Source organism: Mirounga leonina, unplaced genomic scaffold, assembly GCF_011800145.1.
Source record: "Mirounga leonina isolate KUSES-001 unplaced genomic scaffold, KU_Mleo_1.0 Mir_150, whole genome shotgun sequence".
Taxonomy (NCBI): domain Eukaryota; kingdom Metazoa; phylum Chordata; class Mammalia; order Carnivora; family Phocidae; genus Mirounga; species Mirounga leonina.
The window spans coordinates 30059936-30132024 of record NW_023270374.1 but is presented as its reverse complement, the minus strand read 5'-3'; positions in this window follow the sequence as shown (position 1 = coordinate 30132024).

Below are 72089 nucleotides of genomic sequence, written 5' to 3'. Positions count from 1 at the left end.
TGGTATCGGGGGCACAGGTCTGTGATTCATCAGTCTTATGTAACACCCAGTGATCATTCCATCACGTGCCCTCCTTTATGTCCATCACCCAGTTACCCCCATCCCTCCACCCCCTCCCCTTCAGGAACCCTCAGTTTGTTTCCTATGATTAAGAGTCTCTTATGGTTTGTCTCCCTCTCTGGTTTCATCTTGTTTTATTTTTTCCTCTCTTCCCCTATGATCCTCTGTTTGGTTTCTCAAATTCCTCATATCAGTGAGATCATATGATAGTTGGCTTTCTCTGATTGGCTTATTTTGCTTAGCATAACACCCTCGAGTTCCATCCACACCATTGCAAAAGGCAAGCAAGAAAATTTTGACTTCGTTTACCCATTAAACATAACCTGGGAGGCAGTATGTAGTCTCCATGGCAGCAAGAAAAGGGTTAAACTCCTCCTGGCTAATGCGAGTGTCCTCCTATCTCTCTATAGGGCAGAAATCAATGAAGGCTGTTTTCATCCAAGTAAAAATAAATCTTAATCACCTTTGTAAAGCAGGAGAAGATAAGCAGGCAGTGTTCTAAAAATGAACTCCCCTATTTAACAACTGTTAAGTGCTATATCTTGAACGATACCAAAGATGACATCACACTCAGGTTATAGGGTGGGCATCATCAGCTGCTGATTAGGGAGCAATCGAAAGGGGGAAGGAAAGTAAATGAAGATACATAAATAGATTTTTTCAAAGTCTGTGGAGAGAGCTCTCTGAATGCATAAAGCACAGAGGAATGAACAAGCCAGCAATACCTTTCCAACATGGGAGGCTGATATCTAAGAGGACATCCAGGTAGGACCCCCCCCCCCCGCCCATATTTCACATGATGCTTCCATCATGATATCCTAGGCTGGATGGACTCTGGCACTGACCCATGAGGCCATGTGAAACCAGCAGCAGCAGCTCACGTGCCCTCCATTATCGCCCACCTTCACACCCCCCACCCATACTTCCCCTGAAATCTTTAGAGTACAGCTTCCGAATTCCCCAACTCTACCACCAACAAGGCCTGCGTGCACACTCTCGATGGCTCTATCCTCCATGATAGATTGTGTTTCTGTTGGAATTATTTAGTTCTTCATAGCCTGTAAAGACAACATTCTTTTCTATCTCATTGACTTTGGGCTTGGTCATCTGACGTGCTTCGGTCAGTGACAAGGGAGCGATGTGAACTACACTACATCCACGCAGAAGTTAAGAAGTGTTGCAAGTTTCCATCTGATTGATCTCCTGAACTTCCCTTCTGTCATGAGAACACCATGTCCTAGATTGGGACGACTCGGTCTACAGGAGTCCCGAGGTGAAAGTTATACCAAGCAGAGCTGCAGCTCTAAACTGCAGATGCTAAGATAGAATGTAAGAGAGAAATAAATTTTTGTTGCTTGGTAAGGCACTGATTTTTGAGGAGCTCTTTTTTACCACAGCCTTCGCTGAATATTACACAGTGTACTTCAGTGGGGTCTCCTCACCTGCTCAGTCCCTGCAAGGACATTTCCCAAAATTTGTCTTTGGAGGCCATAGTTATGAAAGAAGCTTAAGCAGAATAGAATGAAATCAATTTGGGAAATTCTGCACAACCACTCTTGGAGATTTACAATCCCATTAATGTATTAAAGGCACTGAGAATTCCTGTAGTATATGGCAACGGTTAAAGGCGTGAGTTGTCGGGTTATATTGTCTGGATTTGAATCCTAGATCTACTGCTGCTTACATGGTGAATGACTTTGGACAGGTCACTTCATCTATTTGAGTCTCAGGCTTCTCATTTGAAAAGTGAAGATAATAATACCTTCACAGGGTTATTGTGAGGGTTAAACGAGATAATGCAAATGAAGTACAGATGGACTCCAGGTCACAGAATGGCCTACTCCTCTTTTCCAAACTGTATAAAGGGCATATAAACTGTTTTAAAGTGTTAAAAACATATGTATAATCATGCTGAGAAATAATATTCCAATCTCCTTGGACTGGGAATACAGTGAAATTCCACATCTGTGTGGAGGCCAAGGCTGAAGTTTCACCAGGCACTGAGCTAGAACCAGGTAGTGAGGATAAGGAGCTCAATTTCCACAGAAGAATGGGAATTGAACATTCTTCATGCATGGCCGGGTTGGGGGGGGGGGGGAATCTTCCAGATGAGGCCAGGGACTGCAACTGGGCTTCCCCCTGACCTGCAAACAGAGCTTGAAAAGTGCCATCATTTATCCAAGAATGGCAACATAGATGAGATGTGGACCCATGGTGGAAGGAGAAAGAAGAACACATGAGTCTCCAGGAACCTAGTATATGTTTTCTCTGCCTCAGGGGTTGACACTGGTCTATCCCCAGCAAGTGAGAGCTGAGCTACTGGTATAAGGCAGTGTCTGAGTCATGGACAGGTGAGGCCAGGCAAAGACAAACCTGCGGTGAGTGAGGGTAAAGCAGGGGAGGTAGCTCACAATTAAGATGGCTGCTCAAACAAAAATTACAAATCAAAATAGAAAAATCAACATCTTTAGGTAAGAGATCCAATAAATAAAATAATGGAGGACTTCTCTCTGAGGAAATAGAATAATATAAAGCATTTAAAAATGTATAAAACTTGGGACATCTGGGTGGCTCAGTTAAGCATCTGCCTTCAGCTCAGATCATGATCTCAGGGTCCTGGGATCGAGTCCTGCATCGGGCTCCCTGCTCAGTGGGGAGCCTGTTTCTCCCTCTCCCTCTGCTGCCCCCATCCCCACTCATGTTTGCTTGCTCACTCTCTCAAATAAGTAAACAAAATCTTCTTTAAAAAAAATTTTTAATGTATAAAACTTTAAAAGACATATAAGCTGAAATAGCATCCATAAAACAAAAGCAGGAGATCAGAAACAAAAACAGGCAGTTGCAAATCAGTAAGAGTCAAAAAGGGAAGGGAAATCAGTTAGGAATATTCAAAGTGAAAAATCAGTCAAGTAAAGTGCCTGACATACAGTCAACATTCGACATATATTATTCTAATAATACTAAAGAAAACGGTTTAATTTTGTTGAAGCTAGTATTCCTAAAACTTATTCAATAAAGCCAGTGCTCAGAGGAACACCCTCAGAGAATCACTGGTCTATGTGGTATTTAACACCATTAACCCCACTTTCTTCTTGACACTAACATCCGTCAGGCTTCAACCAGAGAAGCAGAACCTGAAGGAGATCCATATTAAGGGATCTACTGTGAGAAATTAGTTGACAGTTTGTAGGAGGTAGCTAGGCAAGTCTAAAATCCAGAGGGCAAGTCATCAGAAAGGGAAGGCTGGAACCTATGGGCACAGACTAAAGCTACTGAGCACTAGCAAATTTCGTTTTCCCAGTTCTGCTTTTTTTTTTTTTTAAGATTTTATTTATTTGACAGAGAGAGAGAGCACAAGCAGAGGGAGAGAGAGGGAGAAGCAGGCTCCCTGCTGAGCAAGGAGCCCGATGTAGGACTCAATCCCAGGACCCTGGGATCATGACCCGGGCCGAAGGCAGCCGCTTAACCAACTGAGCCACCCAGGCGTCCTGTCTGCTCTTTTTTTTTGAGAGAGAGAGAGAGAGAGAGAGAGAATGTGCGAGGCGGGGGGGGAGGGTAGGGAAGGACAGAGGGAGAGAGAGAGACTCTCAAGCGGGCTCTACACACACCCAGCACAGGGCAGGGCTCAGTCTCACAACCCTGAGATCACAACCTGAGCCAAAATCAGGAGTCAGACACTTAACTGACTGAGTCACCCAGGCACCCCTTCCCAGTTCTGCTCTTAAGGACTTTAACTTTTTTTTTTAATTTTTTATTATTATGTTATGTAAATCACCAAACATTACATCATTAGTTTTTGATGTAGTGTTCCATGATTCATTATTTACGTATAACACCCAGTGCTCCATGCAGTACGTGCCCTCTTTAATACCCATCACCAGGCTAACCCATCCCCCCCACTCTCTTCCCCCAGAATCCTCAGTTTGTTTCTCAGAGTTTAAGGGCTTTAACTTGATTGAACCAGTCCAATCCTGATTATCTAGGATGATCTCTCTCACTTTAAGACAACTGCATACGGACTTGAATCATATCTACAAAATACTTTTACAGCAACACCTAGATCGGTGTTTGACTAAATAACAGAATTGTAACCTAGCCACACCGGCTCCTCCAAAAGACCATCACAGCACCATTGGTCTTCCATGATACTCCATAATCCGGGGTCCCCTTTTCTCCCCCCGACCACATCTTCCTAGGTTCCATTCCTCCTCTGCATCCTTGAACATAGCATATCCCACAGACTAGGCCCATAGTCATCCTCCCCCTCTCTCCAGACTATATCCTGCCTTTATCATTTTTTATCACACTGCATCCACTTGGACATTTTTGTGTATTACACTCCTAATCAGTAATTCCAGCTCTGACTCCCCTTGTGAATTTCTGGTCTATATTTTCAATTCCTTGCTAGATACCTGGAAAGTTTTTTAACTTTTTTGGGCCTCGAGCCTCCTATTCCGTAAAATTGGGTTGTTGCTAGGATGAAAAGATAATTTTTGAAATGGTTCTGCATATGCCTGGTACATAATCAATGTCCAGTAAATGTGAATTACCGTAATTGCTACTAATCTTCTAAAAACAATAAAATACATTGAACAAGATAAGACCCATAGCCTGATGGGCCTCCACCGAGGATCTCCTTAAGGGCCAGCACTGAACTAGATGTCCATACTTGAATGGGAAGCCACTATTTATTTATTATTATAATTAATTAATATTGTTTCTTTTTAAAAGTAGTTCTCTTGTTTAACAATTTGGGCTAATTACTGAGGTACCAGTTTACTGGGCTTAGGCTGCAAACAAACCCCAATGTTCATAGCAGCAATGTCCACAACAGCCGAACTATGGAAGGAGCTGAGATGTCCTTCAACAGATGAATGGATAAAAGAAGATGTGGTTCATATATACAACGGAATATTACTCAGCCATGAGAAAGGATGAAAACCTACCATTTGCATCAACATGGATGGAACTGGAGGGTATTATGCTAAGTGAAATAAGTCAAGCAGAGAAAGACAATTATCATATGGTTTCACTCATATGTGGAATATAAGGAATAGTGCAAAGGGCCATAGGGAGAGGGAGGGAAAACTGAATGGGAAGAAATCAGGGAGGGAGAAAAACCATGAGAGACTCTTGACTCCAGGAAACAAACTGAGGGTTGTGGAAGGGAGGGAGGTGGGGAGAAGGGGTAACTGGATGATGGGTATTAAGGAAGACACATACTGCAATGAGCACTGGGTGTTATACGCAAACAATGAATCATGGAACACTACATGAAAAACTAATAAAATACTGTATGGTGACTAACATAACATAATAAAAAAATAATAAAATTTCAAAAAATTTAAAGACACAAATTGTAAACTTCTACAGGAAGCAAATGCAAATAACTAATGCAGTTATAGAAAGCTTAAGTCAGGTCTAAAAGGAATGTCAGTGAAGAAAATTCTACCCTGCTTCCTGTTCTAGGCTCTAAGGAAACTCCTGTAAGACCATAAAGAAGGTAAATAGATACCAATATAAAACATTTTTACATCACAATAGATTAACTGGTCCCCTTGAGAAGTCTCCCTAGACCACATTCCCAAGGACCTGAGTTCCTGATTCCTACATCCGAGGTGGATTTCCATGCTCCAGTGGGCCCCCTTCTCATCTGAGATCCCACGAACTGCATAGTATTTGCACTTTCTGCCTTATATTAATCATCTAGTGCTGTCACAAGTTTCCTTGAAACTTCTCAATTTGAAACAATAAATATTTATTATCTCACATAGTTTCAGTGGGTCGGGAGTTTGGAAGCAGCTTAGCTAGGTGGTTGCGGCTCAAGGTTTCTCATAAGATTGCAGTTGACGTTGGCCAGGAGTCAGACTTGACTGGAATGAAGGATCCATTTCCAAAATAGCTCACTCATATTACTGGAAAATTCGTGCTGGCTTTGACCTGACCAGGTCCTTGCCTCATGAACCTCTCCATAGGCCTGGTTGTAAGCCCTCACCAACAGCCTCCTCTAAGCCCGTCAGCCTTCTATTAACAGTCTGTTCAAAGCACTTGACGAGTCCATGGACTCTCTCCAACTTCTGCCACCAACCATTCCCAAAGCCACCCCCCACAGGTGTATTGTAGAAGCACAGACCTCCAGGTACCAAAATCACGGTAGTCATCCACAGCCGCATCACAGAGTCATCCAAAACTTAACAACTTAAAACAGCAATAAACATCTATTACCTTACCTAGTTTCTGTGGGCCAAGAATTGAGTGGTTTAGCTGGGTGGTTCTGGCTCCAAGTCTCTTATGAGGTCTCAACCAAGATGCTGGTTACAACTCCAGCCATATGAAGGCTTACCTGAGTCTGGAGGGCCAGATTCCAAGATGTCTCATTCCTGTGGTTGTCACACGTGTGCTGGGTTGTGGCAGGATACCTCAGTTCTACACCATGTAGATTTCTCCACAGGGCTGCTTCAGTGTCCCCACAACATGGCAGTCAGTGATCCAAAAGAAAGTAAGATGGAAGCCATGTCTTCTCTTTCAACTTCAGAAACCACACTGTCATGTTCACATTATATCATTGATGACACAGATAAGCCCTATGTGGTATACTGTGTCAATACCAGAATATGAATATGAAGAAGCAACAATCCTTGAGGGTCCTCTTGGGTTCCAGCTACCATATAAAGGAATACCAAGAACTTGCTGTCTACTCTGGCTGGCTTCCCGACTCCCTACCTTCCTGTCTCATCTGGGCCCTTTGTCTCACCCATTGCTTAACTTACTGGACATGCAATGAAACAATCAGTATAGTATTGGCACATAGCAGGTACTCAGTCAAGATAAATTACATGAATGAAGGAATGAATCTGTAAACTCCTAAGTAACATTCATCATAATGAGCATGGGTGTCTGTGTCCCCAACCCAAAAAATTCATATGTTGAAGCCTTAACCCTCAGTGTGATGGTATTTGGGAAGTGGGACTTTAGGAGGTAACTGGGTTTGAATGAAGTCATGAGGGTGGGGACTCTGTGATGTGATTAACATCCTTGTAATAAGAGGAAGACACCAGAGCTCTCTCTGCCATGTAAGGACATAGTGAGAGGTGGCCATCTACAAGCTAAGTATCTATAGAAAAATACAGGCTGCACAAACAACAAAAACTGTATGACCAAAGCTAAACCACCAGGCAGAGACAGCCCTACAGTTCAAACCCAAGCATTCAAACCCCAGATACACGGCTTTCCCATGGTACTGTGGCCTTATCATAATGCAGTGGAAGAGGACAGAGTGGAGATAGGTAATAGAAGTTCCTGCCTCATAGGGTTAAGAACAGTGACCATACAAGCACATGGCTTAGCATACTGCTTGACCCATAGTAAAGACTCAATAAATGGCAGCTCGAGCTGTTCTTTGGTCTGGCCTCTAAATCTCTGGTTTGGCTGGCTTAATTTAATCAATCAAGCCTCCTCTCGGCACCACCTCATAGGGCCCCCTGACCTCAATCCCTCCCATAGTAGATGTCAGGAACCTCAGGCCAAGACTGGTTATTTCATCTGCATGAAGCTCAACACCTGACTTGGACGCTCCCCGCCGAACCATCTCTCCTGGATGTTTTCGTGGTCTCCTGTGGCCCCTCAGGAATAATGAGGCTCAAAAGGACTATGGAGCCTGTAGACATGGGGGCCCTCAACCCTCCTCCATCTGTCAGGCCAGTATAGGACTCCCAAAACAGCCTGCAGATGCTCCACCACTGGGCAGCTGTGCAGGAAGTTGGCCTCTCTCTGCCCCAGCACATCGCAGCTGGGCCATCTGCTCACATCAGGGGATAGAACAGTTCATTTTGAGGGCAGCCTCCTCTGTGCTCTGGCTAATTCACTCATTCTACAAGCAATCATCAAGCACCTACTAAGTGCCAGATCCTGAACTAGGCAAGAGGAATACAAGTTTTTCCCTATAGAAGCTCCCAGTTGGGGAGGGGAGATAGATTTTTAAAAAGAAGTGAAACTGTGAATTTGTGTCATTAGCAGAAGTAAGGGAAGCATAGAGGTCTTTGAGAGTGAGAGCAAGAAACACCTGCTCCAGCTTTGGTGGGGAGGGGGGGATCAAGAAAGAGAAGACTTCCCAGAGGAGGTGGTTCCTAAGATGAGAGAAGAAAGACAACGAAGAGTGACAGGGATGGAAAGGAGCAAGAAAAGGGGCTCCAAATAGAAGGCACAACCAACAACAGACTGTGACCACTTACAAGAACCTGAGCATGAACCCACTAGCTGTGCCAAGTTACCCTCAGAACCATGAGAGATGGTAATAATAAAGGACTGTTGATGTTTTATACCACTAAGATTAAGGTGGTTTGTTAGCAGCAACAACCAAGACAGAGAAAGCCCTTCTGTAGTGAGGGAGGATCAAGCTGACCTGCTGGAATAGATGGAGAGATGAAGGTGCTCCTTGAGTCCTTGGCCTGGTTGTTTGGGAATCCTTGCCCCCGCCCTCCCTGCACCCATTCCTTAGGTCAATGAACTCTTCTGAGTACCTAAATTAGCTCAAGTAGGATTTCTGTCATGTGCACCCAAATGAATACAGGTGATTTGGGACAAGCCCAAAGAGCGTGATGTGTTTAGAGCACACTGTGGGGGGTGGGAGTAGTGAGAGATGAAAGAGAGCGGGTAAGCCCAGGACAGATCCCCAAGGAACTGTAGGACACAGCAAGGAGTTTTGTTGTATTTGACTTATATCCCATCCAACTCCACAAATAATTCAGGGAGACTACTGAGGACTTTGAACTTTATTATAAAGACAATGTGCAGCCAGTGGACAATTTTCATCAAAGCATAACAGGCTCAGACGTGCACTGAGGAAAGGTCAACTTGCCAGTTTAGATGATGTGTTGGAGGGAATCGAAGTGATCAGAAGTCTACTGATGTGATGCAGGAAAGAAATGATGAGGGACTGAACCAAGGTGGGGCAAAGAGGGTGGAATGCAAAAGTATCAAGAGCTGGAATGGATAGACCTGGAGTCTTCTGGAAAGGAGGATGAGAAAAGACTAAGATGATTTCCAAATGTGTGGTCTGAGTACCTGTAGAGGCAACGGCGACTTTGCCAAGACACAAAAGGAGGACTAAGTCAGGAGAGAAGAATGATGACTTGCACTTGTATGTGAAGAGTTTCAAGCAGATGTGGGGCATTAAGGGGGGAAAGATCATTCATTAATTTATCTATTTAACACATTTATTGAGTACATGTTTTATGCCAGGCTCTGGCAAGGTGCTGGTGAGCAAAATGGGTATAGTGCTTGCCTTCATAAATTTTACAGTCTAAAGAGCAGACAGAAATTAATTGAACGTGTAAATATATAACTACAAACTCTTAAAGAATGCTATGAAGGGAAAATATCAGAAGTTATGCTAGCACATTACAAGGAAACCTAATGGAGTCTGGGGAGACATCTCTTACTACAGTTACATAACAGTTACAGTAAGATCTCTTACTACAGTTACAGTTACATAATCCCAAAATTTGGTGGCATAAAACAACCATAATCATTTATTATTTCTCACAGCTTCTGTAAGTCAGGGATTCCAAAGGGCACAGTGAAAGTAATTTATCTTTGCTACATGAAGGGGGCTGGAATCACCCAAAGGCTCATTTGCTCACATGTTTGATTGGCAGAGTCAGCTTTCCAAGTGGCTTCTGCATGGGCTAGTTAGTGGAGAAAGGGATAGAGAGAGACAGAGAGAGAAAGAGAGAGAGAGAGAGAGATGCTGCCTTTTAGGATTTAACCTTGAAAGTCACACAGCATCATTTCTGCCACATTCTATTGATCAAGACAGTAACAAAGGTCCACTCAAGTTCTAGATGAGGAAACACAAACCCACTGCTTGACAGAGTAATGTCAACATCACACTGTAAGAAGAGCATGTGGGATGGGAGCTATGTATTATTGTGGCCATCTTTGGAAAATACAATCTGCCGCAGGAGAAAGTGGCTCAAGCACAACCTGCTCAAGAAAGTGGCATTTGGGCTGGGATGTCAATGAGTTAACCAGTGATGGGACGAAGATGACAGCTTAGAGACAGTATTCCTGGCAGAGGGAACAGCATGTATAGAGGCCCCTGGAGTAAGAAAGACTGTGATGTATTTGAGAAGCTGACAGAAGGCCAGAGTAGTTGGAGTGAGTTAGAAATATGTCTGAAGCTCAAGGGAAAGGTCGATACTGGAAGCAAAGTTGTGGAAGCACAGAGAAGATGACAGTGGAGGGGCCACAAGGGGGAGTGACAAAGAAAGAAGAGAACACATTTCATAGAAACCCAAGGTGACGGGCTTAATGCCTTTGCCAGCTTCCTGCTGCTGAATATTATCACGCTCAGAATTTGTCTTCCCTCTTCCAACCAACAGAATCTGGCTACCTTGCTTTGCTACCTGAGTATCTAGCATAATAGCCAACCTCCAAGATCCTCCCCATGATCCTTGCCTCTTGGTATCTACACCTTTGTGTATTCCCCTCCCACACTGAATCAAGCTGCTCTCTGTGACCAAGACTACAGAAATGGCCATGGATGACTTCCAAGGATAAGTCATAAAAGACATTGTAGCTTCTGCTTTGGATTACTCCCTCTGAGAAGACCAGCCATCACACCAGGAGGACTCAGGCAGCCCTCTGGAGAGGTCCATGTGGTGAGGAACCAAAGCGTCCTGCCAACAGCCAGCACCAACTTGCCAGCCATGCAAATGAACCACCTTGGAAATGGATCTTTAGCCCCAGTTGAACTTTCAGATGATTCCAGCCCCCTCACCTATAAGACCTCAGGCTGAGGTCCCAGGCATCATGGAACAGAGACAAGGTATCCTTGCTGTGCTCCATCTGAATTAACGACCAAAAAAGCTATGCGAAAAAATAAATGATTATTATTGTTTCAAGCCACTGAAGTGCTGAAGTGATCAGTGACACAGCAATTCATCTCCATTTGCTTACCTCTATTGACAGAGAATTCACTACCTCCCAAGGCAGCTCATTCCATTTAATGCCAGACTCCGTGTAACAAAAACACAGGAGAGCCTTCCCTCCTGGTCAGGAAGACTCTCGGTTCCTCCTTCCCCCAGGAGCTGTCCCTGACCCAGTGCTGAAACCAGACTCCCTCCACCCCTCCCCATCCAAGAGATTAAATTTCAATTCCAAAAGGCATGCTTGACTTGGAAACATCAGCAAGAAAGTTCCATTTCCCTGTATCTCTAAATGAAAAAGGCTCCTTGTCAGTTTGGAGCAATTAGCTGTGGGAGATGATGACGGAGCAGTGAGAGTTGCTTCGAGGGGGCAGAGTGGCAGCGGAAGCCCCAGCTCAGACAGACACGCTGCAGATGGCACGACGAGATAACGCCTTTCACGTTTCAGAAATCACATTGTCAACAATGTTTCTAGACTCAGAAATTAGCTGAAGTCATCAGGAGTGCCTGGCAGCAAGCAGCAGGCGCCTTGGTGGGGGCCCCTCGTTTGACATTATGCATTGGTGCAAAGAGAAACTGGCAAGGTTCACAGAAAAGGTGGGCGAGCCTACTGTTTCCTAAGGCTGCAGGAAGGGCAAGCCTGGGGTATGTTAGAGGCATTTACTCAGGACAATATTCAAAAGCCTGATCTTCTATCTCTCGTCTCAATAGTAGGGGATTAACTCCCCTATTATTGAATGTGACCTCCTTCTGCTCCATGCCTTGTGGATTGATGTTTCCTCTTTAGAGGGTTACAGAAAGTGAAAATGATGGATTCAATCACCCATGTCTTAAATAAGAATTAAATTATTTTTGACGAAATCATCCTTGTTAAAATAAAAAATACTCTCTTTGCTGAAGATAAGGTCCCATCTGATGCAGTCTATGCCAACTGTCTGACCTTTCCATTACAGGTGCCCTGCCTCTGGCATCCCCCACCCTTAGAAGAGCCAAGAAATAGAATCTGAGGCTGGCACCCTGCTGGCCAGGACACCCAAGACAATTGCAATGATTGGGCGGGGCGGGCGGCGGGGGGGAGTCAGCTATTGCTGCAGCCCCTGTAAGCAAGCATGAGATACAACAGGGAGTTAACATGACATATCTCATGTGAGGAACAGTTCAGGAGGAAATACAACCTTGTCCCTTCTGCTGAACCTATTTATTTATTTATTTATTTATTTATTTATTTATTTATTTATTTATTTATTTATTTTGAGAGAGACAAAGAGAGTGGGGCAGGGAGAGGGAGGGAGAGAATCTCAAGCAGACTCCGTGCTCAGTGTGGAGCCCAATGCGGGGCTCAATCTCACAACCCTGAGATTAGGACTTGAGCCGAAATCAAGAATTGGATGTTTAACCGACTGAGCCACACAGGTGCCCCCTGAAACACCTTCTTATGTTTGCTCTGGAAAGAAGCGGGGTTATTTCCCTAATTTCAGGGCCCCACTTATTAGGACAAAGAGTAAATGATTCTCCTGGGAACTCGAAAGGACAAAAGCTAGACCTGAACACATGCCTGTGCACGGTACTGGAAACAGGCTCACAGAAGGCAGCAGGTGGGAAAAGGGATAGAACAGGGGGTAGAACATTCTCTGGTAGTTATGACAATTCAAATCATTGAGACTCAGCTTGAGACTTCCAGACAAACTACCCAACCTGCAGTGAGTGTGAGCCCCAGGAGGTAGGTGTCTGAGACTCTTCCCTTCCTGTCAGAGCCCTGCAAAATTTGGGGACCCTTTTGCCATTGCAGGACACCCGGTAGCTGGCAGACAGCTCTGGACAGAGGAATGAAACCCCCCAGGAGGTGGGATGAAAGAGAAAGGTGAAGTTGAGGGTTTTGCCTAAAGAAAGTGGTATGAGCAGCCTGGGTCTTTATGAAGGTCATCCAGCTGGGACCCACCACAAGGCTAGCTCCTAGCATTGAGAAAAGGCGAAAGGAGCAGAACCCAGGAGAAGACAGCCCTACCTCTGAGACACATAGGGTTAAGGACCTAGGAGACAGGGTCTCTTTTATCCTCATCCCCAAGATTCTGCCCGAAGCACAGCTTCTTCTGGGGCTCAACTGCAGCCAAACCTGTCTCTACTGAGGAGTCAGAGATGGACGGGGACATTAGCCTTGACTATACACCCTCTGTAAGCCAGGTCATCATCCATCTCAGGTCAGCCCCCAAATGACCTGTGGCCAAGGGATGATTAAAACAGCAAGCATCTGAAGGGGACTGCAGTTGTGCTGATCTGGTAGAAACCTGCTGCAGCAGCTCCAACCACCAGAGTCCCCCGGCCACACCTCAAAGAGTTCCTATCTGTCACCCGCAGGGACTGAGCTGTGTCCCTGATTTCAGGGCTAGGGCCACCCAGGCAGGCTGGGGAGGCAATCAGGAAATTAAGTAGGAATTAACAGCCCCAAAAAACCAGAAGAGCTTGGATTTCTGCCAATCCCTAGGGACTGAAGCAGGGCACTGGCCTTTCTCTAAACCAGTGGTTCTCAGAGTGTAGACCCCGGGCCCGTAGCATTACATCCCCAGGGAACATGTTACAAGTGCAGATTCCAGACCCCACCTTAGACCTAGTGAATCAGAGATTGGGGTGGGGGGGGAGAGGCGCGGCCAGCAACCCGTGTTTTAACAGGTCTTATAGGTGATTCTGACACATGGGCACGTTTAGGAACCACTGCTACTTCAAGTTAATCCCATCCAGGTCCTCTTGCAGGCAAATTCACATAGTGGTCCAGCTGGCCCTGCCTGGTCCTCCCAGCCTCATCATCACGGGCTTATGTGGGGACACTCCTGTCTCTGGAACTACTGGGGGATGCTGAGGAGGGTTTTATCTTGGCGGGGGGAGTCCTTTGCTCCTCCTGGGAGCTGACAGAGGGAAAACAGGGGCTCTGTTCAAGAGGTGCCCCAACCCCATCCTAGGGTTTTCCCCAAAGACCCCCCCAAGAGTGAAAGGCTCAGTCAGACGAGGCTCCCACTAGCCCCTGAAAGCCACCCGAGAGGCAGACACACACAGGCCCAGCGCAGGGGCCCCGTCACACCCGAGGAGGCCCAGAGGGGCCAGCTCGGCAGTCGGACGGGCTGCCGGCTGGTGGGTCGGCTGATGGATCGCTTTCCGATGAGGACGCGGTGGCGGCTGCCAACTTGCCAGCACAGCTCCCGATCAGCATGGCTGCGCCGCTCCCACCACCCCCCCCACCCCCCGCGCTCGCCGGAGGGGCGAACATCACCCCACCGGCAGGCAGCAATTAATCTGAGCGGGAGACAGGCCGAAGACAGGACAGGGGGGCCGCCAGCAAGCTGCCGCGCCCCGTCTGCCTCCGCGGGAGGGGGGCGGGGCCGTTCAGCCACGCAGCCTGCGTTGTACCCCAGATGCCGGGCAGCAGCTCCACGGGAAGGAAGCACAGGGGCCCCGTGTGCACTGAGAGTGCGCCGACGCGGGTTCGAATCCCAGCTCTGCCACCGACAAGCTGGGGGGCCTTTCACGAGTTTAGTCACTTCTCTGGGCTTCGTTTCCCACGCGGAGAAGCGCACCTGCAAATGACCTGTGCCAAGCGCCCTACACACGGCCGACTTGCAACAAATCGTGATCGCTCTCCCCTGTCCTCAGCTGTCAACCTGTGCCCTAGAGTTCTCTCAGGGGAGCCCCACAAAGGACCACTAAGCAGGCACAGCGCACCTCCCCCAGCACAGTGGTGCCCTAAAAGAAAAGAGGAAAAGGTAGGGGAAGTAAATATCTTTTCCATGAATCATCCAATCTGGGGACAACCTAATGGCAGCAAAGAAAGAAGAAGCCCCATGCAGGCACCTTGGGTCCGGCTGGTCGCCTAACCCCTGCCTCAGCCCTGTCCAGTCCACCAACCCCAGATCCCCAGTGGGTGAACTTTAGAAGATTCTAGATAACTGATCATGTCCCTGTCCTATTTTTAAAGCCCCGCTGGCTCCTTAGTGCTGACAGAGTGAAGGACAAACGCCTCAGCATGGCATCAACGTCAGTCCTGAATCTGCTGTCTCACCCCTACCATGAACCTCCTCCTTCCAGCCACCCAGAAAAGTACGCCATGCCCAGAACATATCAGGGTGTTGCAAACCTGGGCCTTTGCATGTGCCATTCCCCTACCTGGAAAGCCCACCCTGTGATCTTATCCATCGAAAAGTACGGCCCCTGTATGGCTCAACTTTAGGGAGATGTCCCCTGATGCCCCTGCCCCATGGGTGGTAACAATGGACTTTCTTGCACCCAACACAACTGTCTATATCAAGGCCCTCCGCCTACAAACATCTGTTTGATTTTTGGTCCTCTCCATCACTGAGCTGTGAGCCCCTCCAGCTCAGCGACCATACTTGATTCTCTCCCCATCTCTGACTCCTCCAGTGTCTGGCCCGTAATAGATGTTCTGTAAGTGTTTAGTGAACTTAGGTGCCATGTTCACAATCACCCCTATGGTCATACCCATCGCACCATGGAGTAAGGATTAATGAAGCCACAGCTCGTTGACCTGCAATGAGGCAGAGGGATAAACCTGGTCCTCGCCAGCCCTGATCCAGTTCCTTCCAGGGCTCAGGAAGGCTCAAGTTTAGAGGATTGTCTCCTGACCCCGCATCCCCACACCTGGGTTAGCTAATGTTCAATTCTGACTCACTTCAATCCTCTGTGGCCAAACCTACAGACTGCTTGCAAACAGCACTTTTCATCCTGGGGGCTTGAATCAATGCTTCATCAACCTCCTGAGAGTCTTAGGCCAGCAGCTAGTCTTACCTCCACAGCCAGCAACTCCCCTAATCCAGGTGGCTCCAGGAGTCATCGGAAAATTCGGAAGATCGAAGAGCCTGGCGAACTGAACAGGATTATGTTATGGTGCAACTAGTCCATCTCTCCACTCAATGTTTAAATCACCTCTATAGCCTCCTTCCCCAGCTTGAATGCTTCTAGTGACAGGGAGCTCACCATCTCCACGAAAATTTTATTCCAGCTCCTTGGATGCCGTCAAGTCCTCTAGTTTTTTTTTATAGACTGATGGTTCCAATCTCCCCAGGCCTCCTTCCTTCCTAAAATGAGAAACCAAACATCCTTCCCCAGGCCTTCAAAGTTTTTTGAGGGAAGTGAAGAGGCTGACATTTCACCTGGCAGCTCTGGGTCTGACACTCACCTACTGAGTTCTCCTCCACCCTGGCTCTCAACTTTTGTGATGTTTCTATTAACATTGCCTGAGGGTGAGTTGGTTTTGGGGGTCCACATCACCCTGCTTATCTACATGAAGTCAAGAGTCACTTGAAAGCCCCTAAAAGACCTTATAGACCTGCCTGCTAAGCCAGATCTCCCCCATCCTGGACTGGAGGCGTTGGCTCTGCATCCCAAGGCAGAACGCTCCATTATTCCTCTGCTGACCCACATGGGTGGCCAAGATCTTTTGAGGTCCTGTTTCTTTGACCCAGCCTCTTCACAGTTTTTCTCTTTTCTCTTTATTTCATCATGAATCACATCAGTGTATTTTCTATCTCTTCATCCAGATCATACATTAAAACTGCTAAATAGGATCAAGGCTGAGATAGAGCCCTTAGGCACTCCAATAAAGACCTCCTGCAAAACATTATCAACCCCTTAATCTGCTCTCAATAGGTAAGCTAGTTACTCATCTCCTGGGATCCTCTAAAATCCAGTCTATCTTCTCAGTCTTCTCCCTAAGAATATCTGAAGATTCTTTATAGGTTCTGCTGAAACCCAGATCAGCAATCTACTCCACTGGACAGACAGTACTAAAAATTACTAGTTTACCGCCCAACACCCCTTCTTGCAGACTTTGTCCGGGAGGCAGTATGCCAATGCCCTAGCTACATTCCCTAGTCTCTCTTGCAAATAGCAGCAGTCATGTGACATATTCTGGCCAATGAGATCAAGGTGCAAATGACTGAGCAAACCTTCCAGGAAAGCCACTTAAAAGAGGAGGCCGACTCACTAGCTTTGGGCCCTCCCTGTCTGGAATACTGACGTGATGCCACAGCCATTTTGCCACCAGGAGTTCGAATCCCAGCTCTGCCAAGTCAATCACAAATTCACCTCAGCTCTGAAAGTCATGAGTCTCTAAAACCAATGTTAGAAACCACCTGCCTCCAGATTTCTTAGTGCACAAGAAAAGTAAATTCCTTAATGTGTAAGCCACTTTTTTTTTTTTTTTTTTTTTGGTTTCTGCAATTCCTAGCAGATCTGTCATTATCCTACTGTGAGAGCCTAGAAATACTGTCAAAGAAAGACTATCCTCAGATAACTTACTCCTGGTGAGTCAGGATTGGTTCCTGGTGATCTCCAGGATGCTTACAAATCATTCCTTTAACAAACTATGCTAGATTCCTACCCAGGACTACTCCATTCTCTTCCCCTTTAGGAAAACTGAATGGGTTTTTTGTTTTGTTTTGTTTTGTTTTGTTTTGCCAGTCTCCAGGCTTCAGACACCTTGTTCCTTCTCTAGGATTTCTGAAGATTAGCTTCTTTGATTCAAGGGTCTGCAATTTCTCAGTGATCACTTGTCTTACTGAGAGTATTTCAACCAGTTTCAAGCAATCCATAATTTCTGCCCTTGGGAGCTGTGTCATCAATGTTAACTTTACCCTTTCCGATCTGAAAGTTTATCTTCCACAGCCAAATTCCTAGTTAAAGATCCTGATTTCTCCCTCACATTCCATATCTGCCCATCTGTCCTGAGCAAAGGCATCTTACCAGCACCCCATCTGGCAATCAACAAACTTGCTTGGCCTCACATCCCAAAATATTGAGCAGGGATGTAAAGAGATGCCTCTCCTTTGAATACTCCATCATCTGAAATACAGCTCTGTGCTCACAGACCCAGAACATCCAGGAGTAGAGGGGAATCCGAGTCATGGATATTGGTCACAGGCTGGCCCCCAGGACCCAAAGGAGGAGGAGTTACCATCTGGCCCTTCTGGTATAGCTACCTACCTGTGATGGGCCTTGACGAGGATGAGGCACTCAGGGCACAAAGGTAAGGACATAGCCAGGAACAGCCTGAAAATGGGGCCTCCTTAAATTCTGCACCCTGGGCACCTCATAGCCCCAGCTTGCCAGAAACAGGATATTACCTAGAGCCCTTCAAGGCGCAGAGCGTTGTCATTCTGGTGGCCTCCAGCTGGCCTCATGCCATCTCTCAGCTGCGTCTATTAAGCCCAAGTAACCCAGAGCCCAGCCAGGTCTGTCCCCTCTACTCTGGGGCTGAGGTCCCAACAAACCCAGGGCCCTACACCATCGCAGCTGGGACCGTGTGCTGGCTCAGCGACTGCTCTATCCAGGTGGCTCCCCATGGCCATGAGCTCACAAGGACTGCACGTGTCCCTCAAGATGATGGCGCTTTTATCACCGGATGTCAACAGCACAAGCCAGGCGATAAGACTGTAAAGTCATGGTTCTAGAAATGCCAACCAGCCTTCTCTGACACCACACCTAGACCTCCGGCCCCTGTGCCAACTTCCCCATTGTTTTGTCGTAATGAGCAATAAGCTCATTAATAACCCCTCCCCCCTCCCAGAGACCCAGCCACAAGGGGGACCAGCAGGTGCAAGGAGCTCAGAATTAGTCCTTTGTGTGGTTGGCAATAAACCCACTCTGGAGCTGGAACAACAAGGACCTGGCTCTGTGTAGTGTCTGTAGCCACTGTAGTAATTAATGGCAGGGCCACAGGATGGAGAGAGAGTATGCGTATGTTAACCCTCATGAAGCCACGGAGCCCAGAATTCTTAGGAAATCGGAAAACCTCAAGAAAGGGGAGCCTTTCACATGCACTCATAGAAAACACTTCTGGGCTCAGTCCCCTTGCCTGCGTCTCCGGTGTTTCTCCTCGCTGAATCATGCCCCCAGCATCATCTCTATGAAAATACCCCAAGGCATTGTGCTTTAGCCTGTCCCCTCACTCCTGCATTTCCAGCTGGACCTGGAATATTCCACTGGCATCAGTCCAAAACTGGCATCATCTGAATGTAGGTGCTGGGACCCTTCCCAGAAAAGGGCAGCCTGGGGTTCAAGAGACAATCGTGAGGTTAGGAGTAGCTACCATGGGGTAAAGGAAAATTCCCAAACTACAGCTGAGCAAAGGAGACTCATACCAGGGGCATTAAACAGGTATGGAAATCATAAGTTTATAATAAACCTAACCTCTACAGTTGTGTGGTTTTGTCCATCAAAGAACACTAAAGGTCAAATAGGACTGGCCAGAGAGTGTAGGATGAAAGTCAGGAAGGAATATATGACCATGAAGCCTAGATTGAGCACAGAGGAGGGTAGATCCGGGAAGAGCTGGGAGATGATAAAAATATGAATATAAATACTAATGGGGTCAGAAGAACGCCAAAAAGCAAGTCAATGAGAGTAAAGGAAAGAACGAGGAAAAAGCAGAGAGGGGACTCTTAGAACCTAAGGTTCTGGAGGCCAAGAGTTCAAATGTCAGGAGTAGGTCCAGACTATGGCCTTGAGCTTGGGTAGCTGTCAACAGGGCCACACATTGCATAACTCCAGGAATACCATTCATTTAGAATTAGGGAGATGCACTGATATGAGGAATTCTTAATCGCAGGAAACAAACTGACGATTGCTGGAGTGGGGGGTGGGGTGGGACGGATGGGGTGACTGGGTGATAGACACTGGGGAGGGTATGTGCTCTGGTAAGCTCTGTGAATTGTGCAAGACTATTGAATCTCAGATCTGTACCTCTGAAACAAATAATGCAATATATGTTAAGGAGAAAAAAAAAAGAAGAAGATAGCGGGAGGGGAAGAATGAAGCGGGGGAAATTGGAGGGGTAGACGAACCATGAGAGATGATGGACTCTGAAAAACAAACAGGGTTCTAGAGGGGAGGGGGGTGGGAGGATGGGTTAGCCTGGTGGTGGGTATTAAAGAGGGCACGTTCTGCATGGAGCACTGGGTGTTATGCACAAACAATGAATCATGGAACACTTCATCTAAAACTAATGATGTAATGTATGGGGATTAACATAAGAATAAAAAAAAAAAAGAATTAGGGAGATGAACCATGAGAGACTATGGACTCTGGCAAACAAACTGAGGGCTCTAGAGGGGAGGTGGGTGGGGAGATGGGTTAGCCTGGTGATGGGTATTAAAGAGGCACGTACTGAATGGAGCACTGGGTGTTATACGCAAACAATGAATCATGGAACACTACATCAAAAACTAATGATGTAATGTATGGGGATTAACATAACATAATAAAAAAAATAAAAAGTAATAAAAAAAAAGAATTCAAGGAAGTATGCGATATGGTGGCCCTTTGTGCTAAAGAAGGGTAAGTGAAGGTCTTTACAAATGAAGCTGCCAAGAAACCGTGAGACAAAGGCTCTGGACAGGTGGCCCATGTGAGCACAGAAGATCCCCTGATGATGGTAAGAGTCAGGGCAGAGCGGAAGACTGAGTGCAAGAAAAGTATGACCCTGGCCCCAAGCAAGCCTGACCTCAAATACAATTCCTCCAACTGCTTGTTGTATGTCCTTGTAGTAAATCTCTTGGCTCTTCTGGGTTTCTGATGCCTCATGTTTAAAATGGAATCGAGGGCACTTGGGTAGCTCAGTCGGTTAAGCATCTGCCTTTGGCTCAGGTCATGATCCCGGGGTCCTGAGATTGAGCCCCCCATTGGGCTCCCTGCTCAGTGGGGAGTCTGCTTCTCCCTCTCCCTCTGCTGCTCTCTCTCTGTCTCTCTCTGTCAAATAAATAAATAAAATCTTTTTAAAAATAAAGATTAATAAATAAAATGGAATCAAATACTTAACTTCAGGGTGGTAATGAGAATTTCATGTGCAATAGGAGGCTGTTCTTTTTTTGTTCTCTTCCCCTGAGACCTGACCTCCAATTCAGCTCTAAGGCCAGGTGGTTTCAGGCAGAGGTGGGACAATGGGAGGCACAGGCGAGCTATTTTAAGGTAGGAGGAAGGCAAAAATCTCGGTATTTTTTCCATCACCAACTTCCTCCTTCCTCAGGCAACACATCTCCAGCAAAAGCTGAATTTCCTCCATGTTTCCAGCTCCTGTGGAACAGACCATTGAAGGCCCCAACTTCTCCCCTGGGTTCTAATAACCCCATCTCCTTCCTTTTGTCTCTCCAGCCCCATAGAGAGGGATTATAGTAGCTTCTTTCTATTGCATAAATTTGGGGTGGCCTCACCATTGCCTGATTGGCTTCTCAACTTCCCATCACCTGTGTGATCAACTCCCTAATTAAATTCCCTCTGTTTTAAATATTTAGAGTGATTTCTGTTTTCCTTGCTGGACCTGTTACAAGTGCCTAGTGTCATGCTTGGCATATAAATAGCTTGTACTTACTGTAATTATGCTTAGATTAACATTATTCATACTTAGTTGTCCAAGACCTTTAAGAACATGGTTATCAATCCACTAAAGGTGGTGGCCAGGATGGGAACAAGGTGGCATAATGACCTAGGGACGGAGGCGGGGGGGTGCTGATGGACAATTACAGGACATATTATTTACTTGGGCTTCTGAATCTCACCTCTGGAACAGTGACTGAGTGCTTTGACTTAATGTCCCCAGTGCCTGACACAGGGCCTGGCACAGAGCAATCCCTCAAAATAATGGTTATTAGACTGGCCTGAAATCTTTCCGGTCGCGTCGTCAGAATGGCATCCATTCATAAATCAGGAGACCCCTGAGTTCAGGTTGCAGGATCTCACCTGTGTGTGCACTGAAATTTTAGAAATTAGGAATACATCGGAGGTCCAGGATTAGGGCAAGATGAATGAAGGCACTCATCTCAGGAGCAAAATCTAAAGATATGCCAGGAAAACTCAGCAATCAGGATAAACAACATCATACTGCAACATGTTGAAAAATCATCACTAATGCAAAAATTCATGATTAACAAAATATCGAAATTTGAATAAAGACAGGATTAGTAATAGTGATTTTTCCTTTTGTGTCAGGTTCCGATACAGCTCAGCACAGCACGGACTATAACTGAGTCACTGATTACTGTCATTCTTTCACTCTGCTTCAGGCAACTGATGTCCCTCGGGTTAAAAAACCCTAGTCTCCTGCACCCAGCCACAGCCCTCCACCAAACACACTCACACTGCTGTCTGTGGGATCCGAACAGGGACGGTGTCTGTCCTGTTCTTGGCTGTAACTTTAGCACCTAAAACTACACCAGGCACTTACTAGGTATAAATACACGTGTTGAATGAATGAATGAACAAATCCTGCCCTCTGCGTTCTGGAGATTCCAGCAGGGTCGCCATGAAGATATTCTAACAATGCACCTTTAAAGAAAAAAAAAGTCCAAACTCACTAAGAATCAAAGAAACGTACATTGGAACAACGAAGTGCAATTTTTCACTGCTAGAATTAGCAAAGATTTAAGAGATTGACAATACCCAGTATTGACACGGAAGTCAAGAAAAGGGCATTCCTATGCATTACTGCTAGGACTGTAAATTAATACCATGGTTCTGGAAGGCAATTTGGCAATATGTAACAAAAGCCCTTGAAAAGTACATTTCTTTTGAGCAAGCAATCCCACTTCAAAGAATTTATTCTAAGGAAATAATTAGGTAAGTGCCAGAAGATGTATCTTGCAGGATGTTTCAGCACAGTATTGTTTCCAACACGAGAGCTTGCAAACAGCCTGAAGATCCAGAAGTACTGGGCTTCCTGTTAGTATTAATAAATACTAATAAACTAAGTAGAGGTATCTGATGATGGAATACTATGCAACCATTTAAAATAATGATGTGGCCCTATTTTACTTAAAACACAAGGATGTTCATGATGTGCTAACAGGGATAAAAAATTATAAAACCTTAGATATATACACATAAAGCACTATTTTTTTAAGATTTATTTATTTTAGAGAGAGAGAGAGCACACAAGCAGGGGGAGGAGCAGAGGGAGAGAGAGAATCTCAAGGAGACTCCCCGCTGAGTGCAGAGCCCATGTGGGGCTCGATCTCACAACCCCGAGATCATGACCCAAGCCGAAACCAAGAGTCAGACGCTTAACCTACTGAGCCACCCAGGTGCCCCAAACCACCAATTTTAAAGTATATATGGAGAAAGTCCAAAAGGCTGAATACTAATGGTGGTTATCTTTAGGGAGCAGAATATTAAATGATTTTGAATTTTTTGTAAACATTATTTTTTTTTAGGGCAGTTTTAGGTGCACAGTGAAATTAAAAGGAAGGTACAGAGATTTCGCATATACCCCTCATCCCCACATATGCCCCCTCCCCCCTTAACAACACCCCCCCAACTAGAGTGGTACTTGGGTTACCACTGATGCCCCTATATTGACCCATCACAATCACCTGGAGTTCCTAGTTTATACTAGGGCTCACTCTTGATGCTGTGCATTCTATGGGTTTGGACAAATGTATAATGACACATATCCATCATTAAAAGAGCGTACAGAGTATTTTTGCAGCCCTAAAATATCCTCTGCCCTCCACCTATTCATCCCTCCCCACCCCCAACCCCTGGCAACTGCTCATCTTTTTACTGTTCCTTAGTCTTGCTCTTCCCAGAAGGTCACGTAGTTAGAATCATTTAGTTGAAATCAAAACTATAAGCTCCTTGAAGGCATCATAAGAGAAAATCTGGATGACCTTGGGTGTGGGGAAGACATTAGGTACAACACCAAAGGCATGATCTTGAAAGAAATCATTGACAAGCTGGACTTCATTAAAATTAAAAACTTCAGTTCTGCACAAGACAATGTTAAGAGAATGAGAAGAAAAGCCACAGACTGGGAGGAAACATTTGCAAGAGAGAGATCTGATAAAGGACTATTATCCAAAATACACAAAGAGCTCTGAAATCTCAACGATAAGAAAACAAAAACCCTGATTTTAAAATGGGCCAAAGACATTAAGAGACACCTCCCCAAAGAAGATGTGCAGGCGAAAAATAAGTATTTGAAAACATGCTCCACATCTTATGTCATATGATATCAATTACACACCTATCAGAATGGCCAAATCCAGAACACCCACACTACCAAATGCTGGTGAGCATGCAGAGCAATGGGAACTCTCCGTCGTTGTCGGCGGGAATGCAAAATGGCATAGCCACTCTGGAAGACAGCGTGGTGGTTTTTTACCAAACTACACACTCTCTTACCATGTAATCCAGCAGTTGTGTTTCTTGGTATTTACCCAAGAAATTCGGAAACGTAGGTCCACAAGGAAACTGACATGTCTTTGCATACAGTTTTACTTGTAGCAGCTTTTTTCTAATTGCCAAAAGTTGGAAGCAACCAAGGTGTCCTTCAGTAGGTGGAAAGATAAATAAAATATGGTACATCCGGGCAATGGAATGTTTCTCAGCGCTACAAAGAAATGAGCCATCAAGCCATGAAAAGACATGGAGGAAACTTAAAGGCATATTACCAAACAAAAGAAGCCAGCCTGAAAGCAGCTACATATGGTGTGATTCCAGCTCTATAACATTCAGATTCTTATTTTTTAATCTTCCATTTCTCTGAATTCTGTGTTACACGAGGATCATCTATAACTTGTGCAATTCTAAAAAATGAAAGTAAGTTATTCCGTGTTGTGTACTTTATTGGGTGGATTCCCCACAGGAGATGGGCGAGTAGAAATCTCCATCACACCTTCACCTACCTTGGGGCTTCCTTCATTATCTGAATCAGTTCAGAAAATATTGTGCAGATTCTTCTCCATGTAGGAGAGTCCGTTCTCTCTCCCTTGGCCCATCGCTCTCCAGAAATGTTTCTGAGACGAGGCCACCATTCTTGTACATCCACATCCTTCTTGTACCAAAGGCCCCAAATGTCACTTTTTTACATCGAAAGGTTGATCCTGTTTACTGACTGAAGATAAAACTTGCAGACCTCAAGACTGTTTTGTCATTTGTGAAATCAGGGTAAGTCTTTACCTCACAGATAGACTAAAAGACCAAACTGGTGGACGGTCTCAGTGTATATTAAATGGGTCAGGTGGGATTAACCAGGTAACATACAACCCCAGAATCTCTGAGTCCAAACAACAAAGTTTTAGTTCTTGCTACACAACACGTCAATCATAGGCCACTGGGCCTCTGCTCCCTAGGATCTTCAGCCTGAGGGACATTCCAGCTCCAGAACTTCACTTTGCCAGAGCCAGTGAAAGAAAACATGGCACCTGATGCACTAACTTCTAAACCTCCCTCCCAGGAATGCCCACACCGGCCACTTGGCTCTCACTCCATTGGCCAACACAAGAAGCATGGTCGCGCCTGAATTCAAAGAGGACAGGGACATACAAGCCTACCATCTGTCCAGGAGGCTGAGAACCAGAAATATGGGTGAGTCACAAAAATAATTCCCGCAGTAGACATTCATAAATGGTTTTTGACTATGGAGTTCTTATTTCAACTTAGCTCTATGGCAGCGAAGCCTATGTTGTGTCAGGCATTGTGCTGGGTAAAATTTACATGGGAAATCAATTTAAGCGATTTTTACCAGTTACACAGCTAGTAAGGGCTAGACCAGGATTTGACTCCACGGATTGTACCCTATCCATTATGTCTGTGCCTGTTTGTGCCATTCCATGGTTACTTAACTTCTGCAAGCCTGTTTCCTCCTCATCTTCCAGAAGCCAATTCTATTGACTGTTTGGGGTTCTCTCTCCAGGAGGCATGAAATGTCCCTACAGTGGTAGGTATGAGGGCTCTGTGAGCTGAGTCAGAGTGTGGTGTCCACGATCTGGTCAAAAACGGTGCCTGGGGGAGTCTTGGAGCTCTCTTGTGCCCACAAGTTGGGAGAGAGGGACAGCCGGAAAAGACGTCCAGTGTATCATGCAGGACCCGCTTGGCCCCTGGGCCACTCACTTATTGGAGGATATACGACCCCTCGTCCCATTACTGCAGGGCACGTGTCATTATCTAGAAGTAGCAAACAAGTCCTGACACCTTAATCTAGCTCCCGTCACCATCATACATACACACGCACGCACGCACACACACACACACACGCTCACACAGAGTCACCTCTGGACAGGTCATGCTCACTTGCCCTCGCAGCACTAGCCCTGTAGGCGCAGCCAGAACTCGCCGTGTCCATGTATACACAACCCCTTAACCTGAGCCAGAGCCGTCCACGTGCACCTGCCTTCTGCTGAGCCCCATGAAACTGCCACTCTGGTGGCAACGTCCTTTGGCTCAAACGAATGCACACACAACCATGTAAAGTCACAGCCCTCGCACCATGGGCACACAACCCCACATGCGCACACACACACGGCACGCACACGGCATGCGCACAACGTGCTCCTTGTGCGCCCTCAACAGCCAGACCCAGGCTGCAGACGCCGTGGCCCTGAGCTCAATCACTGTCACCACCAAGGCTGCTCTCAGAGCTCCACTCCAACCATCCGGGGAATCAGTCGCAGGGCTTGGCCTCCGCAGCCCTGGTTTCACCCCAGCAGCTGTCCTCCACGCCGCCCACCCCTGCTTCATGCGCTCAGCTGGTCCTTAATCCCAAACACCCGCTTTCCCTGCTGCCCGGGTCCTTCCCCAGGGCCTGCCGCTCACCGCTGAGAGGCCACCTCGAAATCAGACAGTGACACCCCCGCTGCCTGCCTTAGATGCTCCTGCCCATCATAAATCTGTGCACAAAACGGGACTGCCACTGGGGCATTGGGGGCCAGCGCCAATGACAGAGAAGTCCCCTGGGGCTCAGAGCAGCCCGAGGGGTCCGTGGAAATCTAGAGCTGTGCCAGGCCCCATGCTAGGCACTAAAGAGAAGGCGACCAGCAAAAACAGATGCCATCCCTGCTTGTCGGATCTCACATCGGGGGCGGCGGGGGGGGGGGGGGGGGGAGGCAACAAACACTCTCTTGAAAAAGCACGAATAAACACAAAATCCGGCTCTGTGAAGTGGTATGAAGCAGAGGTACCTGGGCATGTAACATGTGCCTCAGGCTCGTCATCTGTAAAACAGATAAGAACATCAGCCTCCCAGGGTTGATGTGAGGAGTACATGATATAATATGTATAAAGGACTTTTAACAGCTCTCAGCACAAAGGAAGTGCCGTATATTGTTAGCTCTTTCGTTAGAGTTGGCTCTTCCATATAGAGGGAGTTAACATCATCTAGATTAATAAGGGCTTCCACATGAAAGTGGCAGCTGAGATGAGACCTGAAGGATGAGTAGGAATTAAGGACATGAAGGGCAAAGGGCAATGGGAACATCATGCACAAAGGCACTGTGGCAGGAGAAAGCATGGGCCATTCCAGCAAGTGGGAGAGGCTCAGGTGGTTTCAGCGCAAACGGTCAGGAAGTGATTATTCAGCCTGGGCCTGGTGCTGACAGATACCAGCCATGCAGAGCCCTGAAAGCCATGGTAAGCAGGCATTTCTGGAATGTTGGCTAAGTGCAATGGCAGGCCAGTGCAGAGTTATGAGCAGACAGTAATATAGTCTCATTTACATTTTGAAAGACCACCCTGGCTGAAGTGAAGAGAATAGAAAGGGGACTATGTCAGCCTTCAATGGGACATCTGGAGGGGAAAACCCAAGCTGTGTGATGTTGGTGGTGGCCGTTGTTAGAAATTCATTGACATTGTCTGGGGAAAGGGCAAAAAACATGAACAAACAGGGCCAGGCTAGGATTATCCCGTTGGCGGGGGGGCTTCCCCGTGCAGAGAGAAACAGCAGGGCTGTGTCTACAACCATCTGGCAAATGGAGGTCCTGGGTGGGAGCATGAGGACAGAGGTGACTTTGGGTCCATCAAGTAGGCAGCAGAGTCAAAATCCTAAGACTTTGGTTAATTTGGAGCAGGATCCAGGCAGCAGATGGGCACGAAAGGCCTGGGCCCTGGTTCCCAGAGAAAGACTTGCTGGTAAGAACAGGGCTGACAAAGCTAAGCGGGTGTCAGGCCTCCAGCCACAGAGTCCGGAAAGGCACAAACCCAAGTCACCTGATGTTCCTTTGAGGATAACAGGTGCCTCTTCATCTAATTTCATCTGATTTCATCTGATTTCATCTGATTCACTGCCTGGAATTCTGTGTTGAGGATTCTCAAGCCAAGTTAGGCTTGGTGAGAAAGAGTGTTGGGATTTATTAACATGCCTATCAAGACCACAGAACATCAGAACAGGAGGCCTGGGTGTCATGAATTGATCACCTGTGGACTGTGAGTGTATTCATCCAAACTTTTGTGGTTGTGAGTGACAAAAAACCAATTGAAAATAGCATAAGGGGGGAGAAAAGGAACATATTGGCTCATACAAATGAGACATCTAAGATACAGAATTGATCTGAAACACAGCAGATTTCAAGGGATGCTATGGCCAGAACCCTGTCTTTCTCTCTGTCTCTTGATTTTGCTCACTTCTTGGTTGTGTCCTCGGGTAGGCTGTCCCCTCCTAAGGGTGTGGCAGCTGCGGCCCCATCCTGTCCTTAAGGCTCATATTCTAAAGAAGACAGTGTCACCTTTCCTGATATGCCAGCTATCTACTGCTGCATAATAAACCACCTCAAAACCTAGGAGCTTAAAGTAACAATGGACCATTCTCACGTTTCTGTGGGATGACTGACAGTTCTCACTGGGGGTCTCTCAGGCAGTTACAGTTATATGGTGGCTGGTGCTGTCATCTGAAGGCTCAACTGGGCCGGACCCCCACAATGAATTTTTCACCCACACATTTGACACCTCAGCTGGGATGCCTGGAAGAGATGGGGGCTGTCTGGGCATCTTTCTCTCCACTTGGCCTCCCCAGGGGATTAGCTTGGGCTTCCCCACAGCATGGCAGTCAGTCTCAGGGGAACAGGGTTCCTTGCAGAGCAGCTGGTTTCCCCCAGTGTGAGTGTTCCAAGAAAAAAGAAGTGGAGGGGTCCGGTTCTTTTAAAGGCTAGCTAGGCCTGAGCTCCACATTCTACTGGTTGAAGCAGTCATAGACTAGTCATTCCATCTCTCGGTGGGGGAGTAGCAAATAATCTGCCGCCATCATTACCCACCAGTGCCTCCCTGGCAATAGTCCAACCTCTAAGTGACAAAGAGGAGGGAGAACAACTTGAGTTTTTAATTATAATTATCAATATTATTGTCACCACCATCATCACCACTTACTGTAGCTTACTACGCTTGGCCTTTGAAAAAAGAGAGAGAGAGGGAGGGAGGGAGTGATTCCCATTGAATCCTCACAACCACAGTCTCATTTTATAGAAAATGAAACTGAGGTTCAGAGAGGTTAAATGATTTGCCTGAGATCACACAGCAGGTGACAGAAATAGGGCACAAACCCAAGTCTACATGACTGCGGAGCTCACAGCCTTGACCACTGACTTTTCCACAGACCCAGCACCTCTGAGCCATCTCAGTGATTCCTCACCCCAATATCATTTGGCCCACACCTTACTCATCCCCAGAAGACTCACCTAGCCTGCCTGGGTCTCCAACATTGAGCAACTCTGCTCATAGCTCCTCCTGGAATTTTTTTTTTTCCTTTCAAAATCATGCCCTGTTCATCAGCAATGAGTTGGGAATGACCTGGTGGCTCAAGAACTGCAAGTCATATTTCTGCAGGGAGCCCAAGAGGGACTGCCAAAGTACCTCTCAGCCTGGCCAGGGTGAGCAGGTAATTAGATTGAATCCACTCTTTGGCTCGGTTTCCTTCCCAACCAGACCAGCTATTGAGCAATCCATTCTCCGGGCACTAATACATCACCTGGGAGTGCCGGGCCATGATGGATGAGCTCGGCTGTCAGCAGGGCCCACGATGGATGGCTGTCATTCATCACTGCAGGGAGCCAATGGAGCCATGAGTTACTCAGGCCGTGGCACCTTCCACCCCCATTGGGGCCAGAGCCAGGAGACAGAGGCTGGCGGAGGGAGTGCAGAGCTAAAAGGACTTCTCTGGGAGATGTGCCAGCAACCATGGGCACACTCTGTCTGAGCCACTTGAAAGCAGGGAGATGTTTAATGGAGTTTACAGCCAGGACAAGGAGAATATAAAGGAAGGAGAAGAGAATAGATGAGATCACGGGTTTTGGAAATCACACTTGCCTGGTGTGTGTCTTTGTTCTGCCTTTTCCTTGTTGCATAACCTCCAACAAGAGGTTCACCTCTCTGAAGTTCAGTTTCTTCACCTCGTTCTAGATCATCCTAGGTGCTTCTTCATAGTTCTCGGCCCCACATAGGTAAGGCAGGGCCATGGGACAAGTTCCAGTTAATGAAATATACATGCAAGTAGCAAGAGTCACGTGAGTGAAGCAACGGGAGGCCCCCATGAGCTTCCCAGTCTCTCTCTTCTGCCATGACAACCAAGCGGCCTCATGTTATAGGGTATTAGAGCCACAGGGTCAGAACTGCCCGACCACCTGGCAGACAGATGCCCTGGAGGGTGGCACAGACCCACAGCTGACAGTAAGTCAGCAAGAGACAAACCTTTGTTAGACTAAGCCTTTGAGGTTGCAAGCTGCTTGTCACTGCAGCATAACCCAGCCCATCCTAACAAAAACTCTGTATCAGAGTTTGGCAAAGAGCCAAAGAGTAAATATTCAATGCTTTGTGGGACTGATGGCCTCTTATACTCTTCTTTGTTTGGTTTGGTTTAAAACCCTTGAAAAACGTCAAAACCATTGTTAGCCTGTGGGCCTACAAAATAAGCCACAGGTTGGATTTGGCATATGGGCTATAGTTTGCCAACTCCTTGCCATAAAGCATAAGGCTGTCGTGAGAACTCTATGAGACGCGAACATAAACACGTTTTCAATGTTAGCTGCTACTCTTTTTAATAGTGGTAATAATAATTATCTAGCAATAGTAGATAGTTACGCCAGGCACTGCACTAGGCCTTGGTGACCCGTAATGAGGGGAACGGTACGGAGCTTCCTTCAGGGTGGGCTACTCCTGCTATTTCTCGTTGTTACAGTGGTGACAATGCTGGTGATAGGAACAGGGGGAAAATGTAAAAATGTGAATCCAATCCATGGGGCCTAAGTCCTGGTTTCTGTTATGATTTGGGACACCTGTCAGGGCAGGAGCCTGCAAGATGCAGCCTCTGGTCCAAATCCCCTGGTTTCCAGAAACACAATCCTCTGGCCCTTCCACATGGCCCCATACCCCTGATCACATAGGAATAGCCCAATTCTCCCTGTACCCCACCCAAGGTCAACCCCTTCCCCACCACACATAACCCAAACCAGTGCGCCTAAAAGCCCCTTTAGCTGTGGGAAGCTCAAAGCTGCCTTGCTCACTCGGGTATAGACAGGTGTAGCTGGATGACGTGCATGCCCAGGCTTTGCTGGGGTCAGGACAGAACTCTCCCTCCAATCTATGGCTCCACATGCAGCTTCAACATTTCTACAGTAGTTTGCAACCTACATTTTTAGGGCCTATTAGGTGCCAGAAACAACCCCAAGGAATCCTTATGATTCTGCAAGCCAGGGGTTGAGTTATTCCCATTTTTCAGATTTAGAAACCAAGACCCAGAGAGGTGATAAACACTGCCCAAGGTTACACGGTATATAAGTGGTAACCAGAGCACGCACCTGTAGGCTAGCATTTGCTGACTCCAGAGTCTGCATGTTCTTCCTCTACGGAAAAAACATTTATCAACCGCGCATCAGGGAAACCTGCCCCAAGGAGGCGCTGATTCTGAGAGCCACGTCCACTTCATGGGGAGTATGGGGGTTTACCCTGGAACACAGGCCAAGCAGACACAGTGATACCACTTCTCCCATCCCGTGTCTATGGCAGACATTGCTGATTAAGTATAACACTCTCTCCCATAAAGGCCAGACCCAAGTTTCTTCTCCACACGGAGCACCAGCCATTACTAATGGATCGGGGTTTGGTCACAAGGCTGAGTTAGATGGTGAGCTTCTTAAAAGCAGGGATGTTTGATTCATTTCTGAAATGATTCATTTGCACCACCTGGGCAAAGCCTAGGAACAATAGAGGCCCACCCAGCATGGGACCTGCCTGGCAGGCTCTGGGTGCTTCATGACTGCAAAAGAAAGGCACATAGATTTTTCCTGGGGACTCTGGTGATGGGGAGATAACTCACCACTCACTGCTAAGAGCATCATGGGTCAGTGTGTTCCTCCTTAAATGGTACCAGCACCCATGTAGATGCTCACACCGGCACTAGAACCATCTCTGCTTCCTCCCCAGCTTCATCCCCTCGTCCAATCCACCAGTGAGTCCTATTGACACAAACTCCCAAACTCACCTGACACCCCACCACTTCTCCCCACAGCCCAGGCCACCGTCCTTTCTTCCAGAACACCTGCAGCAACCTCCCCTCCCATCTGCCCACTTTTCCGCTTGCCCCAGCAGTCTGTTTTCCATGTTGTAGCCCCAGGGAGCTTTGCAAAATGAAAATAACTCCATGCTTTTCCCCCAAAATGCCTCTCACTGCCCTTGAAGAAACCCTGATGGCCTCTCATCCCTATAAGGCCCTGAATGGTGGGATCCCTCCTGCCCCACCCACCTCATGGGGAACCACCTTCCCCCTTTCCCACTCAATGTCTCTCAATTGCTGGAACACAGCAAGCCTTTCTCACCATGGGGCTTCTGCCAGGGCCTGCAATGACCTTCCTCATCCTCCACGGCCAGCTCCTTGGAGGCCCTCAGAGAGGCCTTCACTGACACCACCCATCTAAAGAATTCTTCTCGGGGCACCTGGGTGGCTGAGTCGGTTAAGTGTCTGACTCTTGATCTCAGCTCAGGTCTCAATCTCAGCGTTGTGAGTTCAAGCCTGATGTTGGGCTCCACGCTAGGCACGGAGGCTACTTCAAAAAAAAAAAAAAATAGCAGAGAGCCAGCCCTGCACATCTGGCTCAGCTTCTCTCAATGATAACATTAAAAAATAAATGAAAAAAATTAAAAAAATAATTCTCTCCCCACATCTGGAATCTCAGCACCATGTTTATTTCCTTCTTAGCATTCATCACAAGCAAAATATTCTTTTAATTTATTTGCTTACTTGTTTGTTTATTATCCTCACTAGGCTGAGCACTCCATAAAGACAGGATCTGCATTTGTCCGCATCATGATAGCATCCCCAGGGCTCAGCAAAGCATCCGCCACATAGTAGGAGCTTGATAAATATTTGTTGAATGCACAATCCATGGCAAGAAAACCTCCTGCCAGAGTCCACAAACCCCCCTGCCCGCATTGCCATAGCCCATCCCGCCACACTCCCTGCCCCCTGGTCACAGTTGTCACCACATGCAGCTTCACTGGGCCACTGTCACTTTGGCTGCAGGTGTCTCCCCAACACTGACTCCTGAGAAAGCTCCAGAAGCAGAGAAAGTGTCCTCTGTGCCTTTGCGTCCTCAAGGCCCAGGACAATGCCCTGCACCCGGCAGGTGCATCGCAGACAGGGCGGAGGCCTCTGAGACACCAAGAAGAATGTGAAAGAGGCCAGAAGATAAATAATGTTTGGACTTGCCCAGAAAAGGAAAGAGTCAGATTCGATCCCAAGAAAAAGCCTAGGTCTCATTAACTGGCCAGCTAGCAATGAATTTACGAAGAATGAGGCGATTACCAAGATCTCGTGCCCCTCCCCAGAAAACGTCAGATGACGTCACTCCAGTTTCCTTGCTGACAAGGTGCCCACACGTGGGACTGATAATATCTGTGCTTCAGCAGGGATTCAGTCTACACGTATTTGTAGAGGGGCCACGGCAGGCAGGCACTGAGCTCACACTGTGGACGCCGTGGGAATGAAATAGGAGGAAGCCGTGTCCTGGGGGGCAGGGGCTGCACGAGGTGGGAGCCAGCACACAGCTAGGCAACATGTACGGGGCAGGCAATGGCCATGAACTCATGGAGAAAAACCAAGGCAAGCTAAGGAGACAGACTGCCAAGGAGTGAGACAGAGCATCGGGTAGGGTGCTTGGGGAAGGAGACCTCAGGGCTAAGACGGAAGGAGGTGGGGAGGCAGCCAGCACATAGCCGGGGCGAGAGCATCCCGGGCTGAAGAAACGTGTGCCAAGATCCAAGGCGCATGTGCCAGGCTGGAGGAGGAGCACCAGGCCAGTGAGGCTGAAGCAGAGACAGGAGCGTAAGGACCAGCCGTGCAGAAGGAGGGCCGTGGGAGGGTTTGGCTTAAACTGAGGTTATACAAGGCATACGGCTGGGTTCTACCTTCACGCAACTACTTGAAGTCAAGCAAGACAGGAGAACTTACCCTTTCAATGTTTCTTGGAAGCGTTAACAGAATAAATAAGGGAAGGGGAGAATATGATAAAAGACAGGGTTTTTGGTTTTTTTTTAAGTGGGCTCCACACCCAGCATGGAGCCCAACGCGGGGCTTGAACTCAAGACCCTGAGATCAAGCCCTGAGCTGAAATCAAGAGTCAGATGCTTAACCGACTGAGCCACCCAGGCACCCCGGTAAAAGATAGGTTTTAAAGTCAAAGACCTGGGTGCAGTACACACTCCTACGACCCTACAGTTCCAGTCCTAGGTATATACCCAACAGAAAAAATGAACCAGGTTCACCACGAGGCATGTTCTAGAATGTTCACAGCAGCACTGTTCACTATTGCCAGAAATGTCCATCCATGGAAGAATGGATAAATCTATTATAGTGCACTCTCTACAGCAAAGAGAATGAATAATAATAAAGATAATGCGAATGAACAAAGCCAGAAACAAGAGTTTGATACTGTATGGTTTGCTGTATATAAAGTTCAAAAATGGGCAAAACCAATCAACGCTGTGGGATGGATCAAGGCTGAGTGGGGCTAAATTTGCTATATCTCTTTGCACATTGGATCCTGGAGGATGGTTCCATCCATGCAGGATGGTGGCGGGGGAGCTTTGTCCTTGGTCTGGGTGCTGGTCACGCAAGAATGTTCAGTTTGTGAAAACTCATCAAGCTGCACACGTATGATCTGTCTGCTCTGTTTGTGTGCTACCTTTCCAAGAGTTACTAATAAAAATAAGTCATTTAGTTTAGTTTAGACAAAACCAATAAACTAGCATGACTAATTAAAAAAAAAAAAAAAAGGCCTGGGTTGGTTCACGTTCTAGTACTTACTAGCAGAACAGGGCAAATCTTCGTGTTTTCTTGCCTCAAACAGGGAGGCCCTCAATAAAACCTATTGAGTCGATCACAGGGATATCGTGACAGCCAAGTGAAAAATGCACATAAAAGTCCTTCAGAAAATCATTTTCCTGGTACTGATGTTAGTTGGTTGTTACTAACAGAACCTCCCAGAAGGAGTGCTCGGGGATTACTGGAGAGTCTGGAAGTGGGCCACAGACTCAGTTCTTGGCCATGTTCTCTGTAACTTTGTTCACTTGGGTAAGGAAGGTGAACACTTCCTTTCCAAAGGTTGAGAAGTAACTGAGTTGACAGAATCAAAACGATCCCAACAAACTGGAAAGGCTGGGAGGGTGCCTGGGTGGCTCAGTTGGTTAAGCGACTGCCTTCGGCTCAGGTCATGATCCTGGAGTCCCGGGATCGAGTCCCGCATCGGGCTCCCTGCTCAGCGGGGAGTCTGCTTCTCCCTTTCCCGCTCCCCCTGCTTGTGTTCCCTCTCTCGCTGTGTCTTTCTCTGTCAAATAAATAAATAAAATCTTTTAAAAAAAAACTGGAAAGGCTGGGAAGAAACCAACAGAAGAATTTCAACGGGGCTCATTCTAGTGTCATACACTGAGGCTCAAAGGACCCCTTGCATCAGCAGGGGCCCCAGCGCAGGGAAAAAGCATGTGGAATCGTGTGGCCCCTCCTGTCAAATATAGGATTGTTTGGACAGAAATAGGAATGGGGGTCATGAGAAGGGATTCCTTTTTGGTCCCTCCACAGGGACCAAAGGGATTCCTCTTCAGTCCAGCTCAGGAGCCTGCCCTTCCCTGTACAAGCCCCAACCAACAGTGACAAGAACCGTGTTTGGCAGAATGTTAGAAAGGTGCTAGCAAATAAGTGTGGATGTGGCTTACATGACCCTTCACCCCAAATCCAGACTACTGGAGGTGGCGTTGAGGGCGTCAGGCTTCTCTACCTGCCCCCGCCCCGGTGTGAGCCCAGAAATCCATTACCAGGGGCTCCGTTTTCCTTCGGCGAGATGGGGCTGCATGAGCCCCGGGGCAGACTGGAAAGGGGACTGGCTCTGTTATTAGCCACTGGTTCCAAGAAACCAAGAAAAGCCACTGGTTCCAAGTCCCAAGAAAAGTCCAGAGACTCGGGGCCACTATGGGGGCAAGACGGGAAACACTGGTAGCCAGTACTGGGAACAAGCAGTCACCATGTTCACCTCCTCCCTTGGAGCACGTACATTGCCATTCTCACTCACAGCCACATTGTTAGGGAAAGGTGAGACCCGAGTCTGCCTTTGGGACACATCTGCTGGAGGTTAGCCCAGACCCAGGCACCAGCACAGGTCATAACTGGGGCAGGTTCAGGCTTGCAGCTCCCAGAAACTCAGCAGGAGGCAAGTGGGGAGGAAGAGGAAGCTGGCACTGGGCAGGCTGGGGGCCGACCTCCGGGCTGCGGTCCTGGCCCCGACGTGGGCAGGTCAGCAGTCCAGGATCCAATGTGCAAAGAGATATAGCAAATTTAGCCCCACTCAGCCTTGATCCACATCCAGATGGGTCCAGTCCAGAGTGGGACATAAGACAGTGGCTGGGGGGGCACCTGGGTGCCTCAGTCGTTAAGCGTCTGCCTTCGGCTCAGGTCATGATCCCAGGGTCCTGGGATCGAGCCCCGCATCGGGCTCCCTGCTTGGCGGGAAGCCGGCTTCTCCCTCTCCCACTCCCCCCTGCTTGTGTTCCCTCTCTCACTGTGTCTCTATCTGTCAAATAAATAAAATCTTTAAAAAATAAAATAAAAAGAAAAGAAACCTTGCAAGTATGATAACTTGCTTTAAAAAAAAAAAAAAAAGACAGTGGCTGGGGACAGAGAGACAGGGGCCAGTGGGATGCGGAAGTGTTAAGAGAGGGCCAGGAGTCAGGGCCCCAGCCAAGCAAATGAGGGCAGAGCAGAACTCCAACACCTGAGACTCCACTCTGTCATCTGCGGGTCAGGAGTACAGCCAGGTGACCAGCGCCAGAGAAGTAGTGCTCAGTGGGTAGCTGAGGTAGGCTAGGACTTGGTGGACATAAGATCACCTCAGCATTGAGGGCAGCCGGCTTAAGGCCAGGAAGTAGAGGTAGGGACTCTGTTCACAGGGAGCCAGGGCCTTGACGGAACCTGCTGGGGATGGCGGGGCTTCTGGACATGGCCGTGACCCAGTTCAGGCCAGGGACCCGGTCCTCCCTGCCCCAAACCCTGTCACTGGCTGGACGCACTGCCCTCCACCTGGTTACTGAAACCTCCCTCCAGGAAGCTGGTCATTGTAGAGGAAAGCCAAGCAGCGTGTGTTTGCCAGAGGGAGGAGTTCCTGCAGCAGGAATCTTGGGGAAGACGTTCTCAGAGCCTTTCCACGACCCCGCAGAGCCACCCTCCCGGGCTCCCAGGAGCCGACCCCCGGCCCCGCTCCCAGCACTCTGGCACCTCAGCAAATGGTCACCCTTGCAGACAAGCCCAGGGGAAACTCTTCTCTAAAACCCACTCGTATTTTTCGCTATCTCAACTCGAGGGCATTTCTAAAACTCAGAAAGACTCTCCTACCCCGGTTGCCTTTGGCCAAGTTTTCCAGGTGCTCGTTCCAAAGGGAAAGCCCAGGCAAGACCCGCGACTTGCCCCGGGGCAGGAGGGTTGGGGTTCCAGGCCGCTCTCTGTGGCAGTGGATGTTGCTGTTGCGTTACTTTTGTGCAGGTTAAAATTTAAAAAATCATAACAAAGGTTGGCTTCTGTAGGGCGCACGCTGAGGCCTCACAATGCTTGCTGTCATAGAGGGGCTGATTACCCAACTCCATTTATCAAAACGTCACTTCTCTGACAGGCCCTAATAAATATCCTGCCAGAGACCCCGCACCTGGCAGCCGTGCCACTCGGCAACACGCCGCTAACCTAATTTGCTAATTGCTGCTTTCCCCATTAATTTTAGTCCTGTCTTGTTTGGTGTTGACATGGAGGAAAAAGAAATAGGGTGGAAAAAACAGGCAAGAAAGAAAATATCTCGGGGTCCCCCAGCATGCACCTGCCCTCCCACTCCTTCACACAACCACTTCCTCACACTCACACCTAAATACCAACTTCCTTCCCTCTCTTTTTCTCACCACAGGTGAAGGAGATTAAACTTTTAAAGGGGCAGGCGCCAGATTTCCCCCAACAAAATCCAGGCGAACGCCTGATAATGGGATATACGATTTGACCACAGGGCAGCGCGGTATATATACAAGGGACCCGTGGTTACTGTACCCAAATAAGGCATCAAAGGGTTAACAAGTCCAGCTCATCAGCCCTCCTGGCCAGGCCCACCATTCCAGACCCTCTCTGTGTCACAGGGGAATTTCACCTCCCTTTTGGTCTCACTCCAAGTATTGATGTCCAAGATAATGGCACAGGAGAATGCCGGAGGACAGGCTTTCCCAGCCAGGACTGTCTCTCCCTATCACCTAGGCTGCCCACACCCCTATTCCTTCTGCTCTTCAATTCCCGCCAAAGGCCCCCAATGAATGAGAGGCTGCCTTGCGGGCTGTTTGAATACAGATCATTACAGATGAGCCCAGTGGGTTCAAAGGCCCATCAGAGAGGCAAAGGCAAGAAAGGAGGAGACTCCAGCCGCAAGCAAAGAAGAAGGAAGCACACTCTTTTTTCTGAGATGAAGCCACTGTCCCAGCTACGGAAGGAAATGGCTGTCTTACCCAGGAATCTGCAAATGACCTCCTTCTCCACCCTGGTGCGTGTGAGTCTTGGGCAGTCGGCTGGCGTCCCACACTGGGCAGAGTGAATGTGTCCGCAGATTCGGTTCATCTCGTGTACTTCCGTATCGGAGATTTCACTGCAGGCAAACCAGCAACAGCAAACACAACAGAGCTATGGCCGCAATTTTTTATTTTTAGGTGGACGGAGATAAGGTATGCTTGTTGTGGACAGATTTACACCTTTAGAAACGTCCAAAGAAGAAACCAAAAACCCCTCGACGTCTCAGCACTCAGAGACCACTACCGCCAACATTCAGCCCTTTCGTTATCTGCTGACCCCCATGCAAGTGGGCATTATTTGACACATAGATCATGCTAGTACACCACCTGGCTTGCTTTCTTACTCCCATATCCAGGAGCTCTTTCTGTGCCCCTGAAAACACATCTCCATCACCTTTTTTAACCATTTTATCAGAATCTATGTATTCCCATAGAGGTAGACGTTTTTTTCTCTCCTTTTTTTTTTTTTCCTATCCACAACGCTATGATGCATAGCCTTGTACCTACACTTTGGGAATTTGTCCACTTATTACCTTAGGATAAATGGCTAGAGGTAGATGCACTGGCTTAAATGGTGCATACATTTAAAATTTAGATAAACTTTCTCACATTGTGTCTCCAGAAAAGGTGTATGAATTTACATTGACCTCCCACAGTGCATGAGAGGTGCATGAGAGTTTCACTTCCCTACCACCTTGAGGAAATCAGTTATTTTTAATTTTTAATCATTGCCAATCTTCCGGGTAACAAGTGATCTATTTCTACTTGCATTTCTCGGATTATTTGTGAAGTTCAGTGTGTTTTCATGTTTATAGGACATTCAGATGTATTTTGTGAATTATCTGTTCTTAGCATTTGCTTATTTTTTAATTAAAGTATTTGTCTTTTTCTTATTAACCTGCAGGAGCTTTTTATTTATTAGGGATATTGCTCCTTTGCCATGTACAAATTTTTGATGTCTTCCTTACCATGCTCATTTTATTATTTCAATTTTTTTATAGTGTTTATTCTATGATAGCAGAAAATATCAAGAACATTTGCCCATAATGAAATCTACAATAAGGAAGTAAATACAGATAAATAGAATCTGTGGACATATTCACGTTGTCCAAAGTGCGACACCAACCAACTACCCAAGACTACCCAAGACTCACACATACCAGGATGGAGAAGGAGGTCATCTTAATACCTGGAGGGGAGACACCCCTAAAATCTATCATCTCCCTGTCTCTGGTCTCATGTCCATCTGCTCCTTCCCTATGTGGATGAAAAGTTTCCTGGTGGCCTGACTTCCAGGAAGCAAATGCTAAAGCCAATGGCAGAAATTATGCTTAGATGCAGGGCGATATGACAAGTGAATAACCAGCCTCCTGGGTTCTAGCCTTGAAAAGAGTAAGCTCTCTGAGAGTTCATGTCTGGCTCCAGCCTGGATACAGCACCCAGTTCTTTGTCCCCACGTATCATCGCCGAGAAGGGCAGTGTGGCTTGGAGAGGGGATGGAACGGGAGGAAGAGGAAGCTAGGGAGAACTGCCACATTTGAGTATGTCAGCCAGTCCTTTATTCCTGGGCTCCAAGGCCAGGTTATAGCTGATGTAGAGAATAAAGTGTGGGTGGTCACATACACTGGAGGCAGAAGACTAAGGACAAGGTCCACCCCTGCATGGGTGTATATGTACGTGTACATGCACTCCCTCTTCATGGTATTGGCAGATGTGTGCACAAAGCTGTGCGCCAAACACATGTGGGGTTGAGTGTGGCTGACACGAGGGAGTCACAGATCCCCCTGTCCCAGCAGGTCTGTGTCATTATCTGTCTACATAAGGACAAAGGTGCCTTGACAGACAGTGGAGACATGACTCTTTGTATATATGGGCAAGGTTGTAATATTGGACATGAGACCCAGGATAATAACTGTTATGAATGCTTTCCAGATTCCTACATTCAGCCCCAGAGGGACTGAGACCACATCAGGACTGAGACCATGTGTTTAGACTACTCCTCCTTCATATACCTAGAAAACTTCTATTCTTACTTCAAGGCCCAACTCATTTATCCCCCTCTTCCTTAAAAAGCCTCCACAAAAGAGTCTATCACAGGACTGATGTTCTGTAGTATTTTTCATAGCATATCCGAGTTATCTGTGTGCATGTATTTCCCCCTTACTAGTTCACAACATCTTGCGGTTCCGAGCCTGCAGTCCTGTCTCGTTTCTGTCTGTACCACAGCCCCTGGCTCCTGACACTCAGCAGGTAGAATAAACATTTGCAAGATGAGCTCTTGAATCCTGGCTCTCACACCCAGGGTTGGGCACTGGGGCCCCTGTTCTTGAACCAGATGCCAGCGACAGGGCAAAACAAAGACATTTGGATGCTCCTAATTCCACTAAGTCAGTGGCAGCAAGAAAAGATGTAGACGCATCTGGGCTTGCTGGATCAAAGCAGTCACTAAAAGCCCCTGGGACTTCCAGAGACATGAAGCAGGTAAGCATTAGAAGCCATTCTTTCTTTCACCATATTCTGGGTGGCAAAATGTTTCCTGAAAGGCCAGGTAGCACATAAGTTTGGCTTTGAAGGCTATATGATCTCTGTGGCTCCTGCTCAGCTCTGCCATTTGGAAGCTGTCACAATGCATGAACAGATGAGCATGGCTGCAGTCCAATAAAACTCCATAATCGACCAACCTCTGGTCTAGAATTCTGAAGTGGAGGGAAGCGATGCTCAGACCCACCAGTGACAGTGGAGGCCCCTGGTAATCAAGAGGGCCTAACCCGTGAGCACACCTTCTGAGAACCACGACCTACCCCGACATTCAACATCATGCCAAGGTGGAGACCGGCTGGAGGCTGAGGACAGGGCTGTCGTGTCTGGTTGCCCAGGGTGTGCACTGCACAGATCCAGGAGGTGCCATTCACATAGGCTGTGATATGAGTGGTGCCCTCCTTAGGTTGGACAATGTGTCGTCCCTGCCTGAAGATCACCAAGGAGCCCCATATTTGTGAGAAAAAAAATCACTGTCTGGTGGGGGGCCACACAGACTCTTGGCTGCTATTTAACTAGTTCAAACACTTGAAAGATAGAGGTATCTCTTCCAAGATAAGGGCTGTGAGCTACTCACTGTATCTTTGGAAACAATTTGATGGGGACTTGCACACTGCATAGACAGTTTGAGGATGAGGGGGGCTGGGGCCGGAAGGTCCCTGGAAGGAGAGGATCACTCCCCGTGAAGGACTATGGGGACTAAAGAAGAGCTGCTCCTGTTGAAGGTTAAAGGGCATATGACTTGGGGACAGAGGACTGCCTGGGCCCAGTGTGCTTCTGCTGGGTGCCTCCTGCTCTCTGCCCCGGTTACACCAGGACCCAGGGATCAGCAGGGGCCTCTGGAAGTACCCAGCCCTTCACCCCACCTAAAGAGCGTGGAGTGGCCCTGGGGTGGAGGCGCGATCCACCTGATCCTCACAGGCTACAGGGCCCCGCCCCCCAGAGACGGCACACGAAGCACCCCCAGACTCACGCCACCCCAGCAGGCTCCAGAGCTGGCTGCAGCCGGCCCCAGGTCACTCCCAGGATAAGCCTGCTGTCCAGGTCTCAGCCATTAAACTTCGCTGAGCTTCTTTCCAACAGCTACAGATGAACAAAATATTGCCCTATTCCCAGTTACATTAAAAGGGCCTAGTAAAGAATAATGGCAAAGATGCTCGCAGCCAAAAGCTGCTCTTGATGGCCCTTTAAGCAAGATTTACAGCAGGCATTTAGCAGTGTCCCTGGAACGTTTGCTGGCACCGATCGGTGGGAAGTACGTGCGTGGCACCTCCCGGGGCCAGCAGGCAGGGCCATCCTTCATCCCAGGCAGCTCTGCCTGCCCCCTGCACAGGGCCGGCTCCCCCACGGGCCCTGCCCGAGTCCGTTAGGCCCCTGCCTAGGCTGCCGACTAATAATCCCAACTGTCAGGTGCCTCAGGACCAGGCCAGCTAAAAACCTGTCCTATCAGAGGGGCTAGGAGGCCATGAGATGGGCCAAGATCTGAGAAACTGACGTAGGGACAGGGGTGGAGGCATAGAACACAGAGGTGGTGGGAGTCTCTGGAGAATAGAGAGCCGTGTTAACTTGTTCATTCAACATGCATTTATTGAGGCCCTACTGTATGCCAGGCAAGCTGGGGAGAGAGGAGCTCCCAGCCCTTATGAAACTTATTACCTAGAGGGGAAGAGAAATAATAAACTGCCAACAACTTCAGTAAACTACTGATTCTTTTGATAAGGAGAGCCCAACATGGGAGCAAGTATGTCCAGGCTCGGAGCCCTGCCTGAGGATGGGGAATTTTCCTAAGACATGAATCTACGCTGTCCCACATGGTGGCCACTTGCCACATGTGCCTCTGGAGAGCTTGCCGTGTGGCTCGTGCAAATTGAAATGAGCTGTGAGTATAAAATGTGCACCAGATTTCAAAGACTTCAAGATACACATTGCCTGTCTGGAGCAGGCTGTAAACTCAGCAGGTAAGCTGGTACCCGAAGCCTACACTTGGATGGTGGGTCTCTGGCTGCACAATTCATTCCAGATCCCACTGACAGGTTCTGCCTCAGTTTCCCCCTACTTTCGGCTCCAGCATCCTGACCTTCTGTGAACCTGGCACTGTGCTCTGTATTACACCTGAATCCTTATTTAAGCATCACAAAGACCCTATTACCTAGGTGTGCTGGGCACACTCAAGAAAACACTTTCTTGCCCATTAAGATATTTGGCTTTCTACTTCCATCCTTCATTTCCCAAATAACAAAGAATACCTAGGACAAAAACATCAAACAGGTTTTATCTCCCACTCCTCCAGCAGATTGGTAGTGACTGCCTCAGCGCTGTGTTGAGAAGGATTCAGAGGTGCAATAGAAGAGCAACCATGAGTGATTAATAATGTCTGCCCCGGATGTTCGCTTTGCTTGGTGTTTGTCATCCTTGATCTAGGTTGAGAGCATAATCACCAGTGAGACAGTGTCCAAAGCAGACCCATATCCTGGAACTGAATTTATAGACTTGGCCGCTCATGGGAGTGTGGAGGGATTTCACTTGATAGCAAGGAGACATCATGACATATCCCCCAATATATACCAGGATCTCAGGCTGTATTCAGAGAAATTACAGAGGGACAATCCTGCGGCTCCATGCCAAGGAGACTGCACCTAGACCACACGCTTTAGAGGGACATAACTATCGTGAGTACACTCAGAAAAACCACGACCAGCTTGGAGAGGGGTCACAGGACTGCATTATGTGAAGGTCGATAGCATGACCTGGAAGCTGAACCAGGCAGCCTGACCATTCTCTTCAATACAGAGTCACAATCAACCAGTTCAACACACCCGTAAGAAGCATCTGCTATGTGCCAGGCGCCGTGCCAGGCTCCAGGCAGACAACAGCGAATGTGAGCTCTCTTCTACAGGTCCCTCCAGGTCCTCCTGCTCCCTTCTCCACTCTGCCCCACACCCTAAGAGGATGACCCTAGTGAAAGGCATCCACAAACTCCCTTCCCCTCTGGCTTCCAGTTAGCCTCAGCCGATCAGAGCCCAGAAGGTGGGGGCAGAGTGAGATCACCATATTTGCCAAGGTGCTACAGGCAACTTGACGGAAAACCTCAGTTCCTGCCAGGTGGCCCTCTCCCCACCGCTCCCCCCAGGTTCCAGTACCACTCCCTCCCTCTGCCATCAGCCACTGGTTAGTAACAGCTTCTTTTATTTTTATGATTAATTTATTCCTTCATTCTTTTTAAGCAGGCGCTACACCCAACACGGGGCTCGAACTCGTGACCCTGAGATCAACAGTCACACGCTCTACTGACTGAGCCAGACAGGCACCCGCCCCCATAACAGCTTCTTAATGCTGCTAGCCCCGGGGTGCTGCACCACCCCACACTGAGTCCCTTAAGCCTGCCCACACCCCTGTAGATCGTCCCTTCATTAACTCAAACCACGGGATGCGAGTGCGACATCTATTTCTTGCCAGGAATACAACAGGCTTGGTCCCTGCCCTCATGGAGCTTATCAAAGGGAAGCAAGAAAACATAGTGACCAACTGTAGTAAGTTCACAGAGGTAACAACTCGGCGCTCTAAGCAGCGGGGGTGGGGGAGGTGGGCAATTGGGTGGCACGGCATGACATGGGGGTCAGGGAGGCTCTCGCAGACGCAGAGGTTAAACGGACATCTGAAGGAGGAGAATCACCTGAGTGAAGAGCTGTGCTATTCTGATGTGATCCAGGGTGAATTTGACTCCCCACACTTCTCCAATCTGGAAGCAGCAGCTGAAGGAGATGGCAAGCTTCCCCTCGGAGTGATTTACTGCAGAGGCTGCAGGACTGCTCGGGGGCCGCGACACCAGAACAAGGTTTCATCTTGTTGGATGAAGGGGCAGGACTGGCGGGGTGCTGGAGCAGGCCAGTCCTGGTTGGGGGGGTGTCCCCATCCCTCTCACGCCCAACCCGAATCTTGGTATCTTGGTACAATACCACACCCCTGCCAGCCATGGGGCTGGAAGAACAGAGATACAAGAGTACTAAATTGTGTGTGCCAGAAGATGTGCAAAACTACCACCATTCTAGGGGCGCTTGGGTGGCTCAGCAGGTTAAGCGTCTGCCTTCGGCTCAGGTCATGATCCCGGGTTCTGGGATTGAGCCCCGTATAGGCTCCCTGCTCAGCCGGGAGCCTGCTTCTGCCTCTCCCTCTGCCCCTCTCCCCCACTCGTGCTCTCTCTCTCACTCTCTCTCAAACAACCAAAATCTTAAAAAAAAAAAAAAAAAAGAAAAGAAAGAAAGAAAGAAAACCCTACCATCGTTCTACCACAGTTCCATGGAGGCAAGAGGGAGGAATGCCAAGTCCATGAGGAAAAAGGGGTTTTAACACACAGTAACTCTGTCCCCTGCATACAAGAAGCAGTCGGGTATCTAGAATCTGCTCCAATCCCTAAGACAGAAGAGGGAAGATCAAGGAGAATTCTGCTTCTCTTGAAATAGGCAGAGGACCAAGGATTCCCTTCTTCCTCTGAAGCTGGAATCACAGGGATCCATCTGGTGGTTCTCAGCCCTGGACACCCACTCAGATCACCCGGAAGATTTTTTTAAAATACCAATGCCAGCGCCTCACCCCCAAAACTCCCAGTGTGATCGATCTGGGATCGAGTGTGTAGTCCAGATCGAAAGAGTTGAAAAGGCAGGGGCACCTGGGTGGCTCAGTTGGTTAAGCGACTGCCTTCGGCTCAGGTCATGATCCTGAGTCCCGGGATCGAGTCCCGCATCGGGCTCCCTGCTCGGCAGGGAGTCTGCTTCTCCCTCTGACCCTCCTCCCTCTCATGCTCTCTGTCTCTCATTCTCTCTCTCTCAAATAAATAAATAAAATCTTTAAAAAAAAAAGAAAGAAAGAGTTGAAAAGGCTAAATAAAGCCAGCAGAGAGAAAGAGCAGGGTGTCCCAAGGGACCACTGGAATGGGGTCTCATTTTAGGAACATTCTCTAAGCTATTTGCAAACTTGAGAATGGATCAGAATCACTTGGGTGCTTGAAACTCACAGATTCGAAATCTCCCCTCCAAAAGGGTCTAGGAATCTGCACACCTAATAAACTCACAAATGGATTAAGGAAAATAAATGGGAATAAATGGGAAACTAAATGGGAATGGGGAAAACACTGTTTTGGGAAAAGTGCTAGATACCCAGATTACTACCAGGGATCACCTCCAGCACTTGAACTCCCATTTGAGAGTTCAGGGGGAAGTCAGCCTCTGGGCAGAGGGAGCAGCTGGGCAGGCGCCACCTTGGAATCTCTGGTTCGGGAAACTAAAATCAGGCAGACAGAGCAGGATGGCTAGATTGAGGAGAGGCTTAAAAACAACGATTCCTGGTGGGCATGGAAGGTGAGGGGGACATTAGAGGTGTGGGAGGTGGAGTGCGAGGACTTACCGGTGAAGAAGTGAGGCCAAGAGGAGGATATGAACATTCCTGCATTTATCCCCCATTGCAGTGGCATATGGAAGGAAAGGGAGAAAGGGGGGTCATTGGTCCTTGAAATTCACAAGCAACTCTGAGCACTTACGCTTTCTGGGCATTTTAAATGCATTTAATCATGTAACCACGGGACAACGTACAAGGAACTTAGTGTTATTCCATATGACATAAAGGACAGCTGAGAAGCTCAGGGACAGGAACTGGCTTGCTTAACACCAGTGCAGGCTAGTGCCCAGAAGCTGTGAGCCCAGAGGACCCTGACTCCAGGACCAGCTCTCACACATCCCACCGGCCACTCCCCCCAAAAACCTGAGGGAATGTGTCACTATCACTATAGGGAAGGAGACAAGGAAACTGAACTCCATAAAAAAGAATGATTCAGGAGAAGAAAAGAGCCAGGGAAGGATGGGGTAGGAAAAATCAAGGTAATTATAACTAGGAAAAATGAACAGGCAGACTTTTCCTTGCACACACGTTTGGGTGCTTAGTATGCACCAGACTCTCTCCTCAACTCCGAGACCACAAAAGGGAACAAGAAAGACACTGTCCTTAACTTCATAGGCTGACATCTAGACCAGGATGGCAAATTAATGACATTTGTGCCATCACTCGTCCTTCCTGCACCCCTGCCAGACATCACTAATCAACCCCCGCATCCTTCCTACTGATCCCCAGTTTGGCCCCAATTTCCTTCCAGGTGGCTGCCGGCAGGCATGTGGGATGAAAACTCTGCCATCCCTGATGTGGAGGTCAGGATTCAGACAAGGATTTTCTGAGCACCTCCTACTTGTCAGACGTGAGGGGAATTTGTAGAGCGTGATCCCCACATTAGAGACGAGGAGACCGCCATCCACCCACGCAAGACTCTGTAACCGCCCGGCTGGGCTGTGGGGGGCCCCCACATCGGTACTCAGAGTACAGGAGTGGGGGTGAGAGGGGAGAGCGAGGAGGGGTCTGCTTTACTGAGACACAATTGACAAATAAAATCTTAAGATATTGAAAGTTTAATCATGGTGATTTGATAAACATACCCCTCGTGGAAGGATTCCTGCTGTGTAGTTAATTAACACATCCATCCCCTCAACGTATTTCTTTTTTGACCAGAACACTGAAGTTCTTTCTTAGCAAATTTCACTGATAAAATACAGTGTTCCCAACTATGGCCACCATGTTTTACTTTGGATCCTCAGCCCTTATTCATCTTCTAGCTGCAAGTGGGTATCCTTTTACCAACTGCTCCCTATTCCCCACAGCCCGCAAAGGAGGAATCTTCAAAGCGTGTCAGAGACCCCTTGGGCGAATCTCCACTGCGACTCAGCCACGGCCTCCCATGCCAACCTGTACTTCTTGCCTTCTCCACCCTCTGTCCGGAGTGCCTGCTTCTCTGGTCAGACACTCTTCTGAGCAGCTTTGGAAGGCATGGAATGAGAAGGAAACTATAGGTCACATTCCTGCTGCATCTATCCAACGTGGAGAAGGGGCCCTGGTCTGCGTGAGCCTTTGCCATCCAGGCTGTTGGCCAAGCCTCAGGGCCTTCCACCAAGCCTGCTACCCCTGAGCAGTAGTTCTCAATCTATGCTCCCACTGCCTGGCCCCCTCCCAGACCAGTTACCCCAGAATCTCAGGGGACCCTGCCTCAATGTTTCCGAAGCTCCTTGAGTGATACTAGGATGCGCGCAAGTTTGGAGACGGTGGTGCTAGATGGTCCTGCTCGGGGCACCCCCCCTCCCTGGGCCCCCGGGAGGATGGAGCTGCCCGCGACTTGCTTGACTTGCTCAGAGTCGAGTCAGCTCCACGAGGTGACATCAGAGGCGGAGACAGGTGGACGGCCTGTCAGCTGCTCGCCCTCCAAACCCAACCCCCGCCGGGCTCAGCGCCGAGCCCTGCCAGGCCTGCTCCCCAAGGCGACGGGTCCTCCAAATAAAAACTGGCGGCCAGAGTTCAGGGCCCGCTGGCATTCTCCCAGTAAGCACCTTTTGTTCTGGGCCCAGAGCTGTTAATTAAAGAGCTGTGATTAATGAGGAAGCACTCCTAGTCCCCATCTAGGATGAGAGGTCCTGGGGATGCTGACTTTGCTGGAGGAATCTGCAGTCAGATTCCAACTGGAGCTATTTATAGCCTGGGGTTGGGAGGAAGATGCACCTCTTCTTCCTCACCTTCTCCCCTCCCTCCCCTCCCTCCCCTCCCTGCCCTCCCTCCCCACCACCACATTGTGATGGAATGTAGGGGTAGAAATATGTATGGAGGAAGAATTTCTTTTTGAGTAAATCTTAGCACATCCACATTCACATTAATTCACCCAAGCCTTCATCCCCCCGACACAGATTTATTGAATGCCTACTAAGTGCTGGGCTCCAGTGGCTGCACTCTGAAGAAGAACAGCATGGCCCTGTTCGGGAGTTTTCGTTCCATGGGAGGACTCATGACCAGGGGTGTCTACCAGTACGTGGACAATTATAAATAGAGGCAAGGGCTCCGAAGGAGGGGACCATGGCTCCGGCGAGTGTTGAAAGGATTCTGTAGACCCTCACCACAGAGCCGGCCAGCAGATCACCGCCTTTCTCACCTTGAGTGAGGAAACAGGCTCCGACATGTTCTGGGAGTCGAGGGTCCCTATTTGAAATCAAGCGTAGCTTCCCAAACTCATGTCCTCTTCCCCGACACAGAGCTCGCCTACCTTGGGGTCACATACAGCAGTGTTGTTGGGTGTCAGTCCACGGAATGAGAGGAATAATGTCACACTATTCCCCCAGGGTGACCCTGCCAAGCCCCCCATGTGCTGTGCTCCAGGCTCTGGCTGATGAAACCCAGGGTAACACCCTGGAAGCCACACGTTGAAGGAGCAGAGTCTCCATCAACCCAGATCCCCGAATGGCTTTGCAGAGCAGACCCTCCCTCGACACCTCCCCCAACCAAGTGAACTTTGTGCAAGCAAGACATAAACTTCAGGGCACCTGAGGGGCTCAGTCGTAAAGCATCTGCTTTTGGCTCAGGTCATGATCCCAGGGTCCTGGGATCAAACCCCACATCGGGCTCCCTGCTCCGCGGGAAGCCTGCTTCTCCCTCTCCTGCTCCCCCTGCTTGTGTCCCTGCTCTCGCTATCTCTCTCTCTGTCAAATAAATAAAATCTTCATAAAAAAAAAAGATAGAAACTTCATTGTTCTCAGCCCCTAAGATGTCAGAGTCTACCTGTTCTAGCAGCTAGCATCACCTGAGCTAAGACGGCAGATCTGCCTGCTCTAAACACTATGTCTACTGCCCCTTCGAAAGAGGTAGTGACTTCCTAAAACATTTTGTGACTAGGCACCATGGAGCGTGAAGGGGAAGGATGATCAACATCCTTCCCATACACCTCCTCAGTGGGGCCTTGCTCAGAATCACTGCGAACCAGCTCTGAGACACCCCCGTCCTGCTCCTACTCCCTCTCCCCTCCAGCAGCTGGAACCAAAGTGGGCCATCCGGCACTAGCTGGGGACGGAGGGGACAGGGAGAGAGAGGACAGAAGAGGTGCCTTCCTGGAACCAGATGAGAACCACGGCATGAGTTTTCCCACAGAGGCCATACCTAGCATGCCCGGCAAGGAGGGTGGCATGCCCGGCAAGGAGCCCCAGAAATGGTGGGAGAAGGTCCAGCACACATGCTGGGGACACCATGGGGGAGCGACTCGGGCCCCAACTCTCTCCGCCATAAAACAGGCGCGTGATAGGGCCTTGTCACAATGTCTGACCCATGAATGACAAAAAGCTACAAACCTACCTATGGACAGTGAGTAGTCCAGAGTGGGAAGGACATGAGGAGAAGAACCTGCATCTGAGATGAGGCATCAGGCCACCGCATGGCCCAGTCCCAGAACCACTTTCAGTGTGGACTAATATCCAAGGGTAAATAGTCCCCCTTGTTTAAGTCAATTCTAATTGAGTTGTTCCTTGTAGCAAAAGGCATTCTGACTCATCTCTAAAACAAAACACTTACCATCTCCGTGACTCAGTTTCCCCAGCTATAAAATGCGAATATGGCTCTTGTTTTCCCACTGAAGATTTCTGCTAACAGGACACGCATAATAATCATACCCATCTTCCCAGGTTTTTGTGGGGACTACAATGAGCCTGCATTGTAAAGAGGTGCTCACATTCAAGAGCTCCTTCTTGAGTTTCAAAGCTCCTTCTCTCCCAACAGGGCTGCCAGCATCCGTAGAGTTTATTTTACTCTTATTTTACTCATCTTTTGTAGACACCAAACTCTCTGATTATGTGAAATGATATTTAAAGGCCCAGTATGCCACGTGGATGGGACAGGACAACAGTTTTGCTGTTTCTAAGCCCAGCAGGTTAGCCTCCTCCCTAAGGAGGCTAGCTCAAGAGGCAGTCTTGTCCAGCTTTGTTCTGCTCGGCTCCGCACTGGGGTGGGCTCTGCAGGTCTGTGAGAGCTGAGCTGCTCGCCCCATCCCAGGACAGGAGCAGACAGGAACTGAGCCCAGACAAGTAGTAAGAGAGAGGCCTGTGCTCAGTCGAAAGCTGTGCACTGTTGGCGTGACCCTGTTGCTCCCTGGTTGTGACGATGAATTCTATGTGTCAATGTCACTGGGCTCAGGGATGCCCAGGAAGCTGGTGCCGCATTATTTCTGAGTGTGTCTGGGAGGGTGTTCCTGGAGGTAATTAGCATTCACATTTGTAGACTTAGTAAAGATCACCCTCACCAATGCAGGTGGGCCCCAATAGGACAAAAAGGTGGAGGAAGAGTGATTTGCTCTCTGTTTGAGCTGGGACACCTAGCTTCTCCTGCCCTCGGACACTGGAGCTCCCAGCTCTCAAGCCTTCAGACTCAGACTGGGACTTACCCCAGTGGCTTCCCTGCCCCGGTCCTCAGGTCTTCTGGCTTGGACTGGAACCCCACCACCAGCATTCCCAGGCCTCCAGCTTATAGACAGCAGGTCGTGGGACTCCAGCCTCCACAATCTTACAAGCCAGTCCCCCAGAATGAATCTTTTTCTGTATACCTATGTATATCCCCTCGGTTCTATTTCTCTGGTGAACCCTAATACACTAGCACCCCAAAACTTCAGTAAAATGAACCCAGCTCCTCAATTCCTGGTATGAGTGCTAAAGAAGGGGATGACTTTCTGACTTTCACGGCAAAGAGGCCATGATTAAGAGCAGAGGCAGAACTCAAAGGGGCCAGGGTCTCAGAAGCAGGGGAGACCCAGAGAGGAGCAGTAATTTCCCTAAGGTCACACAGCACTTAGGGGCAGACCTGGGATTCAAACACAGGTGTGCTTGCTTTCATGCTCCACACCTGCTGTGTCCTCAGTCACCCCGACATTCCTGCCGCTCACTCAGTTTCCCTCCCTGCTTCCCAGTCTTGTCCCCAGGGAGGCATCTTCTCCTCATGTTTGGGAACCCAGAGTCCACAGGGCCATGAGCCTGGGTGAGGCTGAGCCCTGCTCGGTGCTCGGAAAGTGTGTGTGGTGTACACACGGTTCATATGCATGCACACACACGCTTGCACACGCGTGCATGTGCATGCACAGGGCACACACATACACACACACTCCTTGGCTGCTCTTCCCTGATCCCCTTGAAACTGCCTGACCGTGGCCTGGGAAGCTCAGCTGAAGCCCACGGCCCTAAGCTCCTCTGCTCTGCTCCAGGTACAGAGATTTCCATGACCCCTCCCTTTTTTCTTAAAGCTGGTCCCGCTCCTATTTTCTGGGCAGGTCAGACTGGCCATGGGCTTGAGAGAGACAAGTCATAGGACCCTTCTCTTAGGCCAGGGACCCCCAGACGCAGACCCCGAGACCAGAATCTGAGAACAAGTGGTTTATCTGGGAGACTGTCCCTGGTCAGGTACGAGATGTGGGAGAGGAAGAGAGAGAAGGACAGACAGCCAGGACGGTGTCCATTCGTGAACCAGTGACCCCTGAGGGCAACTGGGGTCCAATCCACTGGGAACCTCGAGGAGATGGGGTGGGAAGAGCCTCAGAGTTTTGCAGTGGAGGACCAAGGGAGCTGGGGAGCTGGGGTATTTACCCACCAACTCCCATCCTCACTGGCCGAGGGCTGCCCGCCCCCACCCCCAGGACATGAACCACCAGCCCTTCCAGCCCACCCTGCACGCAGTCCAAGGGGAAGCCACAGCCAAACTGAGAGTCAGACCCTGTGCACAGAAGCAGGATGTGGAGGACGCACAGGCAGGCCTCTCCGCTCACCTCCTTTCCTTCCACACCAGCCATCCTGGGCCTCCCTGAGACCATCCACCCCACCCTGTTAAGTCACCCAGGGCCCTACCTTGAACTTGGTGGCTAAGAGCCCAGAACCAGTCACACTGTCACACTTAAAGGCTGTGTGGTCCCAACGACACGCAGAACTTCCAGAAGCCTCCATCCCCTTCTCTGTAGCATGGGCATGGTGGTTCCCAGTCATGGGATAAAACAACACTTGCACACTGAGCACTTGAACAATGTTTCCCCCCACCCAGGGCTGGCCCGCACAGCTATGTAGGTGGGTCCCTGACCCCGGGCACCTACCCAAGAGGGTGCCGAGCGCAGCTGGAATCCAGCTTGGGCTCCACTCCCTCAGCCATGCACCTCGGCTCTGAGGGAGCCTGGCCCCCCAGAGAGGAACACCCCTTAGTCACCTGTTTGCCTTGAGATGGTGCCTTTTTCTAAGTTCTCACAGACGTGCTACATGGGTTACCAACGGCTTTGACGGTTATTGTTACCACTGCTCCTGTTGTAAGCTAAGGCATTCACAGGAGGGGCCCTGACGTGCGGGAAACCCAGGCCGGCGTGTCAGTAACTGCCTTGCCTGAAGCGTTTCTCCCATACGTTAGGACAACTTAAGAAATCACTTTGGGGGGTGCCTGGGTGGCTCAATAGGTTAAGCATCCCACTCTTGGTTTCAGCTCAGGTCATGATCTTGTGTTCATGGAATTGAGCCCCGCATCAGGCTCTGCGCTCAACGGTGAGTCTGCTTGAGATTCTCTCTCTCTCCCTCTCCCTCCAGCTCACGCGCAGTCTCTCTCAAATAGATACATAAAAATTTAAAAGAAAGAGGGAAGGAAGGGAGGGAGGGAGGAAGGAGAAAAGAAAAGAAAAGAAAAGAAAGAAAAGGAAAAGAAAAGAAAAAAGAAGAGAAAAAGAAATGACTTTGGTCAAAGACCCTCCAGCCCTCCACACAGCAGGAATCAGGGCAGATCCACCTGCTTATGGGCCCTCAAGGAGCTGAGGGGACAGGTGTCCAGAAGCACTTGGGTCTGTGAGCTGTGTGCCACCCACAATTCCCCACGCACAAGTTGGACAGTCAAAGAAAAAGGTTATTTAATGAGCTGCCAAGGAAATATTTTACCCAGGACCTCTGGGGACCTATTTGTTCTCTGCTGACCCTGTGTTCTTTGTCCCCAGCAAGGGCTAGAGGGTGTCCTGCAGACTCCCTGAGACATGATCTGTTTAGTGGAAGGGAGAGAAAGGAGGACACAAGATTGAGTGGATCAACACTTTCACTGTGCCAACTTCTCCCCGACGCCAGCCATCCATCCAGAAGCTCTGTTTATCCCCATGCACACCCTGTGAGGCCCAGCCCAGCCCGAGCACTCAGTCCATCCCTTCACCTTGGTCATTTAGGGCTCAGTCCTTTCCCATGCCCTTGGGGCCCCCTCCAATCTCTTTATGTCCACCCGAGCCTCCCCCAAACCTCTGTGCTCCTCATTCAAAGGTTCAAACAGACCACAACACCTCTACAAACATCACAAATTTCCTTTTTGCCAGCCTGAGGCCCCGAGCTCATCTGGAATCTAAAACATAAATGTTATTTTGCAATTGGAGAGAGCTTTTCAGTTTATTTGCCCCATACCCCCCAAAGTCTTCATAAAACCACCTCCTTGCAATCCCATCATGGGAGCTTCCTGGAGTTCCCATCCATGGGTGCACATGGAGATATGCATCCCTGCCCGTCCCGCACCCAGCCCTGGTTCTGCATCGCCCAGGGGATCGGAGCGGAAAGTGGAAAGCATGGCGCTCTCCCTGGGATGACCCATGCTCTCCCCTGGGAAACACCCACACGCCCCTGTCCTCAGTCAAATCTTCCTGTCCCTAGTACGCTGGCTAGAACAGCCTCCCTCCTCAGCCCCGCACAACTAAAGAAGGCGTCAGGGCAGGGCTGAGCCCCTCATGGCAAACCATCCGCCCTACAGACCGGCCCCCGCCCTCCCCACCCGGTGAGGTCTCCACATTCTCCCCTCGCCGGGCAGAGCCTCTGAGAGCCCAGGTAAGTGCAGATGTCGAAGCCTGTTGGTATATACGTGCTCACGCACTCTGCACACACACACATTTGCACAGTGACCGGAAACACACACAGCCACCAACACAATCACCAACGCTCTAATAATAAGGAAAAGAATTCTGCGAACTTGCACGCATACACACCACCGACACACACGTGGGCATCGAGCCCCTCACCCACGTACATACACACGACCAGGACTGTACACTCATGCACCCGGTCAAGGTCCCCACCTGCACAAAGAAAGGCACAAATAGAAATGCAACACCCTGCTGGTAACACCCACACGCGCGCACACGCACGCCCAAGGCGGCTCACACACACACACAACACACTCGTGCAAGCACACAGAGGCACGCATCCTGGGCGCGCAATACCCACCCACACTCAAGAGCTGCTCTGAAATCCCAGACTAAGAGAGATCGGCTCCAGACCAGCCGGGCGGCTGGGGTGTTCCAGGGGAGAGTCACAGTAATGAGCTCTTTAATTAAAGTCCTCCTGCCACCCGCCGGCCACGAGGCCCTGCACGCCAAACCTGGCTTGGATCCTGGGCATCTCGGAGGCTGCAGATGGGCCAGGCTGCCGTCGCCCGGAGGCTCAGTCTGGGTGGTAATTAGGGACGGGGACCCAGCTGAAGAACTCACAGCCGCCCAGCCGGTCCATGTTTCTCTTCCAGCAGAGAAGGTCCTGCCAGCCCTGTGGCTCTTCCTCTCTGTGTCCTAATTATGCCTCTGACTCTGGCTCCCCTCTGTGCCCTGCCACCCCCACATCTCCAACACACACACACACACACACACACACGAGCCATGGAGGGCTGGGGGTAAGGGCCCCAGGCTGGCCCAGGCCTACAGCTTCCAGCCCCGCTTGGCCCACAGCCAAAGTGGGAACTAGCCTCAGTGCTTCAGCCCCACCCTCAGCCACTCCCCCCACCCAAATCCCAGCCCCAGTCCACTCCCCAGACTGAGCCCCTGCACCACCCCTCCCTCCACGAAGCCCTCTGGGCCTGGCCAGGCCCTTTGCCTCCACCTGTTTGTGCTGGTTTGCTAGGACTGAGTGCCTTAGGCAGAAGAAATTTGTTGGCTCACAGTTCTGGAGGCCAAGAGTCCAAGATCAAGGCATCGGCAGGGCTGGTTCCTTCCGAGGGCTCTGAGGGACAACCTGTCCCAGGCCTCTCCCCCCACCACCTCCAGCTGCTGGTGCTTCCCGCAATGTGTAATGCTCCTTGCTTCCTTGCAGGTGAATCACCCCAATCTTTGCCTGGATCTTTGCATGCCGTTCGTTCTCCCTGTGTGCACGCTATCTCCAAATTTCCCCTTTTTATGAGGACACCAATCAGAGTGGATTAGGACCCACCCTAATGACATTGTTTCCATTTGATTGCCTTCGTAAAGACCCTATATCTCCAAATAACGCTGAAGTCCTGGCGGCCAGGGCTTCCACATATGGGGGGGTGGGCAGGAGGACATGGCTTAGCCCATAACACGGCGCTGTTGTCAGTCATACATGCCCACACCTTGCGACCCAGCTGCACACCATCACTCTGATTCCCGTGTGAGAGGTTCTGGCCGGCAATGGGTTAAGGCATTACTCACCCGTTCACTCACTCACCGGGTCAGTGGGTTTTTATTGAGCATCTTCTATGGCCAGGCACTATCCTGAGGACCAAGATAAGCAAGGACAATAAACAAGGGAACATGTAGGGAGAATAACCCCAGCATAGGTGAAATGTCTTGAAGGACGTGAAAAGGATGGATGCGGAATAATGGGGGTGGGGAGGGTGACTTAGGACTGGGTCATCAGAGAAGGTTTTTCCAGGGAGGAGGTGTTTCAGCAGAGTCCTGAAGGCTGGAAGGAGACCTCTGTGCACACATGTTCAAGGAGGAATATTCCAGGCCAAGGGAAGACGAGGAGTCCAAAGAGAGCTCATCATGTCCAGGGAAGAGAAAGGAGGCCACATGGCTGCTCTGTCCTGAGAACCCAAAGGAGCACCCCCTTCTGATGCAGGCAAGGTGTGAACAACCCCTGAGGTGTCAGAGCCCATGGATGTGATCAGGTGGGAGGCCTGGCAAGGACCAGGTCACAAGGGGCCTCATGGGCCATAGTGAGGAGTTTGAATCTTACCCTGAGAGCAGACTGGGGCAAAGTGACCCCATTACATCCTGGCTTTCCCATGAGGCTGCACTGGAAGGAGCCAGGGAGAAAGTGAGGAAAGCACAACCATTTTGAGGGCTCCAGCAGCTCGATCCACCTGAGCCCACCTGAGCAGGTGCGCATGTCATGGTGAGGCCACACTCTCCGTGGCCCAGTGCAATTTAGGCAGAATCTGCCGTGGATTCTGGTGCTCATATGAAAACATTCCAATTCCATTACTTTGAATGCTCATCAACTTTCAGCTCTGTGCCTGTAAGAAATGTATTGGGGCATTGAGGCAACTTTCCAGACTTAAGCTTGGACCCTTATGAGCCCCTGAGACTCTGGGTTCCACGGGAATTTCTGAGAGTTCCCGGTGCCAATATGGAACTTGCACATCAGTCAGCAAACTCCAGCCCCGAGGCCAGAGAAGGCAGGGTTGGTCCACACCTTTCGGGCATCAGATAGGAGCACCCTCTGGTTCCCGAAACACACAAGGTTTTCCCACCTTGGCACCTCCACACTTGCTGTTCCCAAAGCCAGGAACACTCCTCTGTTGCCTCTCCCACAGCCGGATCTTCCTCCTCCTTTAGGCTTTCACTTAAATGTCAGCCACTCCGAGAGGCTTTCCCCGATCACCGTCTAAAGGTAGTCCCTTCTGTTTTTCTCTGCTGGAGCAGCCTGCGAAGCATCGACCACAATTATTTCAGTGCCTCACATCTATGTCTGAGATCCCCCATTTAATACAAATTCCCTGAGGGCTGGCCATGTATCCATCTTGTTTAGGAGGGAGGGACGGAGAAAAGGAGTAGGAAAAGAAGGACAGGAGGGAGAGGGTGGGGAGGGAAGGAAAGGAGAACGGGAGGGAGGATGGATATTTGAGGCTCGAGATTCATAGGGTCTAAAGCAGATTGGTCAAGCTCAGCACTATTGCCATTCAAACTGAGTTAATTCCTTGCTGTGGGGGCTGTCCCATCACTAGAAAATGTTTAGCAGCATCCCTGGTCTCTATCCACCACACACCACTCCCCCTGAGGTTTCGATAACCAAAAATGTTTCTAGACATTGCCAAATCGTCCCTGGAGGGTAAAATCACCTCTGGATGAGGACCAAGGTCTAGAGGTTTTTGATCTGTTTTCAACAACTGAACTCTTATTTTAAACCTAATTTGATATAGAAGCCCAAGAGATGAAACACATTCCAGGGGAGCCGCCCTGGGGCTCTGTATCTGTCAGCCTGGGCCATGCTAACGCCATGTAACAGGTGCCCCAAGACTCAAAGGCTTCTGGCAGCAAGTATCTGTCGTCACGTGCCGTCTGCAGGTAGCCTGGGTTTAGCCCATCTAGGCTGGGTGCAGCGGGTCAGCTCACTTCAACTGAAACCTGGCTACACTTGGCTTCAGGCTGCAGACTGGGTTCAGGTCTGTTCTAGGCATGTGTATTGCAGGGAAGCACGGACATGCTCTTCACGACAGCAGCTCACCAGCATGCAAAAGAGCACCAGCCAGATTACACAGGCGTGTTTACCTGCCTCTTCTTGTGTCAAGCCCGCAAATGTTTCCTTGTCACCTGAGCAGCACTGACAGCCGTGGTGGAGAAACTGACTCCGTCCCCCGAGCGAGGTTAGCAAATATTGGCTTATCCGTAATCCACCTATCCTAAACCTAAGAACACACTGATCCAGATAGTTTGGACTCATGGACAACACCAAGCCATGGTCCTGCACTGACTTCTCCCCAATACCAGTGCCTCGCTGAGCCTCTGCTCAGGATCCCAAGAGCATCGCAGGGCCCCGAACCCAGGCTCAGTGGGTCAGCTCACAATCATGAGCCTGTGTGCTCAGCCACACTCCTTGTTTGGGCTTTCCTGAGCACCTGGAAGTGTGGCTTTCACTCAGCAAGCATTTTTCCCATGCCTCCTCTGTCCGGGGCACTGGGGATCCAGTGGTGATCCTGGGGCACATAGCCAAAAGGGGTGAATGACCCCGTTCCCCATGGGGGTGACCCCAACCTCCACACAGAAGGTGCCATCTGTAGCCACCATCTCTCCTCTCTCTGATGAATGCTCCTGGTATTAATCTCCCCAGAATCTGCGTTTGGGGCCGCAGAAGGACCCTTTTCCTGCCACAGCTCCGGCCCCTCAAACAGGGATCCTTTTGATGCAGGGATTTGTCTTGTCAAGATATCATCATGTCTAAACCGAGGCTCTGTCAGCAGCCCCATGAAAATGAATAATGGCCACAATTATGACCCATATAACAGCCCAATAAAACCTAATTAAAATGATCCACATCCCATCTGCCAAGTGCAGGTCAAAGCAGCCAAGGAGGGATGGAGGCCCAGTCAGTTCAAGGAGAGCAAGTAATGTGAATAATAATAATAACACTAATAATCATCACATTATAATAAATATATAGTATTCACATACTATAATACAATGTAATCATTACAATAATGTTACCATTGCGGCTAACATGATAATGAGCACAGTGTGCCCGCCCGTGCTAGAAGAGAAACTGAGGAACCTGTTCAGAGTGACGCTAGCAGATCGGGGAGCTGAACGGTCAGACTCCAGCGGTGCCTGGCAGGGAACAGGTGTTGAATGCATGAAGGAATGTGGTCAGGATTCCACATCAGGCAACACAAGACACCACACATACAACCAACAGACGTTTATTAAGACCCCCCTAGAAGTCTAGGTCTTGTACAAAAATCAAAGCAGGGAGAAAGATAAGCCAACCACCAAAATCTGACATGATTATTGCTATAACGGAGGTGTGTGCAAACACAGTGAGTCTGTGGGCACGGAGAGGGATTTTATTCGACCCAGGAAATCAAGGAAGACTTCCCAGAGGAAGCAAAACTGGAGCTGGGTCCTAAAAGATGAATAGGAATTTGCCGGACTGACAAGAAGAGGAAGGCATTCCAGGCAGAGAGAACAGCAGGTGCGAGGTTGTCAAAGGGTCAGAGCCCCCCACACCCACCCCCCGCATTCTGGGAGTCTCAAAGTTCGCATGGAAGTTACAGTGGCAGAGCCTAGCTGGGACCTGGCGTAGGAGGGAGGGGGAAGACAGGAAGGTTGGCAGGGTCAGCAGGTCAAGGTCATCAGGCACCTTTTAGGCCGAGCTGAGGAATTTAACTTTCACCCCATCAGCAATGGGGAGCCGTGAAAGACCTCAAAACAGGAGTGATATGGTCTGATTTGCTTGCTGGAACGGTCCCTCAGGGAGCTGGGCAGGGAATGTTCTAGAAGAGATGGGAAAGCAAAGCACAAACCCTGGGACATTTGGACACAGCGCTCCATGAAGAAGCACAGGTTACCAAACCTTTTTATTAGAGATGAACCTTAAAATAGGCCCAGCGTGGCCAGATGGGCAGCCCCAGCACCAAGCCCCACCTGGCATGACAGCCAGGACCGGATCAAAGCCTAAATAGGGAGTGGGCCGCTCAGACTATCTCTAAGCGGTTCTTCCACGAGCATCCCCTGCCCCCACCCACAGGACGATGACTCTTGTATCCTGGATACCACTGAAGGTCTCCACCTGCCCAAAGGATGGCAGGAGGTGGTACACACTGTCTCCTGCCCGAGGGCCTGGAGTTCGGGAAGGAGCTGACTCCTCCAAATGGATGGGTCTTGAAAAAACCGAGAAGTCGAAGGTCACAGGCACATGAGACAGACTGGTTAAAAAAAAACGATTTCTGTCGTTGCCTTTGTCATTTCAAATGATGCTGCCCTTTGACCCAGGAAGAGTTTCCAAATGCATAAATAGAGCAATAATCTCCAGCATCGATGTTTTGATAAAATGAAAGAGGGGGGGAGATACATATTATAAACACCACCTCCGGGAAGCACAGTCAGAAAAAGTTATTAGACATCCTGTCACGAGCTTGGAAGACAGCACTGTCCACCCCACCCGGCACTGAGTTCCTAATAAAGGCGGCATCTTGGAATTTGTCACTCTTGAATGCATAATTCACTAGTCAAAAAGCAGCGATAATACATTGCATTTTCATAAGGGGCTCTGAAGCTGTCTAATTTCCCTGAGCCGCAGGACGACAGGAGGCTGCGGCCACTCGCAGAGGCCCCTTCATGCATTATGGATAGAGACTTTGCAATTCAAAGTGACGGCTCAGCCCCCCCATCAGCTGCCCCCCAAGCCCCAGATCATATTGGAAGGCCCCGAACTGAAGGACGGGTCTGCCCCCAAACCTACCCATAGCCATTTGGTACCTAGAAGTGAGTGTGCATGCGTGTGTGTGTGCGTGTGTGTGTGTGTGTTAAGGTAGGGAAGGAAACAAAAATCATTCCTTGAGCCTCACCAAACATAATCAGAAACCCAGCCCGACCTGTCACTTTATAACACACTTGCAAGATGGGGCAAGCGCAGACTGTTGAATCTCAGATCTGTACCTCTGAAACAAATAATGCAATATATGTTAAGAAAAAAAAAAAAGAAGAAGAAGAAGAAGGTAGCGGGAGGGGAAGAATGAAGCGGGGGACATCGGAGGGGTAGACGAACCATGAGAGACGATGGACTCTGAAAAACAAACAGGGTTCTAGAGGGGAGGGGGGTGGGAGGATGGGTTAGCCTGGTGGTGGGTATTGAGGAGGGCACATTCTGCATGGAGCACTGGGTGTTGTGCACAAACAATGAATCATGGAACACTTCATCTAAAACTAATGTTGTAATGTAAGGGGATTAACATAAGAATAAAAAAAATTAAAAAAAAAAAAAAGATGGGGCAAGCGCATGGGCAGTGAGCAGATGTGAGTACCAAGCCCCGGGCCTACACATACCAGCAACGCCCTCGTCCGCCCAGAGATTACATAAACCCAGGCTTCTCTGACAGCTGGATTGCAGAGTGTAGGTACATGACACCACCAGGCCCCTGGCAACTGGGTCGGAAGAGTCTTACTGTGCCTTTCACCTAGCTACCTCACAGAGAAGGCAGAAGCAGAGACAGAAAACCCCACAAAAGACATGGACAGTCTTGGGTAGAGGGTAGCTCAGTGTGGTGAGAAAATCCCAGGCCAGGACTCAGATGGCCTTGACCTTAATCTCCCCTCCCACAGTAAAGTCAAAGGACCTAAGGCAGGTCACTCAGCCTTACCTGGGATGGCCTAAGAAAAGTGAAACTGTGTAGTGTATTAGAAGGGACACAGGGTCCAGCCCATCTTATTACACCTCCTCCTACCTTTTATGCAGAGGATACAGAGCTGAACTGGCTGGATTTGCGTCCTAACCCTAACATCTCTAGGCCTCCATTTCTCCATCACTAAAATAGGACTGAAATTCCTACCCACCTCAAAGAGATCGGGATGACTGATCCAGGACAGAGGCGCTGGAGAGGAAGATGATGAGGAAAAGCGCGACACAGAGTTGGAGCTCAGAAATGGCAGGCAAAGAAATGGAGTGGGGAGGTAGTTCCCAAGTATGGGCCGGGTCAGGCCAGGCACAAAACAGTTCCGGGGGGCGCCCTCGCTGGCAGGCGCTTTCCTAACCCCGCAAGGCAAAGCGGTGCCACATCCAGCTTTCTGCTCCCAAACGCACCAGCCTCTGGGCTCACTGACCTCCTTCCTTGAAGGCCAGCCGTCAGCAGACAAGGCCACAAGAACCAGAGAAGCACTGAGACAGAGACAGCTGGGTCTACACAATGACCAGTGTGGTCAATTCAGTCAAAATAAGACGTGAAAACACAACACCTAATAAGAAACAGATGAAGGAAAACATCTCATTTCATCCTTTATAACCATTGCTGCCACAATGAAGCTGGTTCTTTTCCTCCTCTCTGTCCTCCAGGGGTCCCCAGGGCCTCGATGGCGACAGACAAGCATCGAAGAGTGACAGAGGTTGGCACCTCTTAATGGCTAGCCCCCCCGGGAGCAGGGGGCAGACCATTTTGGTGCAAAGGGCTCAGCGAGCCACCTGAGATGGACAGTGAGGACCCAAAGGCACGGCGGGGAGTCAGCTAAGGAAAACAACTGAACCTCTCTGCACACGACAAGCAAGATAATGTTCCTTACTCCTGGGAGGCCAGGGCAGGAGAGAGTCAAAGGGGAAACAGTCAGAAGGGAAGAGAGGGAAAGCTAGAAAAAATGGCACCTGTGACATCTGGTGAAACCCTGACGACGAAGTGGCTGGAAGTTATTTAAGAAGAGGATGTTTTCCTGTCATTAGCCCCTCTTCCCCCAAATACAGCTTTACTTCAGTTCTGTTATACTTGGCACACTCATGGATTCTTGGAAGAAGTGGCGTCATTCGTGGGCCTCGAGGAAGGGACTATTTCCCAGTTGGGTCTGCAAGTGTTAATCAAAGACCTCAGCCCTGAAGGCAGTAGGTGTCCCTGAGAATGGAAGTCCCAGAGGCAGAGGCAGAGAACTTGGGAGGGTTTGGGATAAACTTTAGACAAAAGATAGGGGCTCCAACCAATCTTCATTAGAATTCAAAGGACCACGAGGTACCAGTTGGTATCCAGGGTCCATAGATAGTCTCCTCCAGAGTGTAGTCCTAACCATCTTTATAAGGTCCAATGGGATCACCAAGCAAGGAACAGATGACTGTCCATGTGGGCCTTAGCAGATGGAGAAAAGTTTTCAGTCCGTAAGGCCATTCATTCCAAGAGGAGGAAATGGAGTGTTCAAAAACACAGTCATGAACAGGTGGCGTGTTTGAGAATGCTGGCTGGTGTGGAGGACCTGGGAGGTGGGGAGAATGCACAGGAGGAGAGATAGTTGAATATGGGGTGGTAAAGGGTGGGCCAGGACACATCAGCATAAGCCTCACCGAGGAGTCAGAACTCTGTCCGAAAAAAAGTGAGGGATCCTTAAAGGATTTTCATGAGTGATGTGCCATGGCCAGATCTGTGTTATAAGAAGCTCAAAAGAGAAGAGACTAGAGGTGCAGAGAAACCAGGGAAGAGAGATGAAGCCTGATCTAGTGTTGCAGCGTCCTAGAAATGAGTAACAACAAAAACAAAATTAAGCAAAGGACCTGAACAGTCAATGCACAAAACAGAGAGTACAAGTAGCTAATAAGCATCTGAAAACATTCTTGATTAATCAGTCATCACAGAACTGTGAATGAAACAACTACGTGTATCTAGTAATAGGATAAAAACCGCACTGGAGGCACAAGCCCAACTCCATGCTAGCATTTGCTCTGGGAAAAACGGGAAGGGAAGCATAGCAGGAAGTGAGCATCAGGAGGCTTCAAACGTGTCCATGGTGTTTTATTACTAGAAGAAATCTGAAGCAAAAACAGAAAACGTGAATATCTGATAAATTGACCAAGTGCTAGGTTCACAAATGGTCCTCTTATTCATCTCCGTATCTTTCTGAATGTAATACTCCATAATAAAATATTTCTAAAACAAGTAAATATTCATTTTTCAGTCCATGCCAAAGGTTAACATAAAATAATTCCTAGTGATGTGAGAGATGCGGAGAAATGGCAATTTTCATGTGCTGCTGGTGAAGCAGAAATTAGTGTATTTCCAAAGGCCAATTTAGCAATACCTACCAAAATTGTTGAATATTTCTGAGCCTTTTGATCTATCAGTCCCACCCCTGGGAATTTCTCCCAAGGAAGTTATCACGAATGTGCCCTAGCATTGAGCTTTATAAGAAAAGTTAGAAATAATATAAATGTATATCAGTACTCTGTAGCCACAGGAAGATGTTGTAGAGAGATATTGAATGATATGGAGAGACATACATTATATTTTAACCAAAACGCTTGACACATCAGTATGAACGTATAATTTCCTCTTTGGAAAAACAAGTAAGTGTGTGCACATAGACAACACACTGAGGATACACAATGAAATGTCACGAATGGCCCTTTCTGGGTAGGGTAATAATGAATGATATTTATTTTCTTCTTCCTATCTGTTTTTTCTTGCATATCCCTTATATAATTTAAAAAAATAGTAACTATATAACGTAAAATAGAGTATTTCTCTATCAAAAAATTTAAAAGTCATATCCCTGTGCTAAATTAAACCCAAACAAAGAAACATCCTACAAAACTTGTCTGAATGTTTCCCAAAAATGTCAATTTCAGGGAAGACAGAAAAGTGTGAGGAAATCACACTAAAGGAGAGAAAAGACACTTGACAAAGAAATGCAACACAGGACCCTGGATCAGATCTTAGACCTGAAAAAGTACTCTATTGCTATAAAAGACATTACTAAGGCAACAAATGAAATTTAAATACAAATTAGATAATACTGTATTAGGGGCACCTGGGTGGCTCAGTCCTTAAGTGTCTGCCTTCAGCTCAGGTCATGATCCCGGAGTCCTGGGCTTGAGCCCCGCATCGGGCTCCCTGCTCGGCGGGAAGCTTGCTTCTCTCTCTCCCACTCCCCCTGCTTGTGTTCCCTCTCTCACTGTGTCTTCTCTGTCAAATAAATAAAATCTTTTTTTTTAAAGATTTTATTTATTTATTCATAAGAGACAGAGAGAGAGAGAGAGAGAGAGGCAGAGGGAGAAGCAGGCTCCCCTCTGAGCAGGGAGCCCGATGTGGGACTTGATCCCAGTATCCCGGGATCATGACCCGAGCCGAAGGCAGACGCTCAACCATCTGAGCCACCCAGGCGCCCAAATAAATAAAATCTTTAAAAAAAAAAGATAATATTGTATCAATGTGTTTACCGGAGATGTGGGGTCCAAGAGGAAGAGACAGGTAAGTACTTAGGAACAAGAGTCATGTGCCTGCAACTTACATTCCAACCAGTCAACAATAAAAAAACAATAACAAATGTATATGTTTGGAAAGAGAAATAAAGCAACACTGGCAAAATATTGATATTTGGTGAATGGAGGTAAAGGGCATATACAGTGGTCTATTTTACTATTTTTGGCATTTTTCTGTAAGTTTGAAATTTAAATAAAATTTCGTAAGAATTCTTTCCAATAAAATAAAAATCCAATTTTAAAAATATAACGAAATAAAGGAAATGAAGGACATGCTAGAGCTAGCTCATACCAGCTTGTAAGAGTTCACTGCGAAAGTTTCAGGAATTTTTCAAACCAGTGGACAAGTTGGTAGCTTGAAAGTGGCCACGTTGGGAGTATTTACATTACAAAAATAGTCAAATGTTACAGAGCAAGGCTTTTATTTATTTTTCTTTCCCCCAGAGAGCCAGTTGTAAAGCATTTCCCAAAATACCATTGGATGGACCCATTCTGCCCGGGAGCTGGTGGAGACGCAGTTGTTCTTCCTGGTTCCCTGGGCCTCGTGCAGGGCTATGCCAGTCCACCGCGGGCGGAATTTCTTTCTTCTAAGTAGCTATCAGATTTCACATCACTTGCAAGCTGCTTGGCTTAAGAAGGCCTCTGCTTCCCCAGTGTCTGGAGGAGGTCAAATCTCTTTATCAGAGATGATGGCGGGTGTGGTAGAACCTCTGCTCTCTATGACCCACCAAGATTTCTGCTCCGCTGTGAATCATCAAGGGAGACGCAGTGGGATGCAGTCCCTCCGCTGAACGACGTCTACACGGAGAGGAAGCAGTGCAGCCGTGCTGGTGGGAGGCTCCACGGTCCCCGCAGAGTGGTTGCTGACCCAACCACTTCATTCACAGCTCCAAGCTCCAAGCACCGTGTCCCCAGGGCTCGTACATCCAGATTCTTGGAGTTTGAAAGATAATTGACGAGTTATTGCCTTTGCTTGTGGTTGGCTGGCGATCGGTGGGTTTCTTAGGTTGGGTCCCCCAGAAGCAAACCTTGAGAGGAGGATTCAGGGCCAAGTAGTTCACCTAGGCAGAGATCCCAGGAGCCACCAGTTAGGGGAGTGCAGAAGCGAGGCAGGGAGGGGAAGAGAGGAAGAAAACCAACTGAGCGTGTTGCTGAGCCCTGTGTTGCTATGGACAACGGAGGTGCAACCCCTCTGTTCCTCCCGAGAATGCTAGGAGACAGAGGGGAACCGATCTTGCCATCATTTTACCCAAGAGGCAAGAAGCTGGTTGTTTATCCTCCAGCCCCCCATGTAACAGGGGAAGTAACGACCCCCAAAGGGATCAGATCCCAATACCTGGAACCTGCAAATGTTAGCTTATAGGGCCAAAAAAAAGGATTTTGCAGATATGATTAAGTTAAGGCTTTTGAGATAAGGAGATGATCCTGGATTATCGGGGGGGGAGGGGAGGGCCTTAATCAGCCTGGGAAGAGAGGGGATTTTACACAAACAGAAGAGAAAGCAACAGGACCATGGAGGCAGAGAGGTGAGCCGCCCAGAGCCAGAGCCAGGGAGGCCGGCAGCAGCCGGAGCTGGAGGAAGCAAGGAATGCACCCTCCCCTTAGAGCCTCTGGAGGGACCGTGGTCCTCTAACCCCCTGACTTCAGCCCAGTGACCTTGATATTGGACTTCTGGCCTCCAAAACCGTGAGAGAAGACTTCCTGTTGTTTGAAGACACCAGGTTTGTGGAAATTTGTCACGGCAGCCCATCAGGCACTAGCAGAGGGCACCTCCCAGGGGGCATGAATTGTCGGCCCTCCTGGCCTCCCTGCAAACGGCAGAGACAACGCCCCCCGCAGAGGCACGATGTTTGCAGCTGGAGGCCAGTGAGCAGCTCCTGGAGTGAGGAATGCCGAGGGGACGCAGGCAGGTCACAGACTCCGTGGGTCTCGGACTGGTGGGCTGGGCTGGGCTATCTCCCTTCAATAACCCTGCAGTTGAACGGGGCAGCGTCTCTGGGGGGCTGCAAGGGTCAGCCCCGCCTTTCTCTGCAAGGGAACAGCCTAAAATGCCCGGCGTGGGCAGCTGAAACCACAGAGAATCACGGGGTTGGAAAGCTCAGGGGGCAAAAAACGGGAGGGAAATGCCTACCACTTAGAACAGGGGTGGGGAAGAGCCTGCACCCACAAAACATAGCCTCCCCAGGTGCCCGACCTGCCCCTGGACGCCGCCAGCCACACCTTCAGGCTGAGGTTTTGGAAGAGGACAGTGTCACCTGCTGCCGCCCCCGACACCTCTGCTGTTAGTAAATGAAAACATTCCACGGTCAAACAAGTTTGGGTAAAGCACAATCAGGCAAGGTTAAACCGATTCACTCCTTGAGAGACGAATGTTCTGCAATTTCCGCATAATTCCCCCCAAAATAAATTATTTCTTTTTTACTATAGACTTTTTTTTTTCCCTCAAAGCATCTCATGGGATTTGCTTCCTGAAACATGCTTGGGGAGATGCTACCAAGTTAGCTGATCAGAGAGGGGGCAGGAGGGCCCGGGGGCAGAGGCACAGTTGCTGGCCAGGTTCAGGGTGCTCACGGCAGGCTGTGACCCTGGCCTGGGCACCTTACAGCGCTTTCTACCCTACCTTCCCTGCGCCAAGAGGAAGGTGTTTCACAGATGAGCAAACTGAGGCTCTGAGAAAGAGTCGGACACGCAGAGGGGACAGGGCAGGGGTCCCAGGACAGAGTGAGATGGGCAGCAGCTACCCCTGGCTGGATGGGGGTCCTTGATGATGATCCAGGGAGTAAGAAGGTGAACTCACTGGGGTGATTCATAACCTAAAACTTAAGGCTTACACAAGCTGACTCGCAGCTGGGGATCAAGGACGGGGATGCACCGGGTGCCCTGGCTGAGCACTGAGACAGGACAGAGAGTCAGCTGGGTCTGCTCCCTTCACCTCTGCATGGGCCAGTCTGCCCACCTGAGAGTTACCTGGTTCCCTTGGACCAAGTCGGCTTAGGCCAGAGGGACCATGAGTGCGAGAGAATGTCCGGCATTGAGGGTCTGTCCCTGCCACGGCCGCAATGTTCTCTGCTCTGTCATCAAAGAGGATGAAGTGAGCTGATAAACAGCAGGAACAGCAGGTTGAGATGGATGGTTGCTGCACCTGCATTCTGGCCCCTCAGATTCCTGGCTGTTCTGACGAGCCCAGCCCATTGCCCCGGGGACCCCCGCCTCTGGCCAGCCCAACCAGGGCATGCGGACGCCTTCGCTGCCCGCGAACCTGCCTGCCCCCCAACCGGGTCACCCTGCCACAGCATATTCTATATCAAACAACTGATCTTGTTCAAGATGCAGTGACCCGGTGAGAGGCAGCAGGACTTTAAAACGCAGCCAGTGAAGGCCAGAACTCTCCGTGCCCGCTCCAGACAGGACGTGCTTGCGGGTTTGGGCAGAGGTTGCCTTGCAATAAGCAAGCCGTAGAGTTAGCAGAGGTCGAAGAACCGGGTAACGGCCAAGCCCCAGGGACGGTACGAAGGGGATGACTGTCCTCCGATGAGAGCCACAGAGGAGGGGACACGGCGCCCCCAGTGTGTCGCTTCTCTCACTGTGGTCCCTGGACCGGCAGCCCGGGCATCCCCTGGGAGCTGGTTGCAAATGATGAATCTCAGCCCCCAGCTTTGACCTACAGAATCAGACTCTGCACTGTAACAAGATGTCCAGGTAATCTGTGCCCACGTTCAAGTTTGGGAAGCAGTTTCCTTGAACATCTGAGCTTTCTCTTTCACGGGAACTGGGAGCCAGAAGGAAGGCAGGAGGGGAAAGGATCTCTCCCTCATTATATGCATAGACTCTCTGAGCTGACTGATGAGGCCTCACGTGCTTCCTCCCGGCTGGTAAGTGAGCACAACGGCTGGGACCCCCGTGCGGTCACTTTGCCACCCTCTTTGCCATCACTTGGCTCAGTGGTCCCTGGCCTAAGATGGTCTGGGTGAGAAATGGGCTCCTTCTAATCACCAGCCCATGCTCTGTGCCAGCTCCGCTTGGCTTGTGGGCTTCTCGGGCCCCCAGCCTCCGTCTGCCAAGAGCGTGGAGGCAATCCCTCCACCCCAAACTTTTGTGTCTTTGTAAAATGTTTAGCGAAAAACTGCCGACCATGTAAATCAGAGATCATTAGAGGTTGGGTTTTTCCTTAAAGAATGGATTCAGCAAAAGGCTGTTTTCTCCCCGGCTCTGGGTCTCTATTTAGGGGATTGGGGCTCTGTTTATTTATTTATTTATTTATTCATTAGCTGGGCCCACAGTCAAGGAGAAGGGAGCAGGGCTATTAATCTTTCCTGTCATCCATTCACAGATGTGGAGTTCACACCACAGCAAATGTGAAGTCAGCAGCACATAACCACAAGGTGGAAATTTCAAGAGAAACAAGCTTGGAGGAATAAAAAATAAATAAATAAAAATAAAAAGGGAATGGGGGCAGGGTGGAGGAGAGCGGGATGTGGAGACAGAACACATTTAAAATACAGCGTCTGTGCCTCCCTGGGAGCTTGTGTGTGCTTGAGAGTAATCTTGTTCCCAGCATGGAGGTGCCATTGATATGTTAATAATAATTTTCTGTTCTCTTCATCCTAAAGAAATGAAGTTTGCAAACTGATTCTGATGAAGTAGGTCTGATTCCGTGCGTGTGTGTGTGGAGGAAATAGAGACTAAGACACACACAGATACACTCACACACATTCCCCTTTCTGCCTATTTATGGCACCTACTTAGTGGATTCTGGAACTCTCCATGGAAAGGCAGGTAGTCAAAGGCCGTGGCAAGGTCTGAGAAGGCGCCGGGTGCCCCTTCTGGGAATGATGTGACTACCAGCTCTTGGGGGCAGGAAGACGGTGGCTGCGTGGGAACGGCCATTGCGTTTTGATGGACAGAAAACCTGACAAGTCACAGAGGCTCTTGTGCGGGTTCTAACTTAGGGAGCCCGGGCTGTCCAGTGTCCTTGAAGGAGGCCTGGGCAGTGTGGGGCTGGACCAGAGGAATCCGCCCCCGAGCTTCTTAGAGCTGGCGTCTTTCTAAAGCCTGGCAAATCTGCAGGGGTCCTGACGAGTTGGTCCATCCCTGCACAGAGATGGACTGGCCACTCCCCTGCCTTGGTTTCTATCTTGTTGTGCTCCTGTTTTGGGGCTGAGGCCCTGATACTTTAGTTCTTTGCTTGTCAGCTCTTTCCCCCTATGCCTTCAGCAGATGGGTGACCAGAGCCCCGGAGTATACTTCCTTCGTAGAACGTTCTGGAGACCCCGGTGCTGTACCCATTGCGCAGGCCAGATGCACTGTTCGTTAATCCCAGCCTGGCCCAAACCTGACTTCACCTTTTACCCTGAGCTGCTGCCATTCCCTTGGGATCCCTCCCCCTCCCCCAGCCCCCCGTCCGAGATGCTGAGTCCCCAGCCACACGGCCACATGTAGGGATGGCCCCATCTCAGCGGGGAAAGGCGTGAGTTGTGCATGGAGCAGGCCCAGTGCCACCCCGAACGACAGCGGAGAGGTAGCTGAAGTCAGTGACTTCTCTCCTCAGAATGTGAGCTCCTTAGGGCACAGAGGCCATGTTTATTCATCCCTGCTCCTTGACACTTAGTGGATTCTCGGTGAACATTTGTTGAATTGTGTTAAATTCTGGGTCAAAAGCAGGGTTGATGGAAAGTTGGCTGCCTGCGGGAAGTGAGTAGGTTTGTGTTGAAAGTACTGCACAAACCAACCCTTCTGCTCCGGATTCAGGAAGGTTGGGAAGTATGTCAGCTGCTCGACGGAGGGTGTATTGAGCAGGATTCTGAGGCTGTATCTGGACTGGGTGGGAAAGTCTAGAGATCCCCTAACAAGTCTGTCCCGGGCACAAGCCAGCAAGTGATGGTGCTTGTGGTTCCCACTCAAGCCCTGGAGAGTGGCTGCTCTGAGTCACAGGGTTTTTTCCCCAGTGTGGATTTGCAGATCTCACTGGCCTGAGGACGAAGGGCACTCTTTGATGGAAGGGAAGAGGGAGGAGGGTCAGACCTGCAGGTAAGCCCACAGCTCAGGGACCCTGTCCCCGGCAGCCCCCCGTGGGAGGCTGAGTGTGGGCACAGGATGCTCTGGAGCTGGAATAAGTCTCGATAGGCTGTCACAGGAATCACCAGCCACTCTTGTTCTCTTGGGAGCCGAGAGGCAAGGCCGGGGTGCAACC